The sequence below is a fragment of the Aegilops tauschii genome, chromosome 7 (genome assembly GCF_002575655.3).
Source record: "Aegilops tauschii subsp. strangulata cultivar AL8/78 chromosome 7, Aet v6.0, whole genome shotgun sequence".
In the NCBI taxonomy this organism is placed as follows: Eukaryota; Viridiplantae; Streptophyta; class Magnoliopsida; order Poales; family Poaceae; genus Aegilops; species Aegilops tauschii.
In genome coordinates, this window is record NC_053041.3 from 116,186,229 (window position 1) to 116,258,317 (window position 72,089).

Genomic DNA, 72,089 nt, shown 5'->3' on the forward strand with positions numbered 1-72,089 from the left:
AACTGACAAGACATTGCACCAAATCATTCTCTAACCTTGGTATGATTTCTGGATCGATTACCTTTTGAGAGATTGCATTAAGGAATGCACATAGCTTCACAATGGCTAATCGAACGTTATCCGGTAGAAGCCCCCTCAATGCAACCGGAAGCAGTTGCGTCATAATCACGTGGCAGTCATGAGACTTTAGGTTCTGGAACTTTTTCTCTGCCATGTTTATTATTCCCTTTATATTCGACGAGAAGCCAGACGGTACCTTAATACTGAGCAGGCATTCAAAGAAGATTTCCTTCTCTTCTTTGATAAGAGCGTAGCTGGCATGACCCTGATGTATGCCGTCTTTTCCATGCATACGTTGCTGGTCCTCCCGTGCCTCAGGTGTATCTTTTGTCTTCCCATACACGCCCAAGAAGCCAAGCAGGGTCACGCAAAGATTCTTTGTCACGTGCATCACGTCGATTGTAGAGCGGACCTCTAGATCTTTCCAATAGGGTAGGTCCCAAAATATAGATTTCTTCTTCCACATGGGTGCGCGTCCGTCAGCGTCATTCGGAACAGGTTGTCCGCCAGGACCCTTTCCAAAGACTACCTTCAAATCCTTGACCATATCATGTACATCAGCACCAGTACGGTGGCGAGGCTTCGTCCGGTGATCCGCCTCACCTTTGAAATGCTTGCCTTTCTTTCTTACGGGATGCCTGCTCGGAAGAAATCGACGATGTCCCAGGTACACATTCTTCCTACAATTGTCCAAATATATACTGTCGGTATCATCCAAATAGTGCGTGCATGCGCGGTATCCCTTGTTTGTTTGTCCTGAAAGGTTACTGAGAGCAGGCCAATCATTGATGGTCACGACAGGAAGGCCTTTAGGTCAAATTCTTCCCCCATGTGCTTATCCCATGCACGTACACCTGTTCCATTCCACAGCTGTAAGAGTTCTTCAACTAATGGCCTTAGGTACACATCAATGTCGTTGCCGGGTTGCTTAGGGCCTTGGATGAGCACTAGCATCATAATGAACTTCCACTTCATGCACAACCAAGGAGGGAGGTTATACAAACATAGAGTCACAGGCCAGGTGATATGGTTGTTGCTCTGCTCCCAAAAGGATTAATGCCATCTGCGCTTAGACCAAACCATACGTTCCTTGCGTCATCTGCAAACTCCTTCCCGTACTTTCTCTCAATTTTTCTCCACTGCGACCCGTCAGCGGGTACTCTCAACTTTCCGTCTTTCTTACGGTCTTCTCTGTGCCATCGAATCGCCTTGGCATGCTCTTTGTTTTGGAACAAACGTTTCAACCGTGGTATTATAGGAGCATACCACATCACCTTGGCAGGAATCTTCTTCCTGGGGCGCTCGCCCTCGACATCACCAGGGTCATCGCGCCTGATCTTATAGCGCAATGCACCGCATACCGGGCAAGCGTTCAAATCCTCGTACTCACCGCGGTAGAGGATGCAGTCATTAGGGCATGCATGTATCTTCTGCACCTCTAACCCTAGAGGGCAGACAGCCTTCTCTGCTTCGTACGTACTCTCAGGCAATTCGTTGTCCTTTCGAAGCATATTCTTTATCATTACCACCAACTTTCCAAATCCCTTGTCAGATACACCATTCTCTGCCTTCCATTGCAGCAATTCCAGTGTGGTGCCCAACTTTTTCTTGTCAGCTTTGCAATTCGGGTACAACAATTTCTTGTGATCCTCTAACATGCACTGCAACTTCTTCTTCTCCAAATCACTTGCGCAGTTTCTCTTTGCATCGGCAATGGCCCGACCTAGATCATCAGCGGGCTCATCTGATGCCTCTTCTTCAGCTCCTTCCCGCATTGCCAGCTCAGCTTCTTCCCCCATTGTTGTATCATCGTATTCAGGGAACCCATGGCCAGGATAGTTGTCGTCGTCCTCTTCTTCTTCATTGTCTTCCATCATAACCCCTCTTTCTCCGTGCTTGGTCCAAACATTATAGTGGGGCATGAAACCGGACTTAAACAGGTGGACGTGAATGGTTCTTGACGTAGAGTAATTGTGATCATTCTTACAGACTAAACATGGACAAGGCATAAAACAATCCGCCCGCTTGTTTGCCTCAGCCGCAAGCAGAAAAGTTTGCATGCCATTAATGAACTCAGGAGAGCATCGGTCATCGTACATCCATTGTCAGCTCATCTTCATTACACAACACCGAATAGACCAAATTAATACAAGTTCATACATAAAGTTCATACAAGACTTAAATGCAACAAACAAATAACTCTCTAACTAAAGAATTTAAATGCAACAACATATGCGATCAAGATCGCAACTAAGGTAACAATTGATCCAACAGCATAATGATACCAAGCCTCACTATCAATGGCATATTTTCTAATCTTTCTAATCTTCAAGCGCATTTTCTCCATCTTGATCTTGTGATCATCGACGACATCGGCAACATGCAACTCCAATTCCATCTTCTCCCCCTCAATTCTTTTCAATTTTTCTTTCAAATACTCGTTTTCTCTTTCAACTAAATTTAACCTCTCGACAATAGGGTCGGTTGGAATTTCCGGTTCACAAACCTCCTATACAAAAATATCTATGTCAACTTGATGGGCATAATTTGTCATAAACACGAAATGCAACAACTAGTTTTAAAAGAGAATATACCACATCCGAATCATAACAAGCACGAGGGCCGACGGGGACGGATATCAAAACCATGGCACTATGTATAACAAACAACGTACGGGTAAGATAATTTATACGAGTAACTATATATCCAAATCACACAAACATCAATTTGGTAACGTAAAACATTCATGAACAAGAGGCTCACCACAAGGTGGTGCCGGCGACGGAACGGTGCGGGCGATCGACTATGGTTACGACGGAGATTTAGAAGGCACTAAGTAAACCACACCTACATATGCAAACTAAGTGTTAGTTTTGACCACAAATTGCATATAAATAAAATACTAGCACATATATTTTCTACCAAATTACTAAACTCATAAATTAATCACTATACAAAGCATTGCAAGAGCTAATCTAGCAATGAGAGATGAAAGGACAAAGTTGCTAACCTTTGTGATCATTTGAATGGATGGGGGCCTTCAAATCTTGACAAATTTTGGGCAAAATGTGTGATGAGCTCGAGAGGAAGAGGGGAAGAACAGAGAGGGAGAGGGGAAAGGGGAAGAACAGAGCGAGCTCGGGTGGACGAAGGGTTTATGTAGGACGACCTTTAGCACCGGTTCGTGCCATGAACCGGTACTAAAGGTGCTGGAGGGGCCCCGGACTGACAACATCCTGCCACCACTCACTTTAGTACCGGTCCGTGGCACGAACCGGTGCTAAAGGTCGGCCACGAACCGGTACTAATGAAAGCGGCTGGCTAGCCGTTGGAACCGGCACTAATGCACACATTAGTGCCGGCTCAAAAGCAAACCGGCACTAATGTGCTTGACATTTGACCCTTTTTCTACTAGTGGAAGTTAACTTAGTCATAGCTGTTTATTTCATATCTTGTGTGGCTAGGCCATGGTTACCTTTGTTATGTACTCTATTTAATACTCTCTCCGATCACCCTTATAAGATGTTCTAACTTTTTCTAAATTGGATGTATGTAGACATGTTTTACTGTTTTTGTTCATTCATTTTAGTCAATATGTAGTCCATACTAAATATCCAAAACATCTTATAGTAGTAGACGGACAAAGTAATCAATAATAATGATTGTGTGCATCATGATGATGTAGAGGCCAAGGGGTTTAACCTCCATTTTGGAAAATAATTGTAACACCAGGATGCCTTAATTTAGCATTTTTTTACACTTGTCTTAATGTTGCGAAGAACGTGAATCAGATAGAATTTATATTTACTTTTCGTGCGAGAATCAATTCTTGGCCTACAAAAAGTTGGTAGCATCTTTCTTTCTCTTGCATTTTGTGAATCATTTCATGTAAAATCACCACTCATTCCCCATAATATTTTGACCTGGCATAAATGTCGTGTGTGTCGGCCTAATACCAGGCTGTCGGCTTCAATACACCTTAGAGCATCTCCAGGCGCGCCCCCAACAGGCCCCCCAAGGCCACTTTTTCGGCGCCGGCGCCAAAAAACGCCCCAGTCGCGCCCCCAGGACGCCGAAAAGCGCCGGTTCGGCCTGTTTTTGGGCCTGACGGTCGCAGGCCGAACCCGGCGCACTGGGGGCGATCGGGGGCTCCGGCGCAAGGGAAAAGCGCGGCTGGCCCACAACGTCAGGTGGAAAAGTCAAGTTTTTCTTTCCCGACTCGCCTCCCACCCCCCGCGCCCTCGGCCGCCACTAGCTATCCCGGCGCCGCCCGCCGCCCTTCACCGCTAGATAGCCAATCCCCGCCGAAAAAATAGCAGAGGTTCGCCGAGGCAGCCCCTCCACCAGCAGCTGGCCGTTTCCGGCCGCGGAGGGGCAGTTTAGCGGCGGGTACACGCCCACCGGGAGCAAGGTGTTCGGCGATTTGCCTGCCCCGGTGATGGACTCGGATGACGAGGATGCGCTGGCCGCGCTACTGGAGGAGGAAGCCGAGGCCGACCTCCAGGAAGAAGAGCATCTCATGGTGCTCGCCGCCCTCGCCCAGCTGCTGGCGAGCAATGAAAAGCCGCGGCGAGGTGGCTCGGCGCCGGGGTGGGTGAAAGCTAAAAACCGGCATCGTCTCGAAGGCTACTGCATGCTCTACTCCGACTACTTCGCCGATGCTCCACTTCACGGCAACAAAACATTTCGGCGCCGTTATCGGATGAGCCAAAAGCTCTTCCGCAGGATTGTGAATTCCATCCAGGAGTTCGACAACTACTTCAAGTGCAAGATGGATTGCACCGGCAAATTTGGATTCACCTCGATCCAGAAGTGCACGACAGCGATGAGGATGCTTGCATACGGAGCTCCCGGTGATTCACTCAACGAGTATGGGCGCATGGCCGAGTCCACCAGCATAGAGTGTTTCTACAAGTTCTATCGGGCAATGGTGGCAGTGTTTGGACCGCAATACTTGAGAACACCCAATGCGGAAGACACTGCTCGAATCCTAGCACAGAATGCAGCAAGATGTTTTCTTGGGATGCTTGGAAGCATCGACTGCATGCATTGGAAATGGAAGAATTGCCCATTTGCTTGGCAGAGGATGTACAAAGGCGCCAAAGGCGGTTGTAGTGTGGTACTTGAGGCGGTGGCCACACAGGACCTCTGGATTTGGCACTCCTTCTTTGGTATGCCAGGAACTCACAATGACATCACCGTGCTACAGTGTTCCCCTGTCTTTGCCAAGCTTGTTGAAGGTCATTCTCCTCCGGTGAACTTCGAGATCAATGGGCGGCACTACAACAAGGGGTACTACCTAGCTGATGGCATCTATCCGAGATGGTCTACATTTGTGCAGACTATCTCAAACATTGTGCCAGGAGGCAAGAAGTCCCACTTTGCCAAGGTGCAGGAGGCTTGCCGGAAGGATGTCGAGCGAGCATTTGGTGTGCTCCAATCTTGATTTGCTGTTGTCCGGTACCCTGCTCAGACCTGGTCGAAAGATCAAATATGGGAGATCATGACTTGCTGTGTCATCTTGCACAACATGATCATCGAGAGCGAGCAAGAAGACCCAGTGTTTGACACTGAACCATACTACAGGTAGGGTCCTCTAGCCGAAGTTGATCACCAGCTACCGGCAACCTGGACTGCCTACCTCAGTATGCGTCAGGAGATCCGAGACCCACAGGTGCATCATCAGCAGCAGCAGGATCTGGTGGAGCACCTATGGAGGCTCAAGGGCGACGCCGGGCGCGACGTGTGATGAAATATGAGTTTTTATTTGTTGAACTATATAATTTGTATTGAACTATTTGTTGTTGTACTATTTTTGTGAACTATTTGATTTTTTGATGAACTATGTGATAAAAAAAATATTTATGTTGATAATTCAACGCCGAGCCACGGCGAACCACACCGAATATGGGCCTATTCTTGCCCATATGGGCCCTTTATTCGCCGAAAAGTGGGCATATATCGGGGCGACGGCTGGACGCAAAACCGCCCCAGCGCCGATTGTATCGCTGGCTCGCCCCAGGGGGCGGGGCCAACGGCTAGAGATGCTCTTAGTCAACCGTTGGCAGGGAATGAGTGACCATGACGGCATTGACGCTATGGTAACTTCCATGCGCGAAGCAGGAAATGAATCCACAACTCCTTCCTCGATTGTGTGCCTCGAAACATGATGTATCTTGGTGGTGTTATAGGATGACACCATTCCAGCCTTTCTGTGCCACGGTGTGCAAGGACCTCCTCCGAGAATGCCAGATGGACCCATTTTGTAACAGAGAGAAAAATGTGGGCTAATATATTAGCAATTCAGAGAACACGGTCGACTAAACTTGCATTGATGTATCTCTTGATATCTCACAATCCTAGTGGTTGCTACAACGCGCACCGTTACATAGCGGTGTCAGGTTTGACCACCAGACAATGCTTGCTTGTGCACCACAAAGTGTTGATATCCTATATTTATCTGTATCGTCGCTTACTCAGTTGAATCTCTCGTTTCTCTCCATGTACTCATATATATAGAGCCGAGAGCGATTTACCTCTTCAATTCAGTCCTGGGTTGCAGCCATGTAGAGTCTGCCGCCACATGGTTTGCGTCTGGCATAACTATATGCTGTTGTACTGAATTACTAGCTGCACTTTAATTTTCTTTGGTGCACGTCCTTACATCCTAGTAGAAATTTGTAGTCACGTGACCTGGTTGTTTACTGGACATTCTCCACTTAATTAGTGAACATAATACATTCTAAACCAAGACTTCGACATCAAATCATTTGACGTCAAACCATTTGACATTGCGTTAGTATAACTTTAAGCAGCGACAAGTATGGATCGAAGAGAGTACTAGGATTTATAGAACAATGTATCAGTGGTAATGTTTCAGCAAACAATATGTAGCCTCAACCCCGCCGCAAGGTAAACATAGTACAATTTGGGCTCCATAAAGCCGGGCACAATAGTTGCTCATCCTCGTTAAAGGTTTGTCGAAGCAGCCGACAGCGGCGGTGGGATGGACGATCCCAAATTAAGGAGATTAGCATAACATCAGCAGGATTACTTCCACCTTAATGGCAACCTTGGAGGGTGGAATAAGATAAATCATTATTTACGTCGTGGTTGCATATCCCAATGCCTCCTATCCTGATATTAGTTTTTTTTCGAAAAGGTGGAAGGCCCCCAGTATGGCAATGATGCATGCAGCAATATCCCGATATTAGTTGCTTTGCTACTAGTAGTTAATTAGGCATGCCATCAGTTTTAGGTGTCGTACCAAACAAACTTCACTCCAGTTTGTTTGCCCTGTGAATGATATGTATCTTTCTCCCTTCGTGTCCTTCATCCCCTCGAAGAAATATCTTCTTATGTAAACCACTTCTTTTAAACTAGAGAAAGTAGGGTCCTTATATTCGGCTGGTGCAACAATCATACAGTTGAAGGCTGCAACCACACGTCGAACTGAGTTATCTCATATTCTCTACATATAGCTCCAACACTTTTCCTTCTGCAGATAGCTCCTGAATTTGTTCACGTTGTGTGGCTTAAATCACAGCACTGATTGCTTGATCATTGTTCCATTAGAGGTAAAAAAATAGATGCCTGCTCAGCAAATGGTTGTGTAGGCTGACAGTGGGAATGTGATTCCAAGCTTTACGTAATAAATACTTGCAATCCAAGACCTTGGCACAGTTTACCGCAAGACCGAATGATTCGCCATTCTAGAAGGGGTTAATGAGGACTAAAGTAATCTTCTTTAATAGGACTAAATTTATCATTGTTAACGGTAACACGACTAGATTCTGAGAAGATACATGGTTAGGGGAGGGGAGACGCCACTAGCCATACAATATCCTTCGCTTTACAATATTATACAATGTAAGGATGCTTACATTAGTACGATACTAGGGTTCTGCCTCTAAATATCCAGTTCGGGAGGTCGCTAGTGGGAGACAGATGGGACAGCTGGCTGCATCCACTACGGAGGTTGATGATGGTTAACCTCTCTGATGAGCCTAATGCGCTTACTGGAAACTATCTGTGTTTGGGGTATTCTACGTGAAGTCTATGTATCTAGATTTAATAGACTCTGGTCCAATCCCAAAATCGCTTCATATTTAGGAGATTAAAGTACCTTTAAGAATCAAAATCTTTATGTGGTTTGTAAAATAAGGAAGTGATCCTGACTAGAATAATTTGGCAAAACGCAGATGTTAGGGTAGTAAAAGATGCTGCTTCTGTGATCAGGATGAAACTATCCTACACTTTTTTTTCTCAAATGCCCATTCGCCAAGTTATTATGGCGTAGAATCCACGTAGCATTTAATCTCAGTCCTCTAAAAAGTATTAACATGGTGTTTGAGATGTGGCTAAATAAAGTAGAGACAAATATTGTAGGCCATATTCACATCGAAGTATGCGCATTACTGTAGGCTATATGAAACTGTCTAGTGATGTGATCTTTAACAGACAAACTTTTATAAAAAAATTACAGGTCATATATAGAGCTACTGCTTGGATCCGTACATAATCGTCACTCAGTCATGTGGTAGCCAAGGAGCATATGGCTGTTGGGAGACGGTAGCACGGGCTACTTATAACCGGTTTGGATGGCGATTCAATAATAGTTTAGGTGTTTAGTCATCTTGCCCTAGTTTTCATCTGTTGTGGCAATTTTTACCTTTACTTCCACTTGAGCTCCCCTTGTGAGCTTGTACCGTACTTCAAACCTTATGAACCTTTTGGTTAATAATATGGCTGTATGGATCATTCGGATGTAGAGGCCAGGGGTGACCCTCCTTTTGGTTAATTATTACTTACAGTCGATGTAATGTTTCTACACCTATTTGACGATGGTGCTACTTGGCAGCGGGCAGTAAGAGCATCTCCAGCCGTTTGCCCCCAGTGACTAGAAAAAGCGCCGCTTGGGGGCGAACCGGCGATATTTTCGCCGTGGGGGCGATCGGGTTCCCAGCCGCCGCCCCCAGGGTCGACCGCAGATGCCCTTTTTTAAACATTTTGTAAACAGGACAAAGATTCGGCAAACATGACATAAAATTCAGTGTTCAACAGTTTTTTACATAGAAAACGTAAAATTTACAAAAAAAAAAAAACAAAGGGCCGCGCCTACAGGCTGAAGAACTAGCTGAACACGGCATAGTCGCCGTCGTCGTTGTCGTCCTCCTTCTTCACGCGTCCGTCCCTGTTGGACCCCTGCCCGGGGTCGCCCTGGCGGACAGGTTTGGCCGGTGGCGGCGCGTCGTCGTCGCTGTCCTCAAGCACGATGACGCCCCCTCGTCGCGCCCACGGCGGCGCATGGCGATCTCCTCCAGGGCGCGGCGCTGGCGCTCCATCTCCAGCCGGGCCCAATCTTCCCGCGCCCACTTCCTGGTCGCCTCGTCGTCGAGCGCGTCATCGTGCTCGGTCTTCACGGCGGCGAGCCCCGGCTCGGTCTTCGTCTTGATGAGGCGGGGAGGAGCCGAGGAAGAGGCACGGCCGCCCTTGTTGATGATGATGCCGACGCTGCGGGTGCGCCGGCCGAGCGGCGTTTCCACGGGCTCGGGCTTGACGCCGACGAGCGACGGCGAATCGGAGGAGTGGGAGGAGGATCGGGAGAGGAGGAGGAGGAGGAGGAGGAGGATGACCCGCCCAGCATTCGCCGCGGCAGCCACGGGCCGACACTCCGATGGGGGGACGGGGCCACCGGGTACTGGAGCGGCGGATAGTTGCTGCCCTTGAGGTACTCGAGGACGGCGTGCAGCGTGCGGCCGGGGGCGCCCCACCACAGGCGACGACCGTCGCTGTTGTTGCTCCCCCTGACCACCGGCGCGTTGTTGATGGAGGCAAGCCGCTCCGCCTGTCGGCGTTCGAAGTACGCCGCCCACGCCTCGTGGTTGCCGGCGTCATACTCCGGGAGGGCGCGCTCCTCCTCCGACAGGGAGGCCCGCACACGCTCGATCTCGGCGTGCAAGTATCCGGGATGCTCGACGTCAGGCAGAGGGCGGACTGGGACGCCCCCGGCGCTGAGCCTCCAACGCCCCGGCGCGCGCATGTCGGGGGGCGCCGGGTAGTTCGCCTCGTGGAGGAGGTGAGCTTCCCACCCGTGAAGAGAGCGGCGGCCGAAGCCGTTGGCCGCCGCCGCGTCGCCGAGGAACCGTTCACCCATCGAGGGTGTGCGTGCACGCGGTGGGTAGAAGGGGAGAGAGGGCGTCAGCGGCGAGAGAAGGGGGGCTGCGAGCGGGTGATTCCACCGGCGAGGGGGGGCGGCTTTTATAGCGGCCGGGGGAGAGGGGCGGCATCGCGTGTGTACGCGTGACGGGAGGGGGCGCATCGCCGCACCGCCCGGCGGTGAGGAATCAATGGAAGGCTGACCGGCGGCAGCCTTAACATTGATTCTCCACGCGCAACCGAGGTGACGAAGACGACAAGGCGTGGGGTCGCTGACTCGGCGGGCCCGCCGTTAAGACATCCAACTCTTCATTAAGAAAAGTTGACACAGGGAAGGCACGTGAAACTTGTCAATTCTAGGAAAAAAAAGTGTGGATAAGTACACACCCATCCAGTGAAAGACTAAACGGCACAGTACAAATATATACGCTATCCCTCTCACACATTCAAGTGACAACAATGTCAAACCATGTGTCAAATCTGATACATTTGGTTATTTATTTTATTTTGAAGTTTTAAAATTCTACTTGTAGATATATATAGTTTCATAGGTTTGAATAATACTCAAATTTCTGTTCAAAACTATCACATTAAAAAAAATGGACCTTTACGTTAGATACATGAACCAATACCTATGAAGTGCCGTGCAAACCAGGTCTGTCAATAAAAATACACATGATACACGTCAGGTTGCATTCTTTGTCCGATTCCAACCATAAATGCATGAAAAGAGCGTAGTAACGTAGCAATTGTGGATAAAAAATTTGATTGCACCCCATTCCATTGTTTACTATTAGAGATCCTTAACATTGAATATTTTTATTACACCAAAATATTATTTAACTTTCTATTTTTGCAGGAGAAACTTCTGATTTATTCATCAACTATCAAGGTAGTACAAAAAACGCCAGAAGTAAAAGTTACATCCTGGTCCATAGACCACCTAGCAACGATTACAACCACTGGAGCGAGTCGAAGGCGCACTGCCGTCATCATTCCTCCCTCATCGGAATCGGAAAAACATTATTGTAGTAGAAAGTCGGAAAGTCGTCGTGGTAATTCCCAACGCACCTGAATAGCAACCGTCACCAATGAAAAAGAAGCTAGATCGGATGGATCCAACCTCCACACACACATGCATAGAAGAACGAAGACCGGATCCAGACGTATCCATTGAAGACAAACGCCGACCGAATCCCACAAGATCCACCGGAAACACACCTTCCGACGACGCTAGAAGCATCACCGGGATGGGGGCTAGGCGGGGAGGACCTTATTCCATCTTCAAGAAACTGCCATCGCCTGCTCTTCATAAGCATGGCACAAACCCTAATAAAACTAATATAAAAAATAAAAACGGAGCTCTCCCGTCGACAAGGGTCAGGATCCATTGTGTCTCCATGGTCCAAGGACCACAGAAGACGAGGCGAACCGGCGGTGGCACCGGGGCGAAAGGGTATTGCTCTGCGTAGCTTTGACATTCTTTTGCCCTAAAAAAATATTATTTAACTTGTTCAATAAGAAATCAATAAAGTAATTACTCGCGCAAGTGGGCGGCCCATTGTGCTAATTCCGAAAACAGTAGAAAATAATAGTACTTGGGAGCTAATTAAGCGAAAAAGTATGGCATTAATGTGAAAAGACACGGCTATCGTAGATCTTACATTGATCTATCTTTTCTTCGACTGCGACAACTCTAAATCCCTCAAACTTGCAATCCATTGTTGTTATCTAGGAAGCTCAGTTAAAGTGCTCGACAAAGCATGTCCAGCCTAGAGGGTGCCATCGCATCACGGAAAATTGCCCAGACGTCCACCAGGTTTTTTTTTTCGAAAAAGAAGGTCTCCCCGGCCTCTGCATCAGAGTGATGCATACGGCCATCTTATTAACGAAAGAAAGGGTTCCAACAAGGTTTCAAAGTCTCCGACTGAAAAGTAATAAAAAGACAGCTCACACAGAGCAAAAGAGGCAGGACACACAGACTAGCCAAGATAAGACGCCACAACCGGCTGGCTAAATATAAATAGGTAAACTAATTGCCTATCCTATTACATGACCGCCATCCAAACCGGTTGAATATATCCCGAGCTACCATCTCCCAGCGGATAGATCCAGTAACCAAATGCTCCCTGGCCACCATCGGAGTGAGTAGCGACCATGAACGGATCATGGTCGTGGCTCGGAAAATAACATGCAAAAAATGAATACGTGATGTTCTGTTAAAAACCAAATCATTTCTGCAAGTCCAGATAGTCCACAACAAAGCGCAAACTCCAACACGAATATGTCTCGCTAATTCAGGCTCAACCCCAGTGAGCCATGTCCCAAATAACGTAGTGACAGAATTCGGTGGAGTAATATTAAAAGCAATGTGAACCGTCCGCCAAAGTACTCTGGCAAGCGGGCAATCAAAAAAGAGATGCTTGATCGTCTCGTCCCGATCACAGAAGCTACACCTCGTAGGTCCTGTCCAATTACGCTTAATCAAGTTATCCTTGGTTAAAATAACCTGTTTATGGACAAACCACATAAACACTTTTATTTTCAAAGGAACTTTGACAGCCCAAACATGCTTGGAGGTAGGAATGGAGCTCGAATTAATCACATCAATATACATTGATTTAACCGTGAAAACTCCAGACCTAGTCAGTTTCCAGCGCAATTCATCGGGTTGTTGAGAAAGATGGACATCCATTAGTCTCCGAACTAGACGGAGCCAATCTTCCCAACGATTGCCCACTAACGACCGTCTGAACTGAATATTAAGGGGGTTGGATTGAAACACCGTAGCAACGAACACCTCACGTCGTTGAACAATACGATATAAAGACGGATATTGAATGGCCAAGGGTGTCTCACCGAGCCAAGTATCCTCCCAGAATCGTGTACTAGCGCCGTTGCCAATAACAGCCTTTGTCCTATTAAACAGAGATTGTTTGACTTTCATCAGGCCTTTCCAGAACGGCGAGTCATTTGGCCTGACTGTGACCTGAGACAAGGACTTTGTCTGTAGGTACTTGCTGCGAAGGATTTGGGCCCACATGGCATCAGTCTCAAAAGAAAGCTTCCACAGCCACTTACTAAGAAGGCATCTGTTCTTGACTTCAAGATTCTCAATACCAAGACCCCCTTGGTCTTTCGGTCTACAGATGATATCCCATTTTGCAAGTCTGTATTTTCTTTTTAGATCATCACCTTGCCAAAAGAAACGCGATCGATAAAAGTCCAGTCTTTTCCTAACACCAACTGGGACTTGAAAGAACGATAAGAGAAACATAGGCATACTCGTGAGCACCGAATTAATCAAAATTAATCGGCCTCCATATGACATGAGCTTGCCCTTCCAGCAACTCAGTTTCTTCTTGAACCGGTCTTCGATGCACTTCCATTCTCTATTGGTCAGCTTTCTATGGTGGATTGGAATACCTAGGTAAGAGAAAGGTAAATCCCCCAAATCGCACCCAAACAATTGCCGGTAAGCTTCCTGTTCGTCTTTGGGTCTACCAAAGCAGAACATCTCGCTCTTATGAAAGTTAATCTTTAACCCAGTCAATTGTTCGAAAAGGCATAACACCAGCTTCATATTTCTCGCCTTGGCCAGGTCATGCTCCATGAAGATGATTGTATCATCAGCGTACTGAAGGATGGATACACCTCCATCAACCAGATGAGGTACCAAGGCACCCACTTGACCATTCTCCTTAGCCCTCCTATCAAGATGGCTAACATATCAACCACAATGTTAAACAAGATAGGGGACATCGGATCTCCTTGTCTTAGGCCTTTATGTGTCTGGAAGTAATGACCAATATCGTCATTCACTTTAATTTCCACACTCCCTTTTTGCGTAAATGATTCAACCTGGCGTCGCCAGGCTTCATCAAAAGCTTTCATACGCAATGCCTGTTGGAGAAAGGGCCATTTAACCTTATCGTACGCTTTCTCGAAATCCACCTTAAAAATGACACCATCTAACTTCTTGGAATGGATTTCATGGAGTGTTTCATGAAGGACGACCACCCCTTCAAGGATGTTGCGGTCCGGCATGAAAGCGGTTTGGGAGTGCTGCACCACAGAATGCGCAATCTGTGTGAGCCTATTAGTCCCGACCTTGATGAAGATTTTAAAACTAACATTGAGAAGGCAGATCGACCTGAACTGCTCAATTCTCACAGCATCCGTCTTCTTCGAAAGCAGTGTGATAGTTTCAAAGTTCGAGTGAAATAATTAAAGCTGTCCAGAGAACAGATCATGAAACATAGGTAGCAAATCCCCCTTAATAATATGCCAGCATTTTTTGTAGACGTCCATCAGGTAGGACTGAAGATCGATCCTTTCGGCTGGCGGCATGTCAGATTGCCTCTTCTGCCACCATGACACCTTGGACAGTGGTGTTACGCCGATGTGCATCGGGGCATACCCCTTCCGCCATCCTTATAGGTTGGAAGCATGCTCCTCCCATCTGTTTTGGCTAAAGGTGTTACGTGGCGTTTGCCAGCCTTCTTCCAGGGCACATTTGGCATGAACTTTCGGTTCGGCTAGCTCCACCACTCGAGATATGAAACTAGATGGCGTCCGCTCAAAGCGAGAGAGTGCAACCGCCACACATGGCTATCTTAGGAGGACAAACCACATTTCTTAGATCACTACTACCTTTCCCAGTGCCTCCCAATCCTACTACTGCTTGGCTTCACACACTACCACAACTAGACTTGCTACCGGGGCTTCGTTAGCTAAATACCCAAACCTCTATTTCCGGGGAGGTTTTCGCCATGAGGTTTCACCGCTTGTATAAAAATGACCCCTGGATAAATTGGTACATGGCACGTGTATTATTTTGGTAAATGACTGTGTACGAATGCGTGGTGTGCTTTGGTTTTGGTTTCAAATTTTTTGAACGTGCGTGCCGGCTGTGTTGGTTGCTTTAGCATTTTTTGACTGTCCAGCGTTCTCCTCGGTGCTGGCTTTGCGTGGGCGGCCCTCCTGCTTTGTCTGGGCTGCGCGTGGCTTCTGCTGGACGTGTGTTGTCCTGCGATGCCGTCCTAGGTGCCGCTTTCCACTGAAAAAACGGTACCGCTTCGATCGCGTTAGCTAGATAGTTCCGGTGTTTCCTGATCGGTGCCGCTGTAGTCGCTGTGTCTAGAGATTTTGCCGCCTACGCCGCCGCTTTGACCATGCCGCTCATGGGTAAATTTGACAAATTTTACCTATAAACGAAATCAAATCACAGAATGAACTATCCGTGAAACTATTTCATGCGGCTGACCTTTTTGTGTGACGCCCGACACGAAGGCGCCACACTACACTGTGCAACGCCTCGCAGATAGGCGCTACATGGCCAGCGTCGCACCCGTGTGATCAGAAAATTACTAAGTCAGTGTGCAGCGCCTAAGAGCTAGGCGCCACACTATACAGTGTAGCGCCTAGCTCCTAGGCGTTGCACTAGTGCAGCGCCTAGCTCCCGGGCGTTGCACTAGTGCAGCGCCTGAGAGCTAGGCGCCACGGGTCAGCCGCGTGAAATAGTTTCACGGACAGTTCATTCTGTGATTTGATTTCGTCTACAGGTCAAATTTTGTCAAATTTGCGCCGCTCATGCTGCCGCTTTTGTGGTGTAATCTAGACGCCTTGGTGTGCATGTTGCAGGGGTTATAAATAGGTCCTTTCTCTTGCCATGCTATTGTATTGCGTGTTCCTTGCCCTTGCGTGCATTAACTTCATGGTGGGCTCTTCCTGCTGTCCTAATGGTCGGCGCCGTCCGGGTGGGCCTCCTCGGTCGCGGGCCATTCCATTGCCGGCGGGAGAAGCACGTAGAGGCGACGACGCGGTGGGGCTTTGTACAGCGGCCACGGGCCGGCCCGCCAGTTACCGTTGAGCTGTGCAAGGATCGGAAGCCGCCAGGGACGTCAAGGCCAGGCCACTGGGCGCGCACTCGATGGAGGCGCAGAAGGGACCAGGGACCGTTGGTGGCGCGGCGGCGAAGGGGGGCTTCACCGAGCCGCCGCTAGGTCCTGTCTTAATGGTCCGCGGCGTCCCGGTCGGCCTCCTCTGCTGCGCGGAGCCGTGGTCGGTCGTCGTTCTACTGCTCCGCTCGATCGGTATCTCGACTCAGCCTGCGGTTATGATGGATAGTTCCATGTCTGATGCTCAGTTACTGCGATGGGGTGGCCACTCTGCTCGGTCCCTCGGCTCTGGGTGCATGGCGGATCCTTCGGTTCTTCAGTCTCGTGGTGCCCATGTACGATCTGATCAGTGCTGTTTTTTTTCCTTCTTGTTTTTTTCCACGTTTATTATGGAGGATAAGCTGGTGTTGTTCCATATGCTAAGCGCTCTGTTGGTTTGGTTGCCTAGCTGGCCTTCTTCTTTGGCGTCCGATTCTGCGGCTGATAGTTCCTCCACGCGGCGGAGGGAAGAGATCCGGTTGGGAAAGCGCCCGGTCGATTCAATTATTGGTTAGTGCATTGATTTTGTGGGTTTTTTTTCATTGGTTATTGCTGGATATTGCTTTGATGATGGTGCTTTTTCTCTCTGCAGGTGCTTCTTTTGTGAATCCAATCGGTGTGTGGACTGGACTGCTCCTTCCCGTCATCTTTCCGTCTCGGCCTCTGGTATTTTCTTGCTTCTTTCTGTTCGTTTTTCTTTCCGCTGGATGTGACATCTGGTTGCATGCATGCTTTGCTTACTGTTGGTTGTCTAGGTGGATGCGGATTGGGACAAGCGGTAGGTCTTGCTGTTGGTAGACGGGGCCAGGTTGGCGTCTAGCAGGGCGATTGGTCGTGGTCAAACTGAACACTGTTTGTGTACTGTATTTTAATATTGTGTCTCTAACTGCTAAGGGCATCTTAGGTTGTACGTGTGTGTTTGCCTGCATGGCCATGCACTCGATCGACGTGGTCGCATCTGCCGTCTGTTTTTTGCTAGGGGCACCCGAAGCTGTACACGCATGCTTGGGTGCATGGGTCATGCGCTTGGCCGACGTGGTTATGTCTGCGTTCTGTTCTGATGCTAGGGTTATCCCAGATTGTTTCACCCATACTTGGGTGCATGGGCCATGTACATGGCCGACGTGCCGGGCCAGTGTCATGGTGTGTTGCTAGGAGTACCCCGGGTAGTACGTGTATTCTTGGGTGCATGGCCATGCCCGTGGCTGGGTTGGTCGTGTTGTGCGTGTTCTCTTACTCTCGTGTGTTTGGTCGTCTATTTTGTTTTGGTTTTTTCCTTCCTATGTGCCTGTTTGGCTCATCGGTTGTACTATTTGCAGGAGGCTTGGTTTTGCCTGCTTACGATACGAGGCTCTTGGTGCGCCGGGCGTTTTTCATGAGTCCGGTGTGTGTGATGTTCGTTCCGTTGGTACTCGACCTGTCTTTGCGCGGCCATGGGTTGTTCCATTGCGAACCGTGGGGTCTCTTTGTCGCCCAGTTGCGTTAGGTCAGTATGTTTTTCTTTGCTTTCAGTTTGTTCTATATGAACTGGTTTGCGCTTTTTAAAATTTGTTCTTAATTTTTTTGTATTCATATTAAGTGCCGCCGACATCAATTATGGAACCCCAGGATATTATTCGTGCACGATGCAAGAGGAGGTTGATACGGTCGTATATGTCTGGAAGAAAGAGAGGTTTGTGGGCACGTTTGTGTTTGTTTTTCGTGTGGTCGATCGTTGTCGGCCTTCCTTTTTTCTTTCTTTAGTTGGTTTTCACTGGTGTTCATTGCTGTTGTTTACATGGTGCACTACGTGGGGTTGAGCTTCCTCTTTCAAAAGATGTTCACTGGTAGAAAAAATGCCTTTAATCCCGGTTCATAAGGACCTTTAGTCCCGGTTCTGAAACCGGGACCAAAGGGTCGTTACTAAAGCCTCCCCTTTAGTCCCGGTTGGTAATCGGTACTAAAGGAAATTTTATGTTTTTTGAATTTTTTTTTTGAATTTTTCTTTGACTTTCAAAATTTTGAATTATTTTAACCTCTAATCTCTAATCATCCCTCATCACTGCTCAATTTAACCTCTAATCTCTAATCACCCCTCATCATTTCAAATCATCTAACTTCCCGGACGGTCACCCATCCTCTCACTACTGCAGCCTGAGCACGCTTAACTTACGGGTTCTATTCTCCTTCGTTTCCAAATCTGCACTTGTTGTTTTCCTGATAATAGTAAGATGTCAATCCTATTAACCCTCAGGAATTTAGCTTGAGCATGAAGTCACACATTTCACTGTTTGAGTTTGAAACTATTGTTTAAAAAATAATAATTATTTAGTAACACTAATATTTTTTGAATAAGTAGTTTGACCATAGTTCGATCACAGTTTGACCGGATTTGACCAAAATTCAAAAAAACTAAAATAATTATTTAGTAACACTAATATTTCTTGAATAATCAGTTTGACCATTGTTTGACCACAGTTTGACCACAGTTTGACCAGATTTGACCCAAATTCAAAAAAATTGAAATAATTATGTAGTAACACTAATATTCTTGAATAATTATTTAGTAACACTAATAGTTCTTGAATAAGTAGTTTGACCAGATTTAACAAAAATTCAAAAAAAAAGAAATTTGAGCATAAATTTTTTTTCCTTTTAGAATTTGCAAACAGGCCGTAGGCAGTCAAAATCGGATGCGGATTTTCGTGCTGAACATTTTGATATATTATATATTTTTTCTGACATCGTATGCAAAAGCTATAGCCGTTTTACATTTTCCCTACACTTTTTGCAAAACATGTCTAAATTTAAGTTTTTAAATTTTCTAACTAGTACATGTAGTAACATAACTACATCTGGAAGGATTTTAATTTTTAAAGTTTTTATCATTTTCTTTTGCTTTTTACAAAACTAAAAAGGCGATCCACGAGGGAGGGGGTAGAGTTTGAAAATGGGACCTTTAGTACCGGTTCGTGCCATGAACCGGTACTAATGCCTCAAACCCATTAGTACCGGTTGGTGGCTCGAACCGGTATTAAAAGTCTAACCTTTAGTACCGGTTCGTGCCAGGAACCGGTACTAATGGGCATCACACCCTTTAGTCCCGGTTCGTGGTACCAACCGGGACTAAAGGTCCCATTTGAACCGGGACTAATGCCTGTACGGTGCCCTAGCCGCTCGAACCGGGATTAATGCTCACATTAGTCCCGGTTCGTAATGCAACCGGGATTAATGCTCTTTTCTGGACGAATCAAAGCCCTGTTTTCTATGGTTGCTCTAGTCAAGAGTATGGATTTGTGTGCTTATTTCTTCGAATTTTTTAGAAGTTATGTGGTGTTTTCAGCTTTTTTTATTGTGGTGTTTTTGTGACACAGCTGTTTGTAGAGGGTGTTCGTATTACGGCGGTCCGGACCTTATGTGTGAGTGGTGTGGTGCATTTTATTGGTTTCATGAGGGTTCGGTTCACCATGCAGGGACAACTGCTCGACGGCCCGTTTATACTGGGTGTTGTCGTGGCGCCAAAGTTCGGTTCACCATGTGGGGCCAACTCCTCTGGACAGTCTGTTGCGATTTGATGGAGATGCATCTTCTAATCGATTTATGTGTTTGATCAGGCAGGAGAGGAACTATAGAATTCGCCTCTCGACATCTTGTTTGGTAAGCGGAGTTTTGACCCAGGGTATAACTCTTATGTTTTGTTTTACATCCTTGGGGTGCTTATATTGACCAGAGTATCAACGTTGGTGGTGCTCCCTATGTGTTCAAGATGAATGGGTCGTATACCATCGTATTGGTAGTGCTCGCTATGTGTTCAAGATAAATGGGGTCGTATACCATCGTGTTGGTCCGCTTTTACCACCTCAGGGTTCTCTCCTAAATTTCCACAATTATATATGGTTGATTCTGCTGATGAAGTTGAGAGTAGGATTAATAAAAGAAGTTATTTTCCGAAAATTCGTTTCTGATCTCGGGCTCGGATGGACCTGTTATCACGCTCGTCCGTGCACCTCGCGATCAGAGCCTCTTCGCATATTTCCCGGCTGTGTCTCAGGTGTATATCGCTAAATCATTTAAGGCGCCTCCCTATTTATTGCTGTCTGTTGAGGGGATCGCCGTCTCGGCCCGTGAAATATGCCTACGGTGCAGGGATTTTTATGAGCCCACCTGGTCCGTCTGGCACGACGGATCCATATCAAACAGCCAATTACCCCAATCTCTTACCATATTTGTCTGCATCCTAATCCTCGCTCTGTTCTATATCCCCGTTCTTCTCCTGATTGTTCTGTACACGCGGCCATGCACCAATGACTGCAAGGCGAGTGTCTTTTTTGAGGGGACTGCAAGGCCAGTGTCAATCATCTTCAACAGAAGTATCTCAACTGAATTCACGAGTATGATCATTGGGGAGATTCAGGTGAAGGGACGAGAGTTCAGGTCATTGAGTATTGTCCATGAAAATCTTGAATTCTGTTGGGATGCTCACGGTCTAGTGAAACCTTCAGTTGGGATTACTAATCAAGTGGCAGATTATAGGAATCTGCGCGTAACAACAGTCATCCATCGCAAGAAACAATCCCCTCGAGGGCGAGATTGAGAGTAGTTGTGTGAAGAACCCACCTATCTTCCCGCACAAAAAAGAAAAGAAAAGAACACACCTGTCAACTGGATCATCAAGAACTCCGGGCCATCCTGCGCCATCGTCGGCCCTGATTTTACATATGCGCCGTCGCACAAAGTCGTCGCACCGAACGCTCTGGTGGCAGATGAGTTCCACCTCCCGGCAATCTTCCACTACGCCCTACCAAATCGCCTTAAGGGGTTGTTTGGATAGGAGGAATATGGGAAACTAGATCTATATAAAACAGAAAAACTGTTTAACAGACTAAAAACACGTTTGGCTCTCCTAACTAATCCATAGATATGCAAAACTGGATTCCCATAAACCAGGAATTTCGGGTTTGTAGAAAAACGACTAAAAACGCGATCTGTATATCTCTTGGCCTGTCCTGTGATTCATGACGCCCGTGACTGACGACAGCCGCCACAATGGTGTGCCGCACCTTGAGGCCGTCCTCCTCTAGCCGCCGGCCGTCGCTTCTACCGCGTCGTCCGTCTTGGTCGTTGTCGCCGCCGATTTCAGTTCCTTGAGCATTCGCGTACATGCGACTGCAGCCGCCGGGTAGCTGGCTTCTACATGGACATGTACGGCCGTCGTTTTGTGCGTTCTGCAGCCGGCCGATGTAATCGATCCAGAAGATTGCTCTCGGCAGCTACGTTTTACATCTGCGTGCGTGTACACCCGTAATTTCGTGCGTTCGGCAGCAGGCGGATCAAATTGATCCAGCGCTTGCCTCGGTAGCTATCTTCTACACGCGCGTGTATGCGCCCATCCGGCGAGATCGATGGGCCTGCTCTCCTGTACTTGTATACCTCGACTGAATGTGACAGAAGAATGAGAAGATCAGGAGAGAATAGGAATAGTCTGAATCGTTATCCTAATGAGGAACTGACAAACACACTTTCCAACCCAAACGTAGTCTTATATAAACTGATTCTCAACAAAAAAATAGTAAAACAGGTTTTGCTAAAAATCAGGTAAAAACTCGTTTTCTATAAACCAACGCCTAATACTTGCTCCAAACAACGCCTAAGCTTGTGCAGCCATACTAATCCACTTGTCTGCACGTCATCTATACCACGGCCAAGGCTCAAACGGAAGCGAACGATCATGTGACATGGATCAGAAGTTCAGAACCCAGGGAAGACGGCGCCGTCAATCGATCGTTCAAATCAGCCTCCCGCCCTACGCGCAAGGCCCACAGCAGCGCACTATTCATGATTGTATATAATCTGTATCTAGATTTTCCACGAACCAGACCTGCCATCTGACACTAGCTTTCCCCAATCCCCATACAACAATCAATGAACAGGATATCATGTGCATCTGAGCCTGGGCACCAAAACGCCCTCAAGAGGGTTAGTGCGTAATGATAATGAATGGTTTAAGTTGTTTGACGAGGTTGTTGTATAGGCAAGTCCATTCCAGTTGAGACATCTTTTTGTGACTATTCTTTTGCATTGTGAACTAGCATGGAACAAAAAGGACAGCATATATATAAACATAAGGTATGGACGTGGCGCGGCATGCCACTGCACAGGCATGGCTATGTAGAGTGGACTGTACGCGGTTTCAATATGTAGCTTTTATTAAAAGTGTATCAACGTGTGTGTGTCAATTTGTTTGTCAACATGCATCATGCATGGTTTAATAAATGTACTTATTTCGATCTTGAGCTCTTATATATATCACCCTCTCTGTGTATGTATCAATGCGCTTTTCTTTATCTAATAGCATATAACACATGTGAAGCCACCACATATATTTTCTTTAGCTTATAATAACCATTGTTCATAATTCTATAACAACCTATAGATGGGCACGGCGTGCTGCCTCGCGGGTTAAGCTAGTTCCAGACTAAGACTTGCTTCTTCCCTGACTAGATGAAACATGCTCCTATATAATCATGAGAGAGCAATTAAACAAACTCAACTAACATTTTTTTTTTGCGAATATCAAACTCAACTAACATAGTACAAGAGGAATTTGCTTGGCCAGGGGCAGCCGCACACTAGCCGGCATCTTGTTTAGTTCGTGCCTGACCACTTTTTCAGTAGCCTGACCTGAGCTCAGCCTTCAAGTAATTAGCCGGAGCTGCCAGACCACCAAATAGTACGTATTCCATGTTGTGTGTTATTATTATTATATCTCGGGCTCATGGCATGAACCAACATTCGCTCCTCCTGCCCCCGCGTCGCTCCTCTGGGGCGACTCGGGCGGCCCCAACCCTAGCGCCGCCGGCCCCCTTTCCCCTCCCTCCAGATCTCGCCGCCACCAGAGATAGCCGCCGGCAAGCCCGCGCGGCATCGAGGAAGGTGGCGGCGGGGCTGGCTGCTCCTCGCGCGGAGAGCTTGGTGTGCCGGGGTGGCGGCCCCGGTCAAGGTGGGCGGCGCCTTCCCTGACGGAGGATGGCCGCGGGTGTGTGGCCGGTCTTCCTCGCCTTGCGTGGGCGGTGAGGACCCGATGGTGGGATCTCATGGCGGCCGTGATTCCGTCGGCCGGCCGCCAGATCTGGATCGACCTGCGCCAGCTTCATCTTCTTCACCTTATCCCGCTCGATCTAGGCTTCGGTGTGGCCTTGCTCGCCGGATTCGGGTGGTGGGCGGTGATTGGATGGTGGGGCTCTTGGGATCGGGGGGAACCCTTGGCCGGCGACGGTGGCTACAACGACGACGACGCCGCGACGCCGATCCACTCCTTGGAGTCTTCGTTGAGATCCCGGCAGGGATGGCGACGGCCCTTGCACGAGAGATGGAGGTCTTCGATCAGATCTGGGTGAAAACCTGCTATTGGCTATTGCCAAGGCCGGCGATGGTGACGCTGTCTGCGTCGTTCCCTTCCTGAAGGCATCGTCGTGGAGAAGTTTAAGGCCACTCTCTGCTACCTCCGGGGGAAACCCTAGATTAGTAGATCGGATGACAGCGGCTCTCTGGTGTCGTTTCCCCCTTGGGGGCGTCATTCTTGGAGGTGCACACGGGCTCGAGGGACCGGAGGACGGCGTCTTTGGTGGAGCGGTGCTTCATCTTCCACATTGATGGTGGCGGTTCTGAACGGCGTGGCGCTGTGGAGTCTCGGTGTCTGATGCGAGGAGATGGACTCACGTAGGAGGAGGAAGCTGTCTGGAGTCATGGTGGCGTTGATGGCAGAGAGGCCTGGCAAGGTTGGTGCATCAATTCTGCTCTGAGGATGGACCGAGGGAAGATGGAGGTGACGGCCCTTGCAGCGTGCGGTGCTCATTGGGAGTGTGCCAGACCAGGGGCGGAGCCAGAAAATTTAGCCATTGGGTTCATTCACTAACTTATTGTGAGAATTTGATACAAATTAGTTATGTGTAAAGTCTAATTTTACACAATCTTACAAGAAGAGTTCAACATGCAATCAAAGATAATTGAACGAATAGAATTATGATATCACTTATCACATATTGTGTTACAGTAAAAAATGAAGAGTGTTGTACATACATGCTGAATGAGATCCTAAAACCCCCTTTTTACATATTGTAAATAGTGTGGTACAAAAATATCTTCAGGTCTTAGGTATAGTTTCTCATATTCCTGGAAACATTGAAGCAGATGAAAAATTAGTTTGACAAGTTTAAAATAAATACCATCAAGCAAAAAAAGCATGTTAAGTCAGTCACATTTTAGAGTGCCCCATTTCGATTTTTCATCATCTTAAAAATATCAAACAAAACATCAATAATAATGGTAGAAAATAGTTTTCTCCACATAGCAAATTGAAGAATTGCTCTTGAACTGATTACCCATTTTCTTACATAACTCTTTCTTCACAACATTCACAACTGAAAAGCATCTCTTCTGGCAATAACTTCAGAAGGTGATAGGCTAAATAAAATGTGATATGCTTATTGATGAAACTGTTTTGGACTAAATTTTCATGAAACATCACCAATGGCTCTTTGGGGATAGTCAAAACAAAGCGGTGGCCTGTAAGGTCCCCCGATTAAATATCTTCGCCTAATATCATCGTGCTCTGAAATTCTTTCCTATTAGCCAGATCATAAGGCAACAGATGTAAAGTAATTCCTCTGGCTTTCAAGACCGCTTGCAACAATGATAATTGATGCACTTTGCCTACGTCTAATGGGTTTAAGTGCCTGCATGATCATCTGGATATGGTGATCGACCTCCCTCTGAGAAACTTAGTTCGATAAGCTATATCAATCAACAAGTGCGTGGAATAAGCTATTAGGAAACTAGGGCATGTGCAACAGAAAGGAGATGTGAGATGTGATCTCAGTACCTTGAATTTGAACTATAATAGTTGACTTGCCGACGTCGACCTGTTGGTGCCGGCTCGTCGCTGGTGTCTTGAGTAGTGACCATCGATGATAGCGAATCGGAGAAATGGGATCACAGAGTCGAGGAAGCGAACAACGGCAAAAGGTCAGGTGGCGGCTGTATGCACATACATGAGAATAGGAAGACCAGATCACGAAGCTATGAACAGGCTTATCACGGTGGCAGTTCACTTGTGGGCTTTTGGGCTTTGGGTCGAGCGTTGCTTTTTTAGTTGATAGGGTCAGCCCTTATTTTTTATTGGGGTCACAACATGTACGTACCTGTGTACTATACGCGCCCAGAAAAAATCGTTGGGTTCATCTGAACCCAACGCCAGCACGCTGGCTCCGCCCCTGTGCCAGACCGGTGTGGGACCCAATCCAGGTAGTGGCTTGGATGTGACACCCGACTTTAGATATTAGGCTTTGGTGTGATGTCTGTTTGGTATTAGGCCAGGATGTTCGGCACGCCTTCATCATGGGGATAGGAGTAGCAACGGTGTTGCCAAGATGGTGGCTTCAGGCTTATTGATGTATCACCTTGTATGGTCTTTGTGAATAATTAATAATATGACCGCATGCATCGTCCAGATGCAGAGGCCGGGGTACATCCTCCTTTTCTAAAAAAAGGCATGAACCAACATTTTGTCACAGCTGCCACGATAGGAAAAAGTGACCAAAACGTCCGGCACACAAGGTACCCTGCTCAGGTCACCAACCATATAACCTGTAACTCTGGGGCTGCATCTGAGGTAGCATATATATATATCTGCTAAGAAGAAGCCGAGGAAGACCTTACACAACTTCCCGTCAAAAAAAGAACTTACAACTCTCAAAGAAAACAACCGACACCAGGAAATTAATATTTGTTGAGTTACAAAGAAAATTCATTTCACATCTAACTAAAAACCAGTTCCTTTCCTCTCTTGCGGGTGGTGTTGATTTTGATTGGCATTGCCTCCCTCCGCGAGGAAGATCGGGTGGTATCTTGCTGGGTGTGAGATGCGATTCGCTTGAAGTCCGTAGTGTAGTGATGGGCGACTTCGCGGTTAAGTTTCGAGTGAGGTCTAAGGTTGATGGTTTCAACTGGGCGTTGGTGGCGGTGTATGGTGCCGCACAGCCCGAGCTTAAACCGGAATTTTTGGCGGATCTTGTTCGGATTTGTGGGTCCGAGCAGCTTCCCATCTTAGTTGGGGGTGATTTCAACATCATTAGGAGGAGAGAGGAGAAGAATAATGATAACTTTGACGGCAGGTGGTCGTTCATGTTCAATACTATTATTGAAAGCTTGGACCTGAGGGAGATAGAGCTTTCTGGTAGAAAGTTTACCTGGGCTAACTCTTTGCCCAACCCGACTTACGAAAAGCTTGATCGCGTTCTTGCGAGTGTGGAGTGGGAACAGAAGTTCCCGCTTGTGACGGTTCAAGCTCTTTCACAGGGTTTTTCCGATCACACACCCCTGTTCGTTGACTCAGGGGAGCCGAACCACGTGGGAAACAAAAACACCTTTTCTTTTGAGATGGCCTGGTTCGAACGTGAAGGATTCCTAGACCTCATCGCTAGGGAATGGGCGAAGGGTGTTGGAGGTAGGACCGCGGTTGAGCGTTGGCAAAATAAGATTAGGAGTTTGAGAATCTTCTTACGGGGTTGGGCTAAGCACCTTAGTGGGGTGTATAAGATTGAGAAGGACAGGCTCCTCTCTCTTATACAGAATCTGGACGTTAAGGCAGAATCCACGATTTTGATGCCTGCTGAGCTCCAGGTTAAAACTGAAGCAGAGAAGAGGTTGAAAGAACTTCTCCGCGAAGAAGAGTTGAAGTGGGCTTTGCGAGCTAAGGTTCGCAAAGTGGTCCAAGGGGACGCGAATACTCAATTCTTTCATCTGATTGCTAATGGTAGGCACAGAAAGAAGAGAATATTCCAACTTGAACAAGATGAGGGCACTATTGTAGGACAGGATAACCTAAAAACATATATAACCGAGTATTATAGGCAGTTATTTGGACCTCCGGAGGATAATTGTGTATCTCTCGATGAGTCCAGAACTGAGGATGTGCCTCAACTTTTCGGCTGCTGAAAATGATATTCTGGTTGCCCCGTTTTTTGGAGAAGGAGGTGTTTGATGCTATAGCACAGTTGAAAAATAATAAGGCTCCCGGACCGGATGGATTTCCGGTGGAGTTCTACAAGAAGTGCTGGCATATTATTAAGGGGGATTTGCTACCTATGTTTCATGATCTGTTCTCTGGACAGCTTCAATTATTTCACTTGAATTTTGGAACTATCACACTGCTTCCTAAGAAGACGGATGCTGTGAGAATTGAGCAGTTCAGGCCAATCTGCCTTCTCAATGTTAGTTTTAAAATATTCACCAAGGTCGGGACTAATAGGCTCACACAGATTGCGCATTCTGTGGTGCAGCACTCCCAAACTGCTTTCATGCCGGACAGAAACATCCTTGAAGGGGTGGTCGTCCTTCATGAAACGCTCCATGAAATCCATTCCAAGAAGTTAGATGGTGTCATTTTTAAGGTGGATTTCGAGAAAGCGTACGATAAGGTCAAATGGCCATTTCTCCAACAGGCATTGCGTATGAAAGGTTTTGATGAAGCCTGGCGACGCCAGGTCGAATCATTTACGCAAAAAGGGAGTGTGGGAATTAAAGTGAATGACGATATTGGTCATTACTTCCAGACACATAAAGGCCTAAGACAAGGAGATCCGATGTCCCCTATCCTGTTTAACATTGTGGTTGATATGTTAGCCATCTTGATAGGAAGGGCTAAGGAGAATGGTCAAGTGGGTGGCTTGGTACCTCATCTGGTTGATGGAGGTGTATCCATCCTTCAGTACGCTGATGATACAATCATCTTTATGGAGCATGACCTGGCCAAGGCGAGAAATATGAAGCTGGTGTTATGCCTTTTCAAACAATTGACCGGGTTAAAGATTAACTTTCATAAGAGCGAGCTGTTCTGCTTTGGTAGAGCCAAAGACGAACAGGAGGCTTATAGGCAATTGTTTGGGTGCGACGTGGGGGATTTACCTTTCTCTTACCTAGGTATTCCAATCCACCATCGAAAGCTGACCAATAGAGAATGGAAGTGCATCGAAGACCGGTTTGAGAAGAACCTGAGTTGCTGGAAGGGCAAGCTCATGTCATATGGAGGCCGATTAATTCTGATTAATTCGGTGCTCACGAGTATGCCTATGTTTCTCTTATCGTTCTTTCAAGTCCCAGTTGGTGTTAGGAAAAGACTGGACTTTTATCGATCGCGTTTCTTTTGGCAGGGTGATGAGCTAAAAAGAAAGTACAGACTTGCAAAATGGGATATCATCTGTAGACCGAAAGATCAAGGGGGTCTTGGTATTGAGAATCTTGAAGTTAAGAACATATGCCTTCTTAGCAAGTGGCTGTGGAAGCTTTCTTTTGAGACTGATGCTATGTGGGCCCAAATCCTTCACAGCAAGTACCTACAGACAAAATCCTTGTCCCAGGTCACAGTAAGGCCAACTGACTCGCCTTTCTGGAGAGGCCTGATGAAAGTCAAACAATCTATGTTTAATAGGACAAAGGTTGTTATTGGCAACGGCGCTAGTACACGATTCTGGGAGGATACTTGGCTTGGCGAGACACCCTTGGCCATTCAATATCCGTTTTTATATCGCATTGTTCAACGACGTGAGGTATTCGTTGCTACGGTGTTTCAATCCATCCCCCTTAATATTCAATTCAGACGGTCGTTAGTGGGCAATCGTTGGGAAGATTGGCTCCGTCTAGTTCGGAGACTAATGGATGTCCATCTTTCTCAACAACCCGATGAATTACGCTGGAAACTGACTAGGTCTGGAGTATTCACGGTGAAATCAATGTATATTGATGTAATAAATTCGAGCTCCATTCCTACCTCCAAGCATGTTTGGGCTATCAAAGTTCCTTTGAAAATAAAAGTGTTTATGTGGTTTGTCCATAAACAGTTTATTTTAACCAAAGATAACTTGATTAAGCGTAATTGGACAGGACCTACGAGGTGTAGCTTCTGTGATCGGGACGAGACGATCAAACATCTCTTTTTTGATTGCCCGTTTGCCAGAGTACTTTGGCGGACGGTCCACATTGCTTTTAATATTACTCCACCGAATTCTGTCACTACTTTATTTGGGACATGGCTCACCGGGATTGAGCCTGAATTAGCGAGACATATTCGTGTTGGAGTTTGCGCTTTGTTGTGGACTATCTGGACTTGCAGAAATGATTTGGTCTTTAACAGAATATCACGTATTCACTTTTTGCAGGTTATTTTCCGAGCCACGGCCGTGATCCGTTCATGGTCGCTACTCACTCCGATGGAGGCCAGGGAGCATTTGGTTACTGGATCTATCCGCTGGGAGATGGTAGCTCGGGATATCTTCAACCGGTTTGGATGGCGGTCATCTAATAGGATAGGCAATTAATTTACCTATCTATCTTTAGCCAGCCGGTTGTGGCGTCTTATCTTGGCTAGTCTGTGTGCCCAGCCTCTTTAGCTCTGTGTGAGCTGTCTTTTTATTTCTTTTCAGTCGGAGACTTTGGAACCTTGTTGGAACCTTTTATTTCGTTAATAAGATGGCCGTATGCATCATTCTGATGCAGAGGCCGGGGAGATCCCCTTTTAAAAAAAAAATCTAACTAAAAACCACGCCCTGAGTCAATTGCAGCCAACGCTTGAAACTGAGTATTCTATCCGTCAAACATCTACTCAATGACTCGACAAAGTTTTAGTACCCAGACATAATTTGGTACCATCATAATTTAAAAAAATGATATGCCCATCAAATACTCCTAAATCATATCATAGGCGAAACACAAACACCTAATTAAATCATACTCCCTCCGTTCACAAATATAAGATGTTCTAACATTTTTCAAAATGGGGTGTATATAGACACGTTTTAGTGTGTTTGTTCACTCATTTCAGTCCTTATGTGGTCCATATTGAAATATCCAAAATATCTTATATTTCTGAACGGAGGGAGTACAACTGTTAAGATGGTACTCCCTCCGTCCGGAAATACTTGTCGGAGGAATGGATGCATCTAGACATATCTTAGTTCTAGATACATTCATTTTTATCAATTTCTTCAATAAGTATTTTCGGACGGAGGGAGTACATGCCTAAGATCAGTTGACAGATTGCTGGATAATAAGCTATAGCAAATTCCTGATCAGCAGTCCTAGCTATGCATGCAGTCATCGGGCAAGTGCTTGCATGACAAGATATATAATCTTACAAGCCCATGTGTGCACTCAAGTTCAGATAGCGTGTATTCTGAACCACAAGCCATCTTGCCAACTTGCGAAGCGCATCCTGAGTTAAACGACGCGTAGCACCAAAGCAGATGGTTAACATATAGCACATGACCATTAGCACATGATCTGCTTACTATAGTTATTTTTTTGAGGGAAACATCAGGACTCTGCTACGTATTTTTATTAATTTTCAAATAAAAGGTACAAAAGTAGTCCATGAAAGAGAAAAAGGTACTTCATTTTGAGCTAATAAAGTCCACCCTTCATCGGAAAAGAAGCTGGAAAGTGTAGATCCTATAATGATAATCCATCATGATGAATTGGCCACTGTATTCCACAATCTGTTCTATGCGTGCATCGTTAAGCTAGAGTTCAGACCAAGTGTCACTCTCAACTGGCCAATCAAACAGGGATGATTGAGTACTTATGAGGAGATGCGAGTTGGGTGAAGCAAGGGGAAAAGTGCATGCCTTGTTGATTGGGAGGGTGGAGGCAATGGCGAGTAGCTACTATGGCGCGGCGACTGTCGTTGCCGACTTCTCCTGTGATGCCAGCGGGTGCTTCGATCTTCCCCTTCCGCTTCCAGAACCGCTTGTGGTTCTCCTCTGTTTGTTTATCTCGTTCACCCGTAGTGAAGGTTGAGAATTGGCTGGAGTGAAACCTGGGTCCAACTTTGGCAGCTGTAGTCCAGTTCAACAGTTAGACTGGCCCATACAAACCTGGTTCTACTAAATGTTTATTTTTATTTTTTGAGACCTTTTACAGTACATCAAAATAATGTAAGCCGTCCATTTTCAGTGATTTAATGGACTAGATCCACCAATACTACTAGAAAAAACCATATTTTGTTCAAAGGGTAAAATTGAAAAACTTACAAAATAGATACCAAAACTCTACACGTATTGGGAAATTCATGTGTTTTCTTCTCCTGCTCCGACGAGATTACAAGGACCGATTCGGACGAATATTTTCCGGCGGACATGAGATGCAACAGAGACGATTGTACATAGTCAATGGATCCATGCCGGAGGTCTTTTTGGCCGCGGAAATCACCATGTACAATACATTGATTGATCGTGTCATGATGAACTAGTACGTATGTGATCAGCCGATTGTTTTCTGGCGATCAAGTCGGCGGCCCCGGCCGATGCACACAAGCTACGCACGCACAAGCGGCGGCCGCACCTCCGAGAGGGAGCTGCAGCAACGACGGCGCTGCTGATCAGGACGGCTTAGCGGCGGCTCCGTGGCCTACTGATTGATTAGATGCCCGATCAGACTTAGCTCCCACTTGAAGGTCACGGCTCTGATTGATTGTTGAACATGTGCCGTTGATGACCGGCGATGGCAACGACGAGGCCACACGAGGATGGTAACCGTGAGCGATTTTACAAATTAGGAAATACTAGTCGTCAACCCGTGCATTTGCATGGGCTAGTATAAATTCGAAATAAAATTGTAATATTATTACTGCAAGTTAGTTGAACGCCTTCAATTTTTTGGAGGGAGGGGGGGGGGGGGGGGGGGGGGGTGTGGTTATAACGGCTTCATTCTTATTCAATTGTATGGAATTGTTTTCATGTGCATGTTCGATGGGCAAAAAACTATTTATAGATGGGAAAACCAAATACCTAATTTCATGGAAAATATAATCAATAATGTTGCGATACCAACCTTACATGAATGATCTTGCTAACTATTGTATTTAGGGAACTGCATAATTTTCTTGTGAGAATACAAAATTGCTTCAAAACCAAACTGCTTTTAGCATGATGGAAACTTTTGAAAAGATGTATTAACACAAATTGGATATATATATTTGAAAAGATATATAATATGAGAGAATACAAAATAAGGAGAACCATTTGAAAGATGTATTAACACAAATTGGATATCAATATTTAGGCTTTTGTAATTTCAAATTTCCGATGTTTTAAATTATGAGAACTCTCTCTTCATAAGGACTCCACACAACCGGATCTCCACCTTTATACATGTGTGGTCAGGCCAAAGTTGAAAATTATGAGGTGGCAGATTTAGCCTCAATAATACATGCTGCATATGCGCATGTGATTCAATGAGATTGCGCTTAAAGTAGAACAAATGAAGAAACCAAAGCATGAATAACCACTGATTACGGGAAGATAAATGTGGATAGGAAACAACCATGTTATTAACAGATTATTATACACTCCAATATATATTTTGGAAAAAGAGGTAGCACCATAGTAAGTAAAGAGCAGGATTGTTTGCCTCGCAAATGATGTAGATCAAGACTCAGGTCAAATACTTTTTCTAGCTGGTCAAGCATTCTCAGTTTCTCACATGAGTGTGACAGAGTAATAGTTCAGCCGTGTGTATATGAAAACAGTATATTGTAACACCAAGATTAAATCAGGGACCTTTCATAGGCTGTCGGCATTACAGTGGCATCACCTCTAGCCATTAGCACATACATATCAAGGTGTTTGCATCGTGCATGATGAAGTAAAATTATTGCAGTCGGAGAATTGCATCACCCTCTATCTGCTATCGCAGTATGCTCGTTACTCGTATGAATAAAACCAGCCGACCGAGCGAGCCCCCTGTTTCACTACATCAGTAGCCATTATAAAAGTAGCCAAATATATGACTGCGGTTGAGAGTTAAGAAGTACATAGAAAATTCACAGATTAAAAACTAAGTCGTCCAGATTTTAAAATGAAATATTTACTCTAGGTCCATTCAAATTAAGATCCACCAAAAAAGTATTAATAGATGATTCAGTTAATGTGAGAAGTTGATTGTGCAATGTGCAGGCGGCTTGAATTATTGTTATTAGCATGTAGACAGAGACATGAAAAAATCACATACCATCTTGCAGTGACATGATATACCACGGATTAACCTCAATAAAATGCAAAAAAATAAACTAACATAAAAGATGAACAATTACAATTTCATGATTGCCTCCATGCTATTTACATAAACCATGAACAGTATATTGTAACACCAAGATTAAATCAGTGACCTTTCATAGGCTGTAAGCATTACAGTGGCATCAACTCTAGTCATTAGCACATACATATGAAGGTGTTTGCATCGTGCATGATGAAGTAAAATTATTGCAGTCGGAGAATAATTGCGTCACCCTCTATCTGCTATCGCAGTATGTTCGTTACTCGTATGAATAAAATCAGCCGACCAAGCGAGCGCCCCTGCTTCACTACATCAGTAGCCATTAAACTAAGGATCAAGGTGCATAGTAAAAACTAATTAGTCAGACAGGACAAAAGAAGCATCTATGGAGTGCTACAGGATTTCAGTTAGGAATAAACGATCCCTTTACCATTGATACTCTGCTGTAAACACTACCATCAGCACAACATGAATACAAACTCAAAAGAATTAGTGAAGCAACTATTTCCCAATAGATAGAGCTGTACCTTGCATAACTGATTTTTCTTGGAGCACATTAATTAGAGGATCGTACATACAAAACCTGTACATGAATTGCCATTAGATGGTTATATATGAAAGGTCTCTAGTTTTGATATAAGTACCAATGGTCTAAGAAGTGACACGCTTCTACATATATATTGAATAATAATAAAAGCCATGTGAATCTAACCTCCCTTCATCAAAAATTGAGGTTGTTACCTTTAGTTTGTGTAGCAACAGCTAGTGAGGCGCATCTCCTTCACTTCTTTTGAGGAATCACCAGGTGGAATCCCCACCTGTATGTATATTGCTAAAAATGGCCCAACGACCAAGGTGTTACAGAGAGTTTACAGGCTCACAAAAATGCGTGAAGAGAGATAGTCACGCCAAGGCAGGCGGTTATTTTATCGCCAGTCTAGAGCTCAAAGTCCCTACATAATCTACTAATAACTACTATGGGCTATGATTTTCATTCCTAAATGCAGCTGCATTTTTTGCTTCCCAAATTTTCCAAAGTATAGGTAGTACAATCTCAGGCCAGACTGGAGAATGAAGTTGTACCGGAGTGGGGATTGTCCACAGGTGTTGGAACCATGGTAAAGGGGGAGATGCCGAGACGTTGCCAAATTGGAGCAGCTGCAGGGCAACCAATGAAGAGGTGCTGGGTGTCTTCAGAGAGGGCACTGCATCGTATACCAATGTATGGAAAGATGTAAAACATTGTTTATAAATCCTAATTTTGCAGGCATCCTAACTGAAAGTTACTGAACTGATTATTCTCTTCACGTGCTACTTGTGACATATGTCACGTATCTCAAGGAAACTTAATGGATCGATACACTTCTGTAGATAGGTCAAAGGAATAATTTTATTGACCATTTGGACTAAGTTTTGCTGGTTAAAACAGCTACATCTGGAGACATTCAACAATTATTGGCTTCATTCTTACCCTAATTCTTAGGACATATTTATGTTCAGAACAACATTCAGGTTAGGTAAACAAAGACTGATTACCATTTGTACGAATAAATAAATAGTTAAGAGATCAAAGGAAAGATGAAAAAATAATGTAGTGTAAGGAAATAACAAAAATATTTTGCTAGAGAAAAGCAAGGTATGAGGATAAAATAATGCACTCCCACGGTTACATGCTTGAGGTGCTGCCATCAATCTATCAGTACAGTAGAAAAAATCTTCCTATCCTCCTACAGTAGAGAACTTACTTTGCATGTAACTATTGTCTAACACAAACGCATCTTCAGACCCAACCAGTAACTCAGCCGACTTCAATCTAGAGCCCAGCGGTACAATACAGGAATACATAGTTGACTGAAACAACACAAAAATAGAGGGTTTCAGTCTGAACCGGGTGATGGAATACGATTTAGTTCCTGCGGAAACCGGATGCCATGGTGGAGAGGATGCTGGGCGTGAGGTGGCTAGCATGACAATGTCGGAGGGTGCCGACGCTGACGGAGATCCGTTCTACTGTGGATGATGCTGCTGGAGATCAACAATGCTATCAATGACAGTACGTCAGTACCAGATAGAAACAAAATTGATTTCATTTCAAATTGAAATCCTAGAATGTCCCTAAAAAGGTCTGGGCGATCAATACTCATGTAATTAAATTTCATCGATCATCCATTCATCACTGAAAGAATTTGTGATCTTGACTTTTCCAGATTGAATCAACACATGGAAATATCACGTTGCTTACCTGAGAATTAGTGCAACTGATTTAGAGCAGAGTACATGCATGGTTCCAGCCAACTCTACGGATGATGGCTGCATGAACCGGACATGGATGGCGCAAACACTACTTCGTTTAGTGGATCCGCAGAGCTGCAAAGCCTAGATGACGCGGCCGAGACCCAAGTGGCCATGTGGAGGCAGAAGCGGCTCCTCCATCATGCACCACCTGATTAAATCAGAGACGGGGTTGCTGGTTTCACCTTTGGTCGCCAAATCTAGGAGGCAATCATGCTCAGATTTTGCTCTAGAGGGAAAAAGAGAGAGACCAAGGGAGGACCTCCGTCTCAATAAGTCAATATAGAAGGAGATGTCGCTCAGATTAGATTTTTTTTCCCGTAGAGTAAGACCAAGGGGAGGACGATTCACATCCACGTGGGATAGGAGACCAGGTCTCTTCGTTAACTGGAATAACTATATCGGTGGATCTGTACCGTAATAATTCAGATGAACGGCTAGTAAATTCTAATTAACGTGATAATTACTTGGGAGGCTGCAATTAGTATAGGTATAGATTTTTTTTAACAAAACTACCCCGCTAATTAACGGCTGAGATGATTCGATACTACTCGGCTCCGGAAGTAGGATGATGTACCGTTAAAAAATCTCTTTTGTTCCGAAGAGAATGTATTTCCATTTTTTTTGGTAATTGGTTCAACTAAATTTGAGGAAGTAATATTACTAGCAGAACGCCCGTGCGTTGCTACGGGCTATGCATATATAAATTAATTAAACAAATGATTAAAGTTGTCTGTAAGGTCAAAGCTCAATTGTTCTCAAAGGTCCGGATGTGTTCGGACATCAAACGAATGTTTAGTAGGCTCTTCAAAATTCAACCGTATGGACAGTCCGAGCTCCCCCAAATTTAGACCATATATGAAGGAGAAATGCGGTTGTTCGGACTATCCCCCATGTTATATCCAACACATGGGCCCAACACAAAACCCCCACCCCACAATGTGTCGCCCCCTTTTTTTCTCAGACCCTCCTTTTCTCACTCGGTTTCCCGCCGTAGTGGGACATTTATCGCTGGAGCCTCCTTCTTTAAAATAAAATGACACCCACCTCACCTTCGTCATGCGTTGCAATAAAGATGAAATTTTTCATATTTACTGTATAATAAAGTGGATTAAACTAACACATACTGTTGACACAAAATAATAAATAATTATAGAGATCAGTTTCAAAGGTCCATTCAACTTCGCAAATGCACACTGACATGGGAGGTAAGTGGCAACCAGAATATATTCCTAGTCACCAATAAGCTCCACCTCCAGCCCAGATACCATTCATTGTTAGAAGGGATAATTGACGTTCTTCTCTTCCTCGTCCTTCCCCACATCTTCTACTTCTAGTCTCTTCGCCAATCCATTTCGTTGACGCCAACATCAGCGCGTTTGTCAGCGACGGCTCATCTTCTTCTTCTTCCTCCTCCTTCCTCGCCAGTTTTAATTCTCATTCCTACTTATTTTTTATAATACTCTTTCTTTCTTGTTTCGTTATATATTTTTGGAACGCTCTTTCCATCTCCAACACCATGGACCACTTGGTCGCTTTAGTTCCTTTTTCCTTCTTATTCATGGAGCACTCTCCCTTTCAACTATAGCATGAACCACCTAGCCAATCTAGTGTCGTGTTGTACTTATCCGCGAACTTTTGGAAACCGTCAACATGTGGACATCCTGCAGAGCATGGTCGTCATCCATCTTGGTGAACGCTAGGTCGTCCATGTTGCGGGCGCATGGTATCCGTTGTCCATGTTGGCAAGTGGTGCTCAACCATGTCGATGAGAGCCTGTTGAATGTCCTTGCCGACGAGCGCTTTTAAAATGATTCAAAGCGACGAACTGCTGGCTTAATTAATTAATTACACAAATAATTAGCAACCTACCTAATTCTTTACACGCCTGATTAACCGCCAACAAAATCGACTAATTACCTGCCTAATTGGAAAAAAATCTCTACTTCTAATTATCTATAGGCATAATTAAGTGTCTACCTAAACCATTAATTACATAAATGACTTGGTTTCAAAATTGATTGGGTGCAAAAAGATAATTTCTATTTAAATGGACCTAATTAATTGCGTACATAATTAACCGTCTAGTTAATTAATTACATCAATGGTTTTTTTACCGCGTACGCACATAAGTAAAAGATATGTTTTTTTGTTGTTTAGGAAACTTGTGATAGTCAATTAATAGTGGAGATAATAATAATGACATAGTGCGCAGGATTAATGATTTGTTATTGAGAAATATCTTATTTTGTTTTGGAAGGTTATCGAGGAAAATATTACGTCTATATTTTAGGAAGGTAATCTTAAATATATGGTGCGAGTTCTGAATTCTCAATTACCTATTTATTTACGTGATTGGAATGAATTAGAACCTACCAAAGTAAGCACGAAACAAGATATCTCCTTCAATAAGATTTGGTTTTTTAATGGAAAGGAGAAAAACTAGTTGGTGGGGATGATGGGAGGTGATGAATAAAAACCGGACGAAAATAAACCGTATCAGACTACTAACTCCTCCATTAGAGTAGAGACTATGACACTGCTTATTTACTGATTGACCACCCAAGTTTCTTCTCAAAAACGGTACGTAGCACTCAAATTTTGGGTCCGACACAAAACTTGATTCGTGACTTCGTGCATGGTGGTGTGTTTATTCCACCATCCTCCTAGGTGAGAAGCCTCCGCCATCTGCTCTGTTGGAGGGTGATACGTGGCGCTTAGTCAGCCTTCCGCCAGGGCAGATTTGGCGTTCTTCAGGAGGCAGTAGCTCTGCCACTAGAGACTGCTAGAAACCATGCATCATCCGATCCGCTCAAAGTGAGAGGGTGGCGCCATGATCTTAGGACGAGCTACCATATTTCTTAGATTGCTGCTACATTTTCCAATGCCTTCCAGTTCTACTACTACTTGGCTTCACGCACTACCACATCTAGAGTTGCCGCCCGGGTTTCATTTGCCATGGCCATGTCTCATTTCTTCCTCGACCAGACGGACCAAGTAGCATGCTCTTATACTCCCTCTGTACCAAAATAAATGCCTTGACTTTAGTATAACTTGACGGAGGGAGTATAATCTTGGCAGGAGCAATTGACAAAACTCAGCTAACTTAGTACAAAGAGATGTAACTCGGGGGGTGCATCTGAGGCAGTATACATGCATATGTTCAGAATGAATAGCCGGGAAGACTTGCACAAATGTCAGGAAACGGGAAACTATAATGTAAAGGATCTGTATAAACAGACGACGTGCACATTACCAAAACATAGTTAGGCAATTCTTGCATGGCAAAAACCTACATAGTTGTGGAGCTCTGCACTTGTCTGTACTACTTGGATTGATTCTCTAGGGAAGATTAAAGATTACCGGACAAAACCGCATTGGCCACGTTCAGAGATCACCAAGAACTCATTTTTTGTTGAGTCACTAAGAGAATTCATGTCACATCAAATTAAAAAGCTCACCCTGAGTCAATTGCAATCGGCTTGAAACAAAGTTCCTCCTACAAGGCAATAATCTGGTACAGAACAATAACAGAGAACCAAACCATACCAAATCGATCAGCATCTTTTCAATACTCCCTCTAGTCCTTTTTACGTCGCGTATTAGATTTCTATCAAGTCAAACATTGCAAAATTTGACCAAATTTATATTTAAAAATATCATTGTCTACAATACAAAATATATATACTATGAAACTACATTTCATAAAGAATCTAACAATATTGATTTGTTATTGTAAATATTGATACTATTTTTTATATGTTTGGTCAAAGTAGAGATATTTTGACTTAGCACAAAACTTATATGCAGACTAAAAAGGACCGGAGGAAGTATGTAATAGCGGTCCTAGCTATGCATATAATAGTCATAGGGTAACATTCTTGCATGAATACTTGCAAAGAACACTTTGTCTTTAGTTCCTTCCGTCTGGTGCTATAATCCTACAAGCACTACAACCACTTGATTCGCACCTGGTGTAGTTTTGAGGCCCTGAACCGTACAACAATAGTTCTATTGTATTTTCGTTATATAGTATAATAGTATGTCACAATGGAGGTAAAAAGAGAAGTGAAAAACAAAACTATCTACAAAAATAAAACAGAGGCATTGACCCTATGCCAGTTCTAGGGATCATTTTTTTTTTGAATTGGAGATATAAGATTTGCCTCATCTTAAATATGGAGAGGATAGAATTTTACAACTAAACCACAATCACGGCATGTCAACTACTCACGCGATACAGTAGCCCCTAGTTTCTTGGCGCCGGCGATGGCCCAAAGCTTAGCCTCATCTAAGACAAAGGGTCGCGGTGGCGCACCCTGCGCCCATGGTTTTACTCCCGTCGAAAGCGGATTTCTGCCGCTTCACCCGGGTGCTATGTCTTGGGTGCTAATGGCACAGATCTCATTTTTTCAGTTCCGGGGATCATCATAAGTCATAAATTAGAACTTTGAATCTAGCCATTCTTGAAAACAACTGGCATGCTTCTGCCGAATTATGTGATTAAGCAAATTGAGATCTTCTTTGAAAGAGCTCTTCCAGGCTTGAAAGGTTAGGTTAGTATTTCTGAAAAAAAACTTACATTTCTCTACATCCAGATGTTCCAGTGTACCAACATAACCAGGTGATGCCGGGGTGCCCTTGCCGCAAAATTCTCGGCCAACTGCTTGCCTCCAAATGCTCGGCGCACCCCAAGAAGAGCTCCACGGGCATCAGGAGGCTGTCCACGGTGAGCACTCACACGGGCGTGTCGTCCAGGTCTGTGTCCGCCACAAGGGGACATGCGGAGGTTGTATTGCCCTACCGCAGTGGACGCCAGCGTACGGAGCGGGCGGGACGACGCCTTGAGCAGCTACCCCGGCAACGCGTGGTATCGCAGCAGCGCTGCGAGGTTGGCCCAGGGCATCGCATCCACGTCCGGCACGCCCTTCGCATGGAATGCGGCGTCTTTCGGCGCGAACAAGGTGATCCCGACCTTTCCACCATGGCCGCTTTGTAGTCCTTGAGCACGCCCGTCCCGGCGATGAGCGCCGCGAAGCACTTGCAGCCGATCTTCTCCAACAGTCGTGTAAGGTTGTTGGTGGACGGCTAGTCAAAGAGCCCGTCGAACTCGATGGGCGCTGAGATTTCCAGCACCGCGAAGTCTTACTACGTGTGCTTGAGGGGCTTGGCGAAGGTGGCGTCGTAGCCATCACGGGGCTGGCGGCGAACGCGAAGCCGTTGCCGCCCCCATGGCCCCATCTAGCTTGGCCATCTTGACGCTGCCCGTGGCGCTGGTGGCCGCCCCGCCCGAGGCCTGGTAGAAGATGCCGGTGAGCCTGGCCACCCCGCCAGCATTCTCGATGGCGCCCAGGTCAGCCCCGGCGTCCGACACGAGTGCGGACATGACGCCATCGCCGAGGACGAGCACCGTCACCCCGGCACATGCGTTGATCTCGTCGCACACCTGTGTCTCCGTTAGGTACTTGTTGTACTTCGAGTGCCTTGGCCATCACTGGTGGCGGCCCCAGCGAGGGAGCTCAGCATGGTGACCGCGGATGGTGCGGCAAGTCTGACTCTGACCAGGCCGCTGCCCCGCCTCCCCACGCCTCTTTGGAGCTAAAAAAGATTTATCCTCCTCGCGGCTGCGGAGGAGTATATTTAGGGACCGAGAGGCGTGAGGAGGATAAATTATCCTCCCGTAAAGCATTTAAGGGATCGGTTAGGTGCGCTTTAGAGGAAGATAACCGAATTTATATATTGAAAAGGTGTGGTAGCTCCCTGGGATAGGGGCATCCTGTTACACTAGTAGAAAAAGAGGCTTCCATACGCCCCCATTAGTCCCTAAAATAATCGAACCGCGACTAAAGGGGTCTTTAGTCGCGGTTCGGGAGGAGGCCCGCGACCAACTATGTGGGCCCAGCGCGCGCTGGCGGACGGGAGGGGCTTTAGTCCCGGTTGGCCTGGCCAACCGGGACTAAAGGTCCTCAGGCTGGCCCGAAGGCCTTTAGTCGCGGTTGGCCAGACCAACCGGGACTAGCCAACCGCGACTAAAGGGATTTGAGGCCTCATTTTCAAACTCTACCCCCCCGATCGCCTTTTCAGTTTTAGAAAAAACAAAAGAAAATGATGGAAATGTCAAAAAATCAAATAAAATAAGTTTCCCATGTGATATGTGGTCTAGTTGTTGGGAAAATTAACAAATATGAATTTCGACTTTATTTGCAAAATCTCTCTGGAAATTCTTAAAATGGGCATAACTTTTGCATACGAACTCGGATGAAAAAGTTTTTTATATGAAAAATCATCTACTCGAAAAGTTACATCCGAATTTAACTGGGGGGAACCCCGTTAAACATTTTCAAATTCCTCAAAAACCTAACAGAAAAAAGATACGGGGATTTTAAGATCTGGAGAGGCAAAAAAATTCAAAAAATTTCAAATTGTGGTCAAACTGTGGTCAAACAATGGTCAAACTAATTATTCTAGAATATTAGTGTTACTAAATAATTATTTCTTTTTTTTAAATTTTGGTCAAATCTGGTCAAACTGTGGTCAAACAATGGTCAAACTAATTATTCCAGAAATATTAGTGTTACTAAATAATTATTGTTTTTTAAAACAATAGTTTCAAACTCAAACAGTGAAATGTGTCACTTCATGCTCAAGCTAAATTCCTGAGGGTTAATAGAATTGACATCCTACTATTGTCAGGAAAACAACAAGTGCAGACTTGGAAACGAGGGAGAATAGAACCCGGAAGTTAAGCGTGCTCAGGCTGGAGTAGTGAGAGGATGGGTGACCGTCCGGGAAGTTAGATGATTTGGAATGATGAGGGGTGATTAGAGATTAGAGGATAAATTGAGCAGTGATGAGGGGTGGCAGTGATGAGGGATGGTGATTAGAGATTAGAGGTTAAAATAATTCAGAAATTTGAAAATTAAAAAAATTTAAAAAATTCGCAAAAAAACCAGGTTTAAACCTGCGGAGGAGGCCTTTAGTCCCGGTTAGCCACGAGAACCGGGACTAAAGGACGGGCCTTTAGTCCCGGTCAGCCACAAGAACCGGGACTAAAGCCTTTAGTCGCGGTTCGTAAGAGGCGCAACTAAAGGGGGGGTCTTTAGTCGCGCATATTTAGTCCCGGTTGCACAGCTGGGACTAAAGGCCTTTGCGAACCGGGACTAAAGGCCTTTTTTCTACCAGTGTTAGACTAGCCACAATGGATAGTAACATAGAGTAGTAACATGCATATGTTACTATTCTATCTTACTACCTCCATTGTGGTTGTAACATAGAGGTAGTAACATGAAGGTTGCCATTTATTGTTTTATGGGATCTATAGTAGTACTTTAACTTTGTGATCTATATGTGGCTTGTATTAAAAATGAAATAGGCGTAGGCCTGTATCTGTATATATAGCACACTAGAAACGTTTCATGTGTAAACTAGAAACTGAAACGATTGGGCTTCATCCAATGATTTAAAAATCGTAACTGGCCGAGACACCAAACCATCACGTTCACATAAAGAGACAATATCAAGTGAAAACTACGTATTCAGTGGAATCCTGGGAACCTCAGCCTAGCCCGTTGGATGCTATTTGTATGGACCAGATAGAATCATAACTGCTATGCTCTATTTGCACAAAAACGCCCGCAACCAGGGATGCTATTTCACGGGTACACCCTCAGGTCTAACAAGTAATCACAGCGTACATCCTTGCCCCTTATTTCCACTTTTTTGTCAGCCAAGTAGGATTTGTAAGCCATGCGCTGTGCCTATCCTTCAGCACACATACGTTTCGATTTAAATTGAAAAACTAGCTCAATGGATACCAAAACTGTACCAACAAAATCACATTTGGGAAACCAAAAGAACAGACAGTCAATGCCCCAGACCAGACAACAGAAAACTGAAGGAAGCTAATTTTAATATAGTCTACTAGTATCAGAATTCACTTGCAGTAATGCATGCATCGCTTCAACAACACATACATTAGTTAAGGCAAATGTTCCAACCGCATTATGCTAGGTAATTTTGTTACAAGATAGACACATCATTAACTGAACAGCCATAGTAAATCTCACACTTATACATCAAACATTGAGCACGCAACTCGAGTACACAACAACAGTCTTTTTTTTTGGTTGGAATCTGCATAGATCTTTACTGCCACCAGCAAACCTGAAAAATAAGAGTTGAACTTTTTTATACATAATACACTAAAACGAGTTTAACAACAATCTATGCAAATAGATACAGTAGTGCATGCCATCTTTATTAGCAAAAAAAGAACATAATTATTTTTCAAACCAGCTCATTTCTTATTTCCCGTCGTACTACACAAATAATTATGCATACAACAAAAAGTTAATTTGGAGGACGGGTGCATTGAAGCCCGATATTTGGAATAGTGTCAAAATTCTATTTTGAAGTTTCAAAATGTTCTGAAAACAAATCAACATGGTTATATGGATGTATATTACACATGTGTAAATTTTGATGCTGAAATAAGTAACCATGTGAGTTACACAAAAATGACAAAATCATTTTTTTTGGAAAGATGAACTGAGCATGCATTATTAACTATTTGAAAATCACCATTTTGTCATTTTTCTATAGCTCACAGGTTTATTTGTTTCGTCACCAAACTTTACACAACTGTAATATACATCCATATGATCACGTAGAATTGTTTTCGAGTTTTTTTGGAACTTTAAATGTGATTTTAAAAGTATGTAAAATAAGGTCCTTGAATAATTAATCTAGTAGCAATGGCAAACACATACATTAATCAAGGATTTTTCTCTCACTCACTCACACTACTAGCACCACACACACAATAATTAATCTACAAAATTTGCAGCAGCGCGTACAAGCCCTACACACCGCTCGAGTTTTCTCTTTGATAACTTCCATCTAAACACAATTTTCAATTCAGATACGTATCATCATCTAAATTCCATCTAGACAGTAGGGGTAGCAGTTTATAGATAAATAACAATTTTCATAGACAGCAGAGCATGCCATGGTTACACAGAGCACACGCGCCAGGCAGCAAGCCAGCAACACATGAATAGTCATAGATGTGTACTATAACAGTAACACACAATAATTATGAGCAAATGAATTATACCTCGCAATTTCTTCAAGACCAAAATCTGGACAGTACGACTCAGGGGAAATCAGCAGCTGTAGGCAAGATGCCACTACCTCGTTTCCTCTCCTACTTCCTTCAAATGATGTGCTGATCTTGGAGGAGACAGCCCAATGAGCCACGTCCTTGTCCCCTCCTCTGTTTGCTTGGCAAACCTAGCCCAATCTAGAGAAGAGGGAACTACTAGATGAGCCACGGGACAAAGAAGCACCGGGCCAAAGCACAGAAGACGAACACTACAGATGGTCATACCTTGGGATTAGATCTAGTATGACATCGATGGGGAATGGTCGGAGGACCGGCACTGTTGGCCGGAGACGAATCAGAAGCGCCGCTCGCTGGCCCTGCCCGGAACGCCGCTCGCCGGCCCTGCCCGAAACGCTCGGAGACTCGCACGCTTGGCCGGACACAACCGCCGGAGAGGAATTAACCGCGCCGCTTGCCCCTCGCCAGCCCAGCGCGGAACGAGGGGGTCCTGCCGGAGGGAAGCATCATCTCCCAACAGGTCTCCTAACCCTAGCGAAAGAATTTCGAATCTGGATGATTGATTTTTCCTTTCGAATCGGGATGATACCTCCATGGGGAAAGGCACGGGACGGCTCAGCCGCCATGGGATGTTTCTGTACCTAAGTTACAGGATTCTTTCGGGGTTCAATTTGCAAATTGTACCTCTTTCCATCTCACAGAGTACGCATCCAATCCAACGGCACACGTTTGGGTTTCCATGTTTCCTCTGAATGTATGGTTTCCACTAGATATGTTCTCTCACATAAATTAGAGTAGCTGATCAGTCCATCAGGTGGATGGGTGTACATTGGCCTCCTGTTACAAATATGAGGTTATGTTCAGATCCACATTCTATGAATACAAAGCTTGGATTTTGGAACGAGAGGACAATTCGCTTGAAGCCACTGAATATATAGCTTTTGAGGACTTCGGTTTAGAAGCCTAAAGTATGTTCCAATCATAAACAGTTTTCATTCCAAAAAGGATTTCAAACTACAGCTCATGTATTCTCTGATGAAAGGTTTGAAACAATTCGTTTTAAGAAAAAATAATATGTGGTTATCACAATTTAACAGATTGTCTGGATTAATCCATAGCAATTTCCTTGCATGTATTCAGGCTACCTTAACACACGCTGAATCAGACTTTCAAATTCAGACTTAGAGGGATGTGAGTACAGACTTGGCACTTGGCAGTATAGAAATTCCCTGAACAACTACACACGCTGAATCAGGTATTCTAGATCCTGAACACAAAACATAAATTATCTAATGCTGCAAATTTGAGCTGAAGAAATTGCAATTGCTGAAGATTGAACTGAAACCAGAAATTTATACCATATAGGGTTTGCAGTAGAGGATTCCATGAGAGGGAGGTACAGGTCACCCCGGGCATAAAAACCGAAGACCGAAGACCAAACCCGAAAAGACCGAGACCGAACCCGAAAAGACCGAACTAGCAAAGACCGAATAAAAAACGGTCTGCAAAAATAGAAGACCGAACTAGGTATGGTCTGTTCGGTCTTGTTGTTTTGAGGACCGAATAGCCCGTATAGACCGAATTACTAAAAGCCCATCCTAAGGCCCGTCTAGCCAGCCTAATGGTCACACACAACTACACGAGTACAGACCTCACGTCCTTAGTCCTCACTTCACGATTCACAGGAACCAGTCGGCACCCTGATTCACTCCCGTTCCTCTTTTTCTCTCCCACTACGAACCCTAGCCGCCATGCGCCGCCCACCGCTGTGGTCCGATGCCCCGTGACGACTGACGACTGCGGCACCGAGGTGCGCCGCACGCCCTGACCAATGAAGAGCGGCGCCCACAGCGGCAACCCTGACCGGTGAAGACCGGCGCCCGAGCGGCAGTCCTGACCGGTGAAGACCGGCGCCCCGCGTCGACAACCTCGACCCCCCGTCGGTCGCTCCACTTCCCGCGACGGGGCCGTCCGCGGCCGGTGCTCCACCTTCTGACGGCCGGTTCAACAGGTGCAGTCCCTGACCACCACTCGTCCTCTTCCACACTGTTCGCTGGCTCGCCGCCTGCTGCCATCTTTCGGTTCTCCACATCACAGCTGATGGTTACTTACTTCATCTCTCTATGTACATATATGATACATGATTCCCATGAAATCAGCGCTCCTGCAAGTGTTTTGTAGGCAATACATGCCTTGCTTTCTGTCAAATGTTAGCACTTGGAGACAACAAATAGAACTCTGTACTGTACTACACTTAACTAGAGTAGTGTCAAATGTTAGCACAAGATTATTTCTGTAGTCATTTGGGTTGTTTTTGCAACCATAGTAATTTGTTTTCTATTTATTTCTGCACTTCAACTTCTATCCATGCAGTCTTGTAAAAGCAACACTTTAAAATGGAACATTCAGAGTGCGGATTTGGGCAAGATAACTGAGAAGAATCACACACTTTAGCAGCTTCAATAGTTTAGTACTACCAGTAGGAGTAGAGAATTTATATCTATAATCCTCTTTGTTATTGCAAGATAAATCCTAGGTACAGAATTCCTATGTACATAGTAAAGCATTTGTGCTTGTTTCCTAAAACTAGATATATACATGGTATATATCATTTTGGTAGCTGATACGAGATACACAAAGATGGGTTATATGCACCTTATGTTCTTATTTGCTCATGTCAATGTTGTTTGACAGACCAATGTCCTCTTTTGTGTAGATGTTTCCTATACCGGAATCTAAATATGATGAGGAGTTGAATGAGAAAGATGCCGAAGCAAAAGGTGCCAAAGGTGCCAATCTGGAAGCTGCTCAAGATGACAAGCCAAAAGAACAGAAGCAAATGACGTCATGAATCTTGTTGTTGGACCATGAATTACGAATCTTCTTACTTTGTGTCATATGAATCTTGTTACTTGTTGTCAAGTATAAACATGTATTGGTATTTTGTTGTTGTCAAATATAAACATGTATTGGTACTGGAAGTAACTCGCTGTATCAATTAATTTGGTCTGTTTGGTCTGGACCAAAGACCGAATAGTAAAGACCGGAGACCGAATAGTGTAGAACCGAAAAGACCGAAATTATTTCGGTCTTCAATTCTGGAAGACCGAATTCTTGGAAGACCGAAAAGACCGAACCAAACAAACCGAAAAGACCGAACGCCCAGGGCTAGGTACAGGTGCGGCGGTGTCGACGGACTGGTGGACGAGCGAGTCGGAGTGCCGGTGTAGAAGAGCGGCTGTGGCGAGCGGCTGGCGCACGAGCCTGCCGGGGCGCCGGGGACGCGCTGCGGCGGTGGCGAGGTCGCCGTTGGCCGGGCTGGTGCCGCCTCCTTACGGGCACCAGACTTGGCCATGATTCCGGTGGCTTCGCCCCGCCGGCCAGAGCTGCCGCCGGCCGGCGAGAGGGAGTGCGGGACAGGGGGGTCGAGGTGGCACGGGAGGGAGAGGATGAAGGTGCAGCCGTGGAGAAGGGAAAGGAGATTTTTCTTTCGCGATGAGGACGCCCGCAGCGGATCGATTCGCATTAAAAAGGTATCGTAAGAAACGCTATGTTACAGTAACTAGCTATGTTACTGCATCAATCTCTCTCCTTATTAACTCACTGCCACGTAGACAAATTTACTGATGTGGATTTGAAGTTACTAGTAAAGTTACCCCGTTGTGGCTAGTCTTATCTTATCCATCCGACCTCGCTGAGATTCGTGTGTTCTTCTGTCAAACTGCAGAGCTTCTGCATGCTTACCAGTCCATTTGACCGTCCTAATGGTGTAGCTATTAGGGACTAGTAGGCTATAGGCAGCCGTCGTGTCGTGGGGCAGCTGGAGCAGCCTAGTGGTGATACGAGTTGTCATAGGGCATGCAGGCGGTGTGCCATGCAACAATATCAGTCGTGTTTTGCATTAGCTGGCTACTGTTCCCGACAACGGCGTCAGGCCATGCATTGGCCATCCTTATTTTACTCGATGGGACAACTGTTCCTTGTTGGAATGATCGAGCTACTCCCTCCCGGTTTATATGGCTTATCTTTAAATTTTAGTTTTTCATTTTATAAGGCTCAATTTGGTTGTTTTCCATCACATGTTCAAATTTCAAGGTGCATTAAATCATTGCATGCAAGTATTAAGAGAAAATTGACCAATGCATGTAATTTATGCATGCATGCATTGCAATTAATGCATTAGTAAACATACTTTTTTAGGAAAATAAGAGCATTAATTGGGTGTTTTTGCAAACTATAAAAAGTATTCCACCACTCATCATCTATCTTAGTTGGTGAGATTTTTGAATTGAGCCTTATAAACCGTGAAGGAGGGAGTAAGTGGAACTCTATTAATCAATGGTTATACTGTTGTGCATGTTATGAATCGATCCATGCATTGATCGTTCTTATTTTAGAATTTTCTGCTCCGGCATCTTAGTGGAGCACAATTATTTACTTGGTTATTTTGATTGGTCGAGTTGATGTAGCTCTTAATAACTTGATAAACAATGATGGGATGGGACGGCAAGACTGCAAATCCCTGTGGGAAAGGAGCTGCAGTGACTGAGCTGTGTGACAGGTGAGGGAGAATCTGTATAGGTTGAACAGTGACCTACGCAGCCTATTGCCATTTTCAAATAATTCACATACTTCCGCTTTTACTGTTCACATAGCCTTTAACCCCATTCTCCGTTGCAGCACAGGGCACAGATCGCCAAGTCAGGACACTGTGGATGAACGGTGAGATAACCGGGTGTCCCGACCCCCGGACCTAAAAGTCCAGCTCTTTATATATCCTCCTCTAAAGTTTTATTTGGGATCGGTTTGAGATGTCCTAAGCGCGCACACTCATTCAGTGAAGGATTAGACGGGCCACTGTTAGAATACATATATGTGTACGACTTAGAGATAGATTAGGATTCTAGAGTCCATCTTGTATTTCAAGTCATAGGCTTCTTGCACTCCAAGTTTTGTATTTCATATATACCCCAAGGGTCAGATCAATACAACACAATATTCATCCATCCTACAATTTCTACATGGTATTAGAGCAGTTAGTCTCACGACGCTGATCCTGCAACCTTCCACCACTTCCGCAGCGCGCCGCCTCCGGGAAGATTAATCTTCTCTCTCGGGGGCGTGGCACCTGATCAATCAAAGGTTAGATCAGTCTCGTAGTTTAGATCCAATTTTCAAGTTCTTCATCAGTAGATCAATTTCAGGTTTAGAAATACTCATTAGATTAGTTTTTCCATTAGCCACCAAAAGAATCCGGCGATCCTTAGATGCAATACGTCCGGCGTAGGCATCCATCCGGATCGCATACGCGGATCTCCGGGCGGCTGCATCTGCATGGACTTCTTCGTCCGATCTGATCAAGCCGTCGCCGATAAACCAGGAAGCGGCACACTCAAGCGGGGCGGCGGGCACGGGCTCTACATCGCTAAACTGCCCAGCCGCCACACGTACGATCCGATCAGCGCCTTGCTCATGCAGGCGATCTCCACGCCGACGGCGCCCGAGGTACTTCATGGGCTGTCTCCGGGCATCAGGAGGGACCATGCACCGACACCGGGAGGGCGGCGGCTTCCCGATCCACCCAAAACAAGAGGAACATGCCGTCCATGCGTGTTGGCAGTACGTGAGCAAAGACGAGCCAAGTGCAAATACAATTAACGATCGTCCGTGTTCAAGTCTCCATGCAGGTTCACCAGCCTCGTCACGGACTCCACACGGACTCCACGATTGATGGTGCAGCTCCAATCAGTTTTCCGTCTACGCGACTACGGCACACAGCAGCCGTCTTGTACGCGTACGTGACTACGACGCACCGGCCGAACTCGTCTACATCGACATTGACCCGCTACTTCTGCATCGAGCCGGCTGACCTGCACCGACTGCACTGTCGCCCACGCAATTTTCGAGCCACGTCCACAAACCGCTGCACCAAGCTATCTTTCGTCAAGCGATCTGCACGAAACCTCATGCCGCGACATCAAGCTAGCTGTACATCTACGGGTACATCGCGCCCAACAAAAAATTCTTCGTCTAAGTGCATCTACGAGAAGCGATCACGACTTGCATCATCCACATGCCAGGCCGGTGTGGAGAGAGATGCAATCCTTCTTGACTTCTCAGGCAAGACACGGCATCGACACTTCGTCGCCGCAGAGGGACGCCTTCAAGCGACGCATCATCATCGACACGCCGCTGCGACGCCAACGCCGACACTTCATCGCCAAGGTCTTCATCACCATCATCGTCAACACACCGCCGCCACCTCGTCTACAAGATGGACACCTAGCGTCCTCCGACAGACTTTTCTGCAAGACGCAACCTCGACGACGACAAATGACCGCGTCACGACGACGGTATCGACCGCGTCATCCATGACGGCACGACTGCATCGACACGGCGTCACTATAGTGACGACCCCTACACGGCCACATGGTTCTTGCAAAACCGATGTGTGCTCGATGGGTTTCCTCCGGTCCTGGCAAAACCGGTGGACTCATCGCCGACGGCACCCTCTGACATCTGCAAGGTGCACCGTCCACGACTGCAGCTCCGTCATCTACAACATAGCGCATTTTTTTTGCGCCTCCGGCTTTGTGCGGGTTCATCATCCACGACGACTACATCATCGACCATGACTACCTTGACCACGGCTACATCGACATTGCATACATGGCTACGTCTACAGCTACTCATCGGCAACAATTCCAGTCAACAGCGTCCGCCTCGTCACTTGCGTCCACGACACTCCCGTTGTGACTGCGGGAGGGAATAGAGGAAGACAGGAAAGGCACCAGAAGGGGACGCAGTCACCGTCCCAGGTGCCGACCCATCATCCATTAGAGACGTCGTTGATGATGGCGCAGCGGAGAAGACGACAGAAACACAAGAGTTCAAGTTCAGTCATAATCGTCCGCTTCACTCCCGCTACGACTGAGGGGGAATATTAGAATACATATATGTGTACGACTTAGAGATAGACTAGGATTCTAGAGTCCATCTTGTATTTCAAGTCATAGGCTTCTTGCACTCCAAGTTTTGTACTCCATATATATCCCCACAAGGATCAGATCAATACAACACAATATTCATTCATCCTATAATTTTCACAGCCACATCACAAATATGAACAACAGAAGTTGGAGAAAACACTAGATCCCCCATAAGCATCTCCTACAAAGTTCTAACACCTCGAAGAAACTAATTAACTATGGAAGGTTTAGTAATCCTGCCTCCATGAAGCATCCCCGGACCAGGCTGGAAAAGTCCTTTTTTTACCCCCTGGCCGTAGAACAATAGTTCTACGGTATATTTTCATTAAAAATTAAATATATACAAGTACAAGTATCAAAAAGGCCTCAGCCAATGCCAGTGGGTTCAAATATAGTAAAATTTACAAATTGTTATCTAGCCAGAGCTGAATCTTATTTGCCTTGGTGGCCTTGGCTCTAATCATGAGCACCTTGAGACCTTCTCGCATGTAATATTTCCAGCACATCGGGTGAGCAACTGCCTGATTGAAAATCTTGTCATTTCATACGGACCAAATGCTCCAACATCCCGCAATAATAATGTCAACTCCAAACTCCTTTGGGAGGACCAATAGGGCCAGACAGAATTCATCAAAGTTTGAAATACCTCTACTCTTAGCAGGCATAATAAAGTTCCAACAGTGCATGGCAAAGGAGCAATCCCAAAACAAGTGGTGAGATGTTTCTTCCGTCCTATCATTGCATAGTGCACAGTCATAAGAGCTCAGGACCATTGATTTTCTTTTCAAAAGATTCCTGGTGTTGACTCTGTCATGTAGCAGTAACCAGAAGAAGATTTTGTGCCTGAGTAAATTTGATGCTTTCCAGAGGATCGTGAAGAGGAAGTGAGTATTGGTTGGTCCCATCAAACACTTATACATCTTGATAGATGAGTAATTTGGGGTCGTCCATTTGTATGTCCAGGTATCATTGTGCTCCACAGAATCATGGTTGAGTAGAAGAGTTTGCAACTCCAGGTACTGTTGGTGGGCAGTAGAGGATAAAAGCCGGTGAAAGAGAGCTTCAGTGGTATCAGATTGAAGAGCCTTCTGTAATGTGATATCTGTTTGAATGACAAAGGAGTAAAGTTCTGGGTATTTCATTTGAAGTTGTACATCCTGCCAAGGGTCCTTCCAAAACCTAATCGTGTCACCAATGCCAGCCTTACAGTGAGAGAATTGTTTAAATGTTGGTAGCAGTTTCATGATGTCTTTCCACCAAAAGGATCCAGATGCTTTTGCTCCAGGTATATGTTCAGTGTAGTGGGACTCCCATATCATCTTTACCCAGGGAAGGTCTTGTTTATTGAGGAACTTGTGCACGAACTTCATGAGGAGAGCCTGATTATGCGTTTTGATGTCAAGGATTCCCAAGCCACCATGGGATTTTGGGAGACATGCTTTGTCCCATGCAATCAGTGCTGGTGTTTTTTCCTCAGAACCATATTTTCTCCAAAAGCATTGCCTGAGGTACTTGTTGAGCTATTGCACCACAGTCATTGGAATGGCAAGGATGCTCATGAAGAAGATAGGCATACTTGCAAACACAGATTTAATGAGTACCAGCTTATCACCATATGAGAGCAGAGTAGAACATCCTTGTAATCTTGTCTCAACTCTCTTAAGCAGTGGAAAGAAATCAACCACTCTAGGCTTGTGGATGCTGAGGGGCATACCAAGATATGGGAGAGGGAAGGAGCCAATTTGACAGCCCATTAATTCTGACAAAGCTTGCATTTTGTTCTCTGGAGTGTTGATTGCTATCAAGGTTGACTTGGCATAATTCACTTTCAGACCCGTGTAAGTTGCAAAGTGTAGAAGCAGGTTTTTAATGTGCATCAACTGGCTGGGGATAGCAGGGAGGACCAGGACTGTGTCGTCAGCATACTGGATAATTGGAAAGTCTGGACAGGTGGCATGCTTAATGGGTGCTTCAATGAGAGCATCATTCATAGCTTCATTCATCATGGACTGTAGAAGATCAGCTGCAATCACAAATATTAAAGGAGAGAGTGGGTCTCCTTGTCTCACACCACTCTTGCAAAGGAATTGCTTGCCTGGGACGCCATTAAGAAGGACCGAGGAGAAGCCAGTGCTGTATATTTGCTTGATCCAGTTGATCCATTTCTGACCAAAGCCTTTGGCTTCCATAATCTCAATGATGGTGTCATGATTAAGAAGGTCAAATGCTTTCTCAAAGTCTAGTTTGAGTAGAATTATCTCCTTCTTGGACTGATGACACTGATGCAAATATTCATAGCCCCAAGCCAGACAATCTTGTATACTTCTATTGTTAAGGAAACCATACTGATTCTTATGTATCAATCTCAAGATAACCTTTTGTAATCTGTTAGCTAGCAGTTTGGTGATGATCTTGAGTGTACAGTTCAGTAATGAGATGGGTCTGAATTCACTTGGAGTGGCTGCAGAGCTGTTTTTGGGTATCAATGTAATGTAAGAATAGTTGATGCTCTAAATACTTGCTCTTCCCTCATGGAAATCTCTGATGAGAAAGTAAAAATCTGGTGCTACAATATCCCAGCAGGCTTTGAGGAAAGCAGCATTAAATCCATCTGGTCCTAGGGCTTTGTCCTTGGGCATTTCTTTGATGATGTTATCAATTTCTGCATGTGTAAAGGGGGCTTCCAGATCATGGAGTAGCTGATCTTGTTGGAGGAGAGTGTGCAACAGAAGTGGATTGCTGGTTTGCTTAATTGTACCCAATCTGTCCTTGAAAGCATTGTATACTATTATTCCTCAACTTAATTGTTGCTTTGGCTTGATAGTACTTGGTATTTGCTTCACCCACTTTAATAGCTCTAATAGTAGCCCTCTGTTTCCAATAGATTTTCTGGAAATTAAGCACTCTGGCAAGGTGTTCTTTGAGGCAGTTTCTGCCATCAGATTCTTCTCTAGATAGTGGCCTGTACTCCTCCAGTTGATCCAGAAAGAAGATGACTTCATTGGTGTTCCTGATGATTGCTTTGAGATCAGAAATTTGCTTGGACCAGTTTTTGAGACCTTTCCTAAGTCTCTTAAATTTGGCAGAAATAATCTTAGCACTATCAGTCTCAGGAACTTGTTGATCCCAAATGTCTTTGACCACTTGTTTAAATTGACTGTGCTCAAGCCAATAATTTTCAAATCTGAAGATGTTTGATTTGGGAATTGATGTGCCAATCTTGATAACACAAGGAGTATGATCTGAAGTGGTCCTAGCCAATGGAATAGCTGTTGTATCTAGATAAGATAGGGTCCATGCCTCTTATGTGAAAAACCAGTCCAATTTTTCCAGAAGAGGAGCATTTTGCATATTGCTCCAAGTAAAGTTTCTGCCTTTAAGAGGGATTTCAAGCAGTGCCAGGTGGTTAATAGCTTCATTGAACAGTAACATATCTTGAACATTTCCCCTGATTTATTTCTGTTTTGAGGATATCGAATGTAGTTGAAATCTCCAAGTACCAACCAGTTTTGATCATCATCCATCTGTAAATTTTGGAACCAATTGATGAAGTTGGGATGAAGATCATGTTGACAGGGGCCATAGATATTAGTAAGGGTCCAAATCTCCCCAGACCTCTTGGAAGTGAATTCAATGGTGATAGAGTAGTCATTTTTAAGAATGGTATTCCCTGAGAAGAACTGGTCATTCCATACTACAAGGAGACCTCCAGATGCCCCCACTGAAGGCAGATAATCAAATTTGGAAAGATATTTGGGACAGAAATGCTTTAAGTATTGACTATCAAAATGTTCTCTTTTGGTTTCTTGCAAACACAGAATAGAACATGCAGATTCTTCAATTTTACTGGATAAAGCAGACCATTTCTTATCATCATTCAGGCCTCTAATATTCCAATTTAACACATTCCATGAGGTGCCCATAGTGCCAAAGTGGGATTAATGAATATATAGCAAGCAAGTCCAGGAACATCAAGCAGTGATGCCAGTACAAAAATATCTCTGAACAAAGGTTCTTATCCAAACAAAAGATTCCAGAACAGGTACTCTCTACTAGCATCAAAACAACCACAACCCTATAACTAGGTGTTGGCCTGGTCCTTTGCAGCATTCCTGAGTGTGGTACAGGAGTCCTTGGAGGTATTGGCCTTCTGCTTCTTATATCCTTTGGGGGGCAGGTCCACCTTTGTTTCTCCCATGGCATTGACCTTGCAAAATGAGGAGGAAAGATTTTTGATTACTTTCTTAGGTACCAGTGGAGGAAGAGAGTGACATGCCAGACAGTTCTTATCAACACAAACTTTGTTCTTGTAACCTTTGTTGAGCTGTTGCAGTCTACAACTTCTTCTTACCTCTGTTTCAACCAGTGGGAGTTTGTCTTTTCTTTTCTTATTCCTAGCCAGTGCAGATGTTGAGGAGGCAGATTGTCCTTCTGGAGCCTTGCAAGCAGGAGTTGCCAGGTTCTCTTGATCCACTTCAGTGGAAGTACTCTGCTGTGACATACAGTTAAGTGAGGTAGAATCAGGGCAAGTGTCTGGTATAGCAAAAGGTTTGAGGATCTTAGAATCAGAGCCCTGGATGATATAGTTCCAAACTTGAGATGTGATAAACTTTTTAGCCCATTCAAATTTGTCTGGAGATAAAAGAGCAACAGAGAGAAAATTAACCCATTCTATTGGTACCTGAATGACTTGCTTGCTGTCTCTAGTGGGCTTAAAGTGAGTCTGCCAAATCTCTGCCCCTTCTTCCCCTAGCAAGGTAGAGTCTGATTCTCTCACAGCAGGTAAAATCCTCTCCTTCTCCATGATCACAGGGTCAACATTGTCTTCTGAGAGATGAACAAAACCAACTAACAAGTTCTGGTTAACCTCAGCATAGTGAGGGTGAGGAAAACCAGGAGGAGCAGAAATATCAGAAGAAGAGCTCTCACCTTCAATCTGATTGTTAGGAGCTGGAATGTTGTCACCAGAGACAAAGAATTGAAGAGCAGAGTCTGCATATGCCGCTTTTGCATGTTCTGTATCTGCTACTATTGCAGGGCTAGCTTTCTCATGTGAATTCAGAGCATGTACTGCAAGGGAGTGGTGCTTAGCAGAAATAGCAGGAGCACTGTCGGCTTGTAATTCTTGTACCATAGGGTCATAATCATTGATACCCTCCTGAACATGGTGGACCAAAATGGCCTCCAGATGAGCATCTTGATGTTGAGGCATTAACAGAAGAGGTTGGGCCACCTGTTGTGGGTCTTCAGGCACCAAAAGCTGAGGTTGAACCTGGGCCTCCATCATATTCAAATCTGGCAAGACATGCATATTGGGCCCCACAGGCCCATTAGCAGATTCAGCTGAAGGGGCACTGCTATTGGTAGGAGCCGGGGAGAGGGTGAGACTGTTGTTGTCCTCTGCTGCTTGTGCTTGCTGAACTGCTAGTGCTTCATTATCATTTAGTGGAGCCATCAAATCCTGTAGTTCCATGAATTCTCCAGGGTGATTTTCAAAATCCAGCTGTGCATTATCTTGTGGCAGAGCCCAATGTCCCCATCCTGGTAATTCATCCTCTGCTACATCCATGTCATTGTCTTCATTGAGACCAGGCTGAACAAGGGCTAACTGTAACTGTGGCTGATTAACATCCTGATTGAGATCAGGAATGTGTTGCTGATGAACATCATCATGTTCATGGTGTTGAAGAGGCCCCAAGAAATGGTTGTGTTGATTTGCATGAAAGTGTTCCTGAGGTGGAATAGGGTGTGGGTTACCATCCGGAGGAATAGGATCCTCATCAGGTGCTTCTGCACCAAGCATATGCTGCTGCAAAATCACAATTGGCACTGTCTCTGATTCAGTCAGAAAACCATCACCTTCACCAACTACCACACTAGCAGGAATATCTCTGAGTTCTTCTACTCGAACTTTCACCAGCAGATTAGCTCTAGTACTTTTAACTCTATCCCAGTGTACCAGTTTGCCAAAACTTCTGACTGCATTTGCAATCTCATGCATGCATTGTCTGTCAAAAGGAAAACCACAAAGCAGGATCCAAGCTTCTCTGTTAAGCACCAATCTCCTCCAATTCATCCCTTCATTGTGCTTTTGAAAGATCACATGCACATCTGTGAACGGGTGTGGGTTATCGCGGAGCAGAGTGTCTCTGTCAAACACACTGTCGAGCTTGATGTATGCTTGACCGAACGGGCATGGTGTGATCTCGGAAAAACCTATGCGCTTGATATCAGTGAGAAATTCAGTCAGTACCTCTGTGATATTGTTGAATGCCACCGGCAGATTAGGCATGGGGACGATGGTCACAATGACCCACTCCTCATGAGATCTTTGGACAGCGCCGGCAACCACACGAGCCCGAGCAGGTCTCCCTTCCACATTGATGATCTGGTGATTAGGGGGTATGAAAGGGGCTGGGTTGAATGGGAAATTTGCCATCGCGCTGCTGGATGGGGGGGGGGGGATGATGGTGGTGGTCGGTGAGATGGGCGGGCGGCGCAAGGTAGCAGAAGGAGAGGAGCGAGAGGTTATGGAAACTGGGGCGGCGTGGTAATGGGGTACACCAACCAGGAGAGGTGTAGCAGAGGCAAGCGCTTGATGACTGCCAGGATTAGTGGCAGGGACGGTGGGTCTAGTTTTGTCAATCGCGGGAAGCGAGCCGGTCACGCGTTGTTCAAGGCGCGGTGGTGAACTCCAGGAGTTAGGCTGGGTACTGGGCTGGGCATGGGTATCCGTTGGTCTCGTATGATTGAAACAATCTTTGGCGATATGGCCCCAACGCTTGCAGGCCCGACACTTGATACGGTTTTGGCAGGCCGGCCTAGAGTGGCCAGAAAGAAGGCACCGGACACAGAAAAGGGCCGAGTTATTGGGCCCCGAAGGAGGCTGGCCCGATGCTTGATCATTGGGATTTTTAAACTGAGTAGTAACCGCCAATTTATTGCCCTGAGATGAATGCGTGTGCCTATGATCATGCTCCTGATTGAGCGCCGAGGATGAACTAGTCCGAATCGGACTCTTGGAGGAGTGGGTTAGCTGATGTGATCTGAAGTGGGCAGGAGTTGTAACCGCTTGAGCATAAGATTTGCTAGGGTGATTTCGGAAGACGTGGGTCCATTCATCTTCCTTCTTTTGGAGGTATAGGTCAAGCTCATAAGAGGAATTGGGTCCTCCGTCCCCAAACAGTAGAAAGTTGAGATTGAACATAGAATTGGCGATGTTGCCCCCCTTAATAATAGTGAAACCCACCTCTTTAGATGAGACTGAGAATTTGAAGGACCAATTTTGAAGCTGATGAACGCTGAACAAGGATGCCCGTCCTCCGAAGCAGGATAAGAGAATGGTACTTACAGATTCCACCGTGAGTCTGATCTTGGATATGATGAATTCTGCTACAAGATGAAATTCTTCCATGTCTTGATCCGGAAGGGAGTTTGTACGCACCCCCCCATTTCCTCCACACTTCCTCTTCAAAAGCTTGTCCCTTGTCGAAGGAGAGGTCGGAGAGGGACATGATGATGGCCGCCTAGGTGCGGCGCAGCGAGGTCGACGGCGAAGAGTGCGTAGATCCGGTAAACGAGCGTGGACAACGGCGGGCTGGGAGCGGAGTGGAGGGAGGAGCCTGGTGTGGCGGGCTTGGTGGCCGCCGGGGCCGGAGTGGCCTCCCGCGAGAGAGCGGAGCGGAGGCTAGGCTAGGCTAGGAGCGGAGCGGTGTATTTCTCCCAAATAACGCTTACTCTCCCATGGAATGTTGGAAAAGTCCTTGCTCTGTGTTGAAAGGTGAATGTAGAGCAGAAACTGTAGTAACACACAATGACCACTCTCTAACAGAATAGAACACGAGATTGGATTTTCAAGTCCCGGGTGTCCCGACACCCCACTATCGAAACCGTTCACGTCAGTTTCAGTACCTTTTGAGATCTGCACCACCGCCTGCAACTCTCCTGTGATTTGCAAAACCAAACAGTAAGCCGCATATGCACTGTTGATTTCAGATTCCTCTGACAGAGCTGCATCTAGGGCTTCTAGCCATCTAGTCCGTGACTCCAAGTCTCCAACAGCGCACAGGAAAGTTGACCATGACTGCACAGCGGCACAAGGATGAGCATAGAGTTTCACCTTGCCATGATTTTTTTAATAGGAACACAGTACCACAGAATCAAACCCGAAGGAAAAGAACCTAAGAAATCTACTAGTAACACGAAAGAACAGTGACGAAAAGTTTTTCCCTCAACTTTATCTCTCATAAACTGCTCTCTCTCCTCACTTTTCTTTTGTCTGCTATCATTACTTCTCTCTCTCACGTTCTGGAAACTCTTCTCTCCTTTCTCTTCTCTCTCTACTACTCACTTGTCACCAGTAGAGTGACCTAGCCTCACTTGTGACTAGTACAGTGTATGAAAATATGGACAAGCAGCAGGGCCTGACCTCTGTGCCAGGCTACCACGGTGCTGTCACACCTACTCTGTCTTCTGCAGCCTAGGACGGACACTGTTCCGGTCTGTAAAACAACTGTTTAATTAACATGCAGACGTAAATGACCTGCTGTTGTCTAGTCCCCAGCACGAATCTTTAAAAAACTGGACGCACCGGATAACAGGATGTCCAGGCACCCGGGTGCCATGGCACTTTTTCGTACACCCAAAGGGCCTTGAACCAGTCTTCGGTCATGAGAGATTTAGCAAGATATTTGCCAAGGCCTATCTCCGTCACTGGAAACAGGAAACTAGATGGTGCCCTCTTAATGCGAGACGAGAAATCGCATTTCTTAGATCGCTGCTACATTTCCCAAATCCTCCCAGTCCTACTGGTGCTTGGCCTCGTACGTGCATTACCATAGCTAGACTAGCCAGTGTTTCATCTGCTAAACAATAGATCAAGTCCCGCTTCTTCCTCGACTAGATGAAGCATGCTCTTATATAATCCTGGAGAGAGCATTGAAGAAACTCAGCTAACGTAGTACAAGCTATGTAACTGGGGGTGCATCTGAGGCAGCATATATACATCGATCTGTTCAGACGGAATAGCCGGGGGAAGACTTATACAAAACTAATAAAACGGCCAACTATAATGGAAAGGAACTGTATATACATGGCGAACACCTACATAGTTGTGGGGCTTTGCACTCGTCTGTGCTACTTGCATTGGTTCCCTAGGATGTACTCCCTCCGTTCCTAAATAATTGTCTTTCTAAAGATTTCAACAAATGACTACATATGGAGCAAAATGAATGAATCTACACTCTAAAACATGTCTACATATATCCGTATGTTGTAATCCATTTGAGATGGCTAGAAAGACAAATATTTAGGAACGGAGGGAGTATTAAAGATTATTAAAAAAATGGCATTCCCCTCACTTAGATATCACGACGGGCACCGAGAACTAATATTTTGTTGAGTCACTGAGAGAATTCATATCACATCTAATTAAAAATCTCACCCTGAGTCAATCACAATCGGCTTGAAACAGAATTCCTCCCTACATGGAAAATAATCAGGCACAGAACAAATAATCTGGCCTTTTCAGTTTAATCCGTTGACAGAATACCAAGGCATCTCTGTGACGTTCTGTGAGTGGAAGTCCCTGTACTTTGCTTTGTTGCTATGTATTTTTGCTCTTCTAATATAATGATCTCCCGAAAAAAAAAAAATGATCTCAATCCTACTTAGAGAAAAGAAATCAAATGCTAATACAAGAGTCATTCTTCAGTTATGGCGCTCCTTATGCCCTTGCTCTAGTCTCTTTCTATCCTATTTATGTTTGCTTCCCATTTTCTCTTTCACTATATATAGCTGCTCATCCTCATCATACGTTTGTCAAAGCAGCCAACAGCAGCGGCAGGTTGGACGATCGTAGATAGTGGACATGACGACTAGCTAGTTTCGACCCAAACTAATGAGGTTAGCACGACATTAGCAGGATTACTTTGGCCCTAATGGCAACCATGAAGGGTGGAATAAGGTAAAACATTATCTACATCGTCGTTGCATATCCCAATGCCTCCTATCCCGATATTAGTTGCCTTGGTACTAGCAGTTAATTAGGCTTCACTCCAGTTTGTTTGGCCTGTGAGTGATATGTATCTTTCTCCCATCGTGCCCTTCATCCCCTCGAAGAAATATGTAGTTATATAACCCCCTGCTTTTAAAGTAGAGAAAGTAGCGTCCTTATATTCGACTGGTGCAACAACCATCAACCACACGATTGAACCGAATTAGCTGCTATTGTCTCTATATAGCTTCGACATTTTTCCTTCTGAAGATCTGGCAGATAGCTCCAGAATTTGTTCTCTTTGTGTGGCTTAAATTTGGATCCAAATTCGGGAGTAGTCACAACACTGATCGCATGATCGTTATTGTTCCATAGCAGTCTAGAGACTGCAATCTTCATTGGACTCTTTAGTGAAACTGATGAAATTATAACTTCTAATAGTTGGCAACTGAGATGCATGTCTGAAGATAAGGAAAATAGCTAGGCAAAACAGATGTATCGGAGTAACAGACTGACTCTGACATATACAAAATATGTCAGGTTTTGGGCAGTAGAATAGATTGTCTCCAACCTACTCTCTCTCTCTCTCTCTAAACAAAGTTACAGAACCAACTATGGGTTTGTGTGATTTGTTTTTTGGCGTATTAACCAGATGCACTTCCTATTCCATTAAGATAGTGAAAAAATGCAGAATTTGTTATCAACAAATTAAGAGAAGCCGCAGACTAAGAAGTGATAGCTACAATGAAGTTCTCGGAGCTCTATATCCACATTTAAGAAATGTCTTCAATTGTCCAATATATACCTCCTCCATCTCTAAGACGTCGATGATTCAATGGTTTCTTCCTACAATATATTCCACAACAAATAGCTTAAATATTCCCAGGAGAAAAATCCTCCATTTCTATTCGACACTGTAGATGTTGATGTCTCACAACTACTTTATAATAAGCAACAATGAAAAAGCAACTCTCGAGTTCATCGAGTTTTACAAGGAAATGCTGAATCGTATAAATTTGTAATTGCATTTCTTCTTCCATGGAGTAGCTAGGAATATTGGTGGAAATCTGTTTTAGTCCTCGGCCCCTAACCCCTAATACTTGAGAATATTTTTAAAACAATGTCAGAAGTATTGCTGTTTTATTATTTCTGAACATACTCTAGAAGTTAGTTCTGCAACAAGATGCACTTAAATTATTACTCAAAATCACTTTTTGCGATAGATTTAGTGAAATAAATCATGTATGTAGATTTTCTCTAACTTCTTGGTGGTCAAACTTATTAGAGTGTCCGATCAAGAAAAGCCAAAACAAACCCAAGTAGTGTCCGATCAAGAAAAGCCAAAACAAACCCAAGTTACATCATCATCTTCTCAGCTCAAGACACGGGATCCCCTGTTTTTCCCGAAAAGAACATAGACTAATTTATTGGATTAGAAGCATTACATCCTTGCATGTTATAAACTTCTGCTGAAAGATACGGATGTTCCCCTCTTTCCACGTATTCCATGTTGTGAGGATGATCAACGTCTTAGCCACCTTAATGACTGAGACACCCAAACGTCGGGTACAACCACCACAAGTTGGTGAACTCAATATATGGTTGAGTCGGGGACACTTGGAGCTCGTACGCTCCTTTGGTCGCTCCCGCGGGCGGCCTGGGAGCGAACCCAGCCGCCGCCGCCGCCAGCGGCACAGCCCCCGTCCATTCTCCCCTCGCCGCCGCCGGAGGGCGTCGCCGGGCGAAGCCCGGGCGGCGTCGGCGGCGGCGGGGCCCTTCCCTCCTCTCGCTCGGGTTAGGGTGGCGCGGGCCGCTCGATTCAGCAGGCGTTCACGCGCCGGCGGGGGCGCTCGCGCTCGAGGTATCGCGGTGAGGCAGCGCCGGCCGGCGCGACGCGTGCGAACACTGGTAGAAAAAAGCCCTTTAGTCCCGGTTCGCAACAGCCTTTAGTCCCGGCTGTGCAACCGGTACTAAATATGCGCGACTAAAGACCCCCCCTTTAGTCGCGCCTCTTACGGACCGCGACTAAAGGCTTTAGTCCCGGTTCTTGTGGCTGACCGGGACTAAAGGCCAGTCCACGTGGGCGCCCGTGGTCCGTCGGGGCGGAGGACCTTTAGTCCCGGTTCTCGTGGCCAACCGGGACTAAAGGCCTCCTCCGCAGGTTTAGGGTTTTAGCCCCCCTAAACCTGGTTTCTTTTTAGTTTGGAGTGTTTTATTTCTTTTATATTTTATTTTGTGTTTTATTTTAATTTTGATAAAGTTTCAGTACACATATTCTACGCTACTATATACATGCATATGAAATTTCAAACAAGAAGAATTCAAGAGGAATATATAATATATATTCAATCTCGGGTGACCATATACAACTTCGAACAAGTTTCCATACACAATTAGGATGGATGACCATATACAACTTCGAACAAGTTTCAATCTCGGGTATGCATATAAATTTCTTCGTCCTCGGTATAGTGTTCTCCTTTAGGATTGATAACTTCCCTCATGAAAAATCCTGCTAATTCTTCTTGAATTGGTCGGAAGCGAGCTTCTGGACTAAGCCTCCTCCGCAAGTTATCCGTCGCGTTCCGCACGCTATCCGATGCCTTCCGCTCAGAGGTGTGTCTCCGGATGTTCTCACAAACATAGTATCCACATAGATTGGTCCCCGGTGGCTGCTTATCCACATTAACTAACCTTCTGAAATCTAGCTCATGTTTGAATTCACCGACAATTTCTTCTGAGAACCGTCTCCAAACCCTACAGGGCAAAGAAAATTAAATGAACAAGGGAGTTATTAGTTACTTGATATTAGGAAATGAACGAAAGAGACCGATCGATATAGAGCTCAAATGATTGAAAATAATTACTTTTGCAGCATTTTTCTCATGTCGGCCCAACGCTTTGGATCCGAATCCATAGAGTCCATGATTAGAACTCTGGAGGTGTGAAGTTCAATATTTAGCAGAATCCAGTGGAACCTGCGGACACGTTACATGCACAGTCATGCATAACTCATCGATTAGACATACCATGCATGGAGTAAACAAAAGAGAATGGGCACAAGAGAGAAACACTCACCCAAAATGGTAAGGAAATAGAATATGACTTTTGAGTTGATGCTTTCTAAGAAACTTGTACAAGTCTTTCTCCACGTCTTCGGGGTGATGTTGTAACACATGTCCATTAACGATATGTGGGTCAATGAACCCAACATCATGGATGTTTCTTATTTTGCATTCCCAAATCTTCAATCAGCATAATAGCGTACGCAACAATATAGTTAGGACAATATATATATATATATATATATATATATATATATATATATATATATATATATATATATATATATATATATATATATATAGTGCAGGCAATGAAGAACGAGATGAGGTAGAAATAAATCACTTACAGAACGTAGCAACTCAGCATAGATTTGTCGAGGTCGCGCAGATTGAACAGCTGGAACAATTCACTCATATGAACTTCTACAGAGTACCGTTTGGTGTGATGCTCATCTGTAACATCCGCATAAACATATTCTTTGTCGGCCCATGTTATGAATTGCTTGTACCAACGTAGCAGATTTCGCATTTGTGGTGGTAGACTCTTTTCCCGCGCAGGCTCGACGAGAGGCCCATTCCGCACATATTGTAATGCTATCTCACATACTAGCGCATCCTCAAGGCCTAAGAAGGCACGAAGAGTCAAACCCATCTCGGACGCTTGTTTCATGGCACTCGCTACAGTCAATCCAAGTGCTGCCGCAGCTGCTATGATCTCGGGGTCCTCTTCCGGACCGGCTTTCACTATGAGCGGGGGGATCGATTGTTTCTTCTGCATCCCGAGCTGGTCAACTTGTTTCTCGCTTTTTTTTACTTTCTTCTTTCTCCTCCTTCAATATTTTTGCTTGCCTACGAAGTTCATGTCCATAGTCGTCAGGCATATTCAGCTCGGCTTGGGACTGTGTCGTCAAAAAATCCTTAGCCCACTTCTTTTGCTTCTCAGTGAATACTTGCTTGGGCTCAGGCTCTTTTTTCGCCTTCATATCCGCCTTCCATTTCTCATAATCAGCAGACGCGGCCAATTTGGTTTCAGCTTCACTAAGTTCCCCAGGCCTTGGGAGGAGAGGCTTCAGTGATGGCTCCGGTACCCTTGTGGTCTTAGGTACATAAGGGTCCGGGTTAATAGTCCAGGAGCGGGTTTCCTTGCTGTCCGCCTGCTTCTGCTTCTTCGCCGGAGGTGGATTGGGGGCTGTCGTACCCGCTGGAGGAGGATTGGGGGGCGTCGTACCCGCCGGAGGTTGTGGATCGGGGGACGGCGTCGAATGGCGTGAAGGAGGTGTAGGTGAACCACCACGACCACCACCACCGCCACCACCGCCACCACCACCACCACCATCGGAGGGGGGTGGACTTGCTAGCCTTGGCGCCTCGCCTGGAAACACTATGTACTTCTTTTTCCATAGAATGAACTGGCGCTTGACATCTCCAAGTATTCTCTCCCCTTCGGGTGTAGGTTTGTCAATCTCCAGGTCCTCAAACCCTTGGACTATGTCTTCCACCGTGACACGAGCATAGCCATATGCAATGGGGTTGTTGTGGTGGAGTGCTCCAGGTGTACAGGGTAAAGCACTGCCGCTAGCTACCTTCGCGGAAACGTTCCCCACGGGATAATGCAGATCACATTCTTTCATCTCCTTTACATCATCCACGGGGTAGTGAGGCTCCGGTGCACGAATCTCGATCATCGGTGCACTACCACCAGGCGGGGCATCCGTGGAAGCCACGCTGCTTCTCCGCTGCTGGCTTCCGCGATCCGCTTCATGATCTTCATGCGGCCCTGCAGCCGATTTTTCTTTCACTAGTTCATGCACGGTCTGCTTCAACTCATGGAGTTCCGATGCAAACTTCGTCATAAGATCTGCATCCCGGTCCGTCTTTCTCTTACGGCTTCTGTAACAGTACGGGTCATTGTCCTGGGAAAACCCTACTTTCCACGGAACTTTGCCTTTGCCTCGTACACGTCCTCCGTGTTCATCATTCCCGAGGGCTGTTGTCAGTGCGTCTTTCTCTCTGTTGAACTTGATCAAGCCCTCTTGAGCTTGGGTCATTGCGTCAATAAGGGCTTGGGTGGGAGCAAACTGTCTCTGCCGGTGAACACACACCCCTGTCTCCGGGTCTAGCGATCCCCCATGCCCGTACCACCAGCTTTTGGCCCTTGGGTCCCATCCCTCTGTACCTAGAGGGATTCCTCGCACCCTCAGGTCCTCCTCCATCTTCTGCCACCTAGGCTCCGAAAGGCGGTATCCTCCTGGCCCCATAATATGATGGAACTTTTTCTTACTCGCATTATCCTTATTTTTTTTCGATATATCCTTGAAATGCTCCGATTGCTTTTGCCTCACAAATTCTGGCCAATCATCTTTCAGTTTCTCATGTTGTCCATTGAAATCCGGAGTCTTGCCCTTGTTGACATAGTCACGGGTTAAATTTTTCTTGAAGTTCCGGAATGCTTCGCCCATCTTCTGAAGAGCGAACTCTTTAACTAGCCTCCTCCTCTGACGTCCACCCGGAACCTCGTTACCGAATTCATCGACTTTGTTGTATTCCGGAGGTAGAATGAAATGTTCCATAAGCTTTCTCCAGCAATCCTTTTTCGTTCTCTTGTCGACAAAACTGAAACCAAGACGTGCCTTCTTTGGCTCCTTCCATTCCTGGACGGTGATCGGGACGTTGTCTCTAACAACGACTCCGCATTGGTTGATAAACTTTGAGGTGTGCTGTAGGGGCTTGCCGGTTTCACTGACAAACTCAATGGCATATGTTTCTCCTGTTTTCATCGCCTTGGATTTGCCACGCTTTGTCGTACTCGATCCGGAGGGCTAAAAAAAGAAAGAGAGTCGCGCGCGTTAATACATATGTATTCACATTTCAGTAAGTTTGTATCACGAGAGGCTCAATGTATATATATACCTCGCCGGAGGTGGTTGCTACTTGCAATTCGAGATCGTCGTTTGTTGACGGTTGACCTCCGTCGACAATGTCCGTTCCTTCACCTTCTTGATCATCGACAATCTCTGTTCCACCGTCAAGGTTCAGAAAAGAAGAGACTACATCCTCTTGTTGCTCATATTCTGAGCCCGGCACATAAGGAATCTCGTTGTTGATGATGCCCATTAAATAACGTTCAGCCTCCGGATCCCTAAGCGGCTCGGCTCTATCGTCCGCCATATGTCACTCCTGCATGTAGTAAAAATTCTTTAAGTATAAAGGAATTAAAAAATAAGATTAAGGGGACATAGAGGAGGAGGAATTAAAAAATAAGATTATTGAGCACTGCCAAGTATTTTGTTTTGTTTTCTTTGTTTTTCTTTTTGGTTTTCATTTGGTTTCTTTCTTCTTCCTTTTTTCTTCTTTTTTTCTTCTTCTTCCTTTCTTCTTCCTCTTTCTTCTTTCTTTCTTCTTCCTCTTTCTTCTTTCTTTCTTCTTCTTCCTTTTTCTTTTTTCTTTCTTTCTTCTTCTTCCTTTTTCTTTCTTCTTTCTTTTGGTTTTCATTTGGTTTTCATTTTTTTCTTCTTCCTTTTTCTTTCTTCTTTTTTTCTTCTTCCTTTTTCTTTCTTCTTTCTTTTTTTCTTCTTCCTTTTTTTCTTCTTCCTTTTTCTTCTTTTTTTCTTCTTCCTTTTTCTTTCTTCTTTTTTTCTTCTTCCTTTTTCTTTCTTCTTTCTTTTTTTCTTCTTCCTTTTTTTCTTCTTCCTTTTTCTTCTTTCTTTCTACTTTCTTTTTTCTTTCTTTTTTTCTTCTTCCTTTTTTTTTCTTCTTCCTTTTTTTTTCTTCTTCCTTTTTCTTCTTCCTTTTTCTTTCTTCTTTTTTTCTTCTTCCTTTTTCTTTCTTCTTTCTTTCTTCTTCTTCCTTTTTTTCTTCTTCCTTTTTCTTCTTCCTTTTTCTTTCTTCTTTCTTTCTTCTTTCTTTTTTTCTTCTTCCTTTTTCTTTCTTCTTTTTTTCTTCTTCCTTTTTCTTTCTTCTTTCTTTCTTCTTTCTTTTTTTCTTCTTCCTTTTTCTTCTTTCTTTCTTCTTTCTTTTTTTTCTTCCTTTTTCTTTCTTCTTTTTTTCTTCTTCCTTTTTCTTCTGTTTTCTTTTGTTTTCTTTTGTTTTTCTTCTGTTGTTTTCTTCCTTTTTTCCTTTTTCCTTTTTTCTTCTGTTTTTTTCTGCTGTTTGTTTTTCTTGTGTTTTCTTTTGTTTTCTTTTTTTTTCTCCTTATTCCTTTTTTCTTCCTTTTTCTTGTTTTTCTTCTGTTTTTCTTTTGTTTTCTTCTTCCTTCTTTCTTCTTCTTCCTTTTTCCTTTTTCTTTCTTCTTCTTCTTCCTTTTTCTTCTTCCTTCTTCTTCTTCTGCCGGCGCGCGGAGGACGGCAGGCAGGGGCAGCGGGCGGCGGGCGGCGGGCGGCAGGGCGTCGGGCGGCGGGCGGCGCGCGGGCAAGGGCAGGGGCTGCGGCGGGTAAGGGTAGGGCACGGGCGGCGGCGGCGCTCACTGTGGACGGGGGCGGCGGCGCGCAGGGCTTCGGCGTCGGCGTCGGCGTCGGGGCAGGGCTTTGGCGTCGGCGTCGGCGTCGGGGCAGGGCTTCGGCGTCGGGGCAGGGCTTCGGCGTCGATCGGCGTCGGGGCAGCGCTTCGGCGTCGAGAGAGAGGAGAATGGGAAGTGGCGAAACTGCTAAGTGCAGTATATATAGACGTACCTTTAGTCCCGGTTGGGGAGGCGGACCGCGACTAAAGGTACCCTTTAGTCGTGGTTGGCCACACCAATCGCGACTAAAGGGTACCTTTAGTCGCGGTCCGCCTCCCCAACCGGGACTAAAGGGTTTTGGCGCCGCTTTCGTTCCCGCGCAGAAAGACCCTTTAGTCGCGGTTGGGGACAACAACCGCGACTAAAGGGTACCCTTTAGTCGCGGTCCGCCTCCCCAACCGGGACTAAAGGCATTGTGCTGGAACTGGCGCGGTGCGGTGGGATGTTTAGTCCCACCTCGCTAGCCGAGAGGCTTCGACAGTGGTTTATAAGCGCGGCTGCGCTGACCACTTCGAGCTCCTCTCAAATGCAGGCTTACGGGCCTATTCTGCCACTATGTGCCTGTGGGCCTACTGGGCCTTCTGCGGGCCTGAATCCTGGCCCATTAATGGGTTTCTAGTCGTATTCAGGCCGTGGTGGCCCAGTAGATGGCATATTTTTTATTTTTTGCCTGTTTTTTGTTTTCTTTTTTGCTTTATTTATTTTGTTTTGTTTCTACTTACAACAAAAAACTTATTTATTTTATCTTATTTTGTTTCTAATTACTTATTTATTTTACTTTATGATAATTATTTTTGCTATTAAAGTTTCTAACAAAAAAAGTTCTTTATGAAAATTCTTTTAGCTTTCAATGATTTTGAACAGAAAATACTTCGATAATTTTAGTTGAATCAATTTTATTTATGTTATTAAAATTTATTTTATTTTGTTTGTACTTATATATTTTATTAAAGTTTATATTATTTTGTTTCTAATTCATTTTAAAATCTTAAAAATACAATTATATATCAAAAAATTAGAAAATAAAACTAATTCATTTTAAATTCTTAAAAATACAAATAATATATCAAAAAATCAGAAAAATAAAACTAATTCATTTTAAAATCTTAAAAATACAATTATATATCAAAAAAATCAGAAAAATAAAACTAATTCATTTTAAAATCCCTTGAAGGTTTGACAAAAGGTTTGATACATCATTCAGTTCATCGACCAAATACAAAGTTTGGTACAATAAATTATTACACATCAATTCTTCCCTTGTGTCCCTGCTTGCTTACGATTGTGCCGTATCCATGGAGCATCCTCATCATTTAACTTAATGCTTGGGTCAGTGTTCACTTTGAAGGGCGGAATTTCACCAAACATATTATAATCTTCTGACATGTCTGTCTTGTCCTCCACTCCCACGATGTTTCTTTTCCCTGAAAGAACAATGTGGCGCTTTGGATCATCGCATGATGTACTCATCGTTTTCTTATCTTTCCGTTTCCTCGGTTTGCTACTCATGTCCTTCAAATAAAAAACCTGAGTGACATCTTTGGCAAGGACGAATGGTTCGTCAAGGTAACCAAGATTGTTGAAATCCACCATTGTCATTCCGTATTGCTCGTCCACCTTTACCCCACCTCCTGTTAGCTTGAACCATTTGCACCGGAACAAAGGGACCTTAAAGGAGGGTCCATAGTCAAGTTCCCATATCTCCTCTATGTAACCATAATATGTGACCTTTCGCCCATTCTCGGTTGCTGCATCAAAGTGGACACCACTGTTTTGGTTGGTGCTCTTTTTATCTTGGGCGATGGTGTAAAATGTATTCCCATTTATCTCGTACCCTTGGAAAATCGTTATAGTCGAAGATGGTTTCTTGGCCAACATGTACAGCTGATCTCCAACATCATTGTCATTCATTAAATGTTTTCGCAACCAACTGCCGAAAGTCTCCATGTGGGCCTTTCTAATCCAGGATTCAGGCTTCCCCGGGTTGTCCGAGCGTAAAATATTCTTGTGTTGCTCGAAGTACGGAGCCACAAAGCTGGAATTTTGCAGAACTGTGTGGTGTGCTTCAGTCATGGAATGACCGTCCATACATATCGTGGATTTCCTTCCGATCTTGCCTTTTCCACTTAGTCTCCCCTCGTGCCGCGATTGAGGAATACCAATCGGCTTAAGGTCAGGAACATAGTCAATACAGAACTCAATTACCTCCTCATTTCCATAGCCCTTGACGATGCTTCCTTCTGGCCTAGCACGGTTACGAACATATTTCTTTAATACTCCCATGAACCTCTCAAAGGGGAACATATTGTGTAGAAATACAGGACCGAGAATGGAAATCTCTTCGACTAGGTGGACCAGGAGGTGCGTCATAATATCGAAGAAGGATGGTGGGAACACCAACTCGAAACTGACAAGGCATTGGACCACATCGTTCTGTAACCGTGGTAGATCTTCTGGATTGATTACCTTCTGAGAGATTGCATTGAGGAATGCACATAGCTTCACAATGGCTACTCGAACATTTTCCGGTAGGAGCCCCCTCAAAGCAATCGGAAGCAATTGCGTCATAATCACGTGGCAGTCGTGAGACTTCAGGTTTTGGAACTTTTTCTCCGCCATGTTTATTATTCCCTTTATATTCGACGAGAAGCCAGACGGGACCTTCATACTGCTCAGGCATTCAAAAAAAATGACCTTCTCTTCTTTGGTAAGAGCGTAGCTGGCACGACCTTGAAACCATTCCGGATGCCGGTCATCTGGGTCTTTCAAAAGTTGCTGGTCCTGCCGTGCTTCCTTTGTATCATTTGTCTTCCCATACACGCCCAAGAAGCTTAGCAGGTTCACGCAAATATTCTTCATAACATGCATCACGTCGATTGCAGAGCGGACAT

The 72,089-nt window shown here is 45.1% G+C and overlaps 1 protein-coding gene, 2 long non-coding RNA genes and 1 pseudogene across 4 annotated transcripts; 2 read left to right on the forward strand and 2 right to left on the reverse strand.

Moving 5' to 3' along the window:
- The first annotated feature begins 15,916 nt into the window (after positions 1 to 15,916).
- Positions 15,917 to 20,090, forward strand: LOC120968477 (uncharacterized). 2 transcript variants are annotated; one of them, XR_005763008.2, is made up of 6 exons: positions 15,917 to 16,453; positions 16,567 to 16,667; positions 16,750 to 16,823; positions 17,477 to 17,643; positions 17,737 to 17,829; positions 19,610 to 20,090. XR_005763008.2 is itself a non-coding variant. In XM_045230866.1 (3 exons), the coding sequence occupies exons 1-3, from the start codon at positions 16,151 to 16,153 to the stop codon at positions 19,709 to 19,711; spliced, it is 693 nt and encodes a 230-aa protein (XP_045086801.1). In that variant the 5' UTR covers positions 15,917 to 16,150; the 3' UTR covers positions 19,712 to 20,090. The 2 variants fall into 2 exon arrangements, 1 of the variants encoding a protein (XP_045086801.1); XM_045230866.1 differs by lacking the exons at positions 17,477 to 17,643; positions 17,737 to 17,829 and having other exon boundaries at positions 15,917 to 16,667.
- A 20,022-nt stretch (positions 20,091 to 40,112) lies between these two features.
- Positions 40,113 to 43,282, reverse strand: LOC109772518 (fasciclin-like arabinogalactan protein 10; annotated as a pseudogene).
- Positions 43,283 to 43,426: 144 nt separating this feature from the next.
- LOC109772513 (uncharacterized) lies at positions 43,427 to 46,060 on the reverse strand. The gene is made up of 4 exons (XR_002235116.4): positions 46,014 to 46,060; positions 44,923 to 45,492; positions 44,650 to 44,835; positions 43,427 to 43,697 (listed from the first exon to the last, which is right to left on the reverse strand). It is a non-coding gene; the product is annotated as an uncharacterized lncRNA (long non-coding RNA).
- A 324-nt stretch (positions 46,061 to 46,384) lies between these two features.
- LOC123494643 (uncharacterized) lies at positions 46,385 to 47,657 on the forward strand. The gene is made up of 2 exons (XR_006665925.2): positions 46,385 to 46,666; positions 47,372 to 47,657. It is a non-coding gene; the product is annotated as an uncharacterized lncRNA (long non-coding RNA).
- Positions 47,658 to 72,089: the final 24,432 nt, after the last annotated feature.

Coding starts and splice junctions, on each gene's coding strand:
- LOC120968477 (XM_045230866.1), top strand. CDS start 16,151: ATGGAGGCGCAGAAGGGACCAGGGACCGTTGGTGGCGCGGCGGCGAAG. Junction 16,668..16,749: donor CCCGGTCGATTCAATTATTG/GTTAGTGCATTG, acceptor TTCTCTCTGCAG/GTGCTTCTTTTGTGAATCCA. Junction 16,824..19,609: donor TCTTTCCGTCTCGGCCTCTG/GTATTTTCTTGC, acceptor TTCACCATGCAG/GGACAACTGCTCGACGGCCC.